The sequence below is a fragment of the Glycine soja genome, chromosome 7 (assembly GCF_004193775.1).
Source record: "Glycine soja cultivar W05 chromosome 7, ASM419377v2, whole genome shotgun sequence".
Classification (NCBI taxonomy): Eukaryota; Viridiplantae; Streptophyta; class Magnoliopsida; order Fabales; family Fabaceae; genus Glycine; species Glycine soja.
The window spans coordinates 19,029,133-19,101,221 of NC_041008.1; the positions used below are offsets into that span (position 1 = coordinate 19,029,133).

A 72,089-nucleotide genomic window follows, 5' to 3' on the forward strand; every position below is an offset into this window, starting at 1 on the left:
TATAGATTTTTTTTAAAATACACTGTATGACATTTATTCTTTATTTTTACGCCTAACAACTTATTTAAGTTAATATAACTAGTGCATGTTTTTTTTAATTTATTTTTAAAAAATCACATATTTTTTTAATTTCTCGATTTTTTTTTAAAAAAAATAAACAATACCCAAAACAATCATTTCTAGAGATTAGCTATTATATTATATACTAATGTTGTTATTGTTATGTATAAGATTAAGTTTTGTATGGTAAAATTACATGATTTATTAATACTTTGATTTAATCTTCATAAGAAAAAGTTATTGATATGATGAAATATCATTTTCTCCTTAAAATCAATTCGTTCTTAATGAGAATATCTTGTGTCGGACCTCACAGTAACTTTTTTTTAAGAGGTGTCAATATAACTAATAAATGCTTAAATGGGTTTCTCCATTTATAGCAATAATAGCATGGACCACCGAGAACATGCCTGTCATCAAAACATGAACCTAAATAATCTCCCATAATTTTTAAGTAAAAACTATTTTATTAATTTACTTGAATGTTAATGAACATATTAGCTGGGTTATTTCTCTGTAAAAAAATAACTGGGTTATTTTTTATTTTAATATACATACATATGAATATGGATTTTATGCAACTACATTAATTATTTTTATTACTTTTTGACCCTTTCACACCTTCAGTTTTAGATTTTCTCTAATGTAAGAACTACCAGACAAGATTAGTTAACAATTACTAACTATAACGTCTAAATGTCTTACACGTACGTGAATCATGGAAAGCTATGTTCTTGTACAAATTTCTATAGCGTCAAGTGTATATTCAACGGTTTTAAAAGCTATCAAATTACTTGCTATTTGTATCTCATCTTCAAAAAAAAGACAGTACGTCTTTATAGTATATGAACAGAACTTTTATGTGTGTATTTTTTTTTAATTTATGCATTTTTATGAGAGTATTTACATCTTTAGTAACTTGCTTTATATATTAGCATATTGCCAGCAAAATTGCAATAAGAAGATATTCTTTCCGCCGATGTACAATCACATTCAAATTATATATTTATATATATATTCAGCCTTATGTTTTTTATGTTTTGTTCGTTCTTCCTTAACTGTTAAGTTTATAAGTTTATGGCGCCTGAATAATTAAAGTGCAGTTTATATTTAATTTAATTTAAAATAAAGCTGAACCTACTTAAATCATATCCACCCCTAAATATAACGTGTTAATGGATTAATTAGGAAAGCATTGTTATTATTATCAAATAAAAGAATTACACTAGAACTATATATGTGGATATATTTAGAGAGAAATATACATTAAAGTGTAAAATGTTACTATATGATTATTTGCTGCCTACCAGCATCTATGGACTTAGTACTCATGCTAATGGATGACAAATACCCTAATGTTTCAACAGTTCCCATAGAATACGTAACTTCTAAGAAACCTGAACTCAATCTACTGCTCCCAGAAACACCATGTCCCCAATCAACAATATCAGGAAGAGGTTCATCAAAGTTCAAGTACCTTGTAACTTGTTTCATGGTAGGTCTATAATCTGCTCTATGCTGAGTGCAAAGTAAACCCAATTTCAGAACCAACTCAATTTCTTCCTCATCATAAAGTGAATCAAGCTTAGGATCAACCACCTCAAGAATTTGACCCAAGTGGTACTTCTCAATAACCCACTCCACCAAGAAAAACTGATCCGAATCAAGAGGCCTCTTACCTGTGGCAACTTCAAGGAGCACAACCCCAAATGCATACACATCTGTGCTTGTGGAAGCCTTTCCTGTGCGAGTTAACTCTGGTGCAATGTAACCAATAGTGCCAACCACACTTGTTGTGTGTGACAATTGACCATGGTTATAGAGCCTCGCCAGTCCAAAGTCACCTAAACGTGCATTCAAGTGTGCATCTATCAAAATGTTGCTAGTTTTCACATCTCTATGGATCACGACTTGCTCCCACTCTTCATGCAAATATAATAGTCCAGCACTAATGCCTTTGAGAATGTTGAATCTTTGCCCCCAATTCAAAACAAAGTTGTTGTTGTTGGGTTTATATAGGACATAATCAAGGCTACCATTCGGGATGAAATCATAGACCAAGAGTAGATCATTCTTTTTGTTGCACCAACCTTGAAGGTTCACCAAATTCTTGTGCCTCAACCTTCCCAAGCTTTCAATCTCAGCAGCAAATTCCCTCATTCCATGGAAAGGGCTTCTCACAATCCTCTTGACAGCAACCTCAGCTCCCGTGGAAGGCAACACACCTTTGTACACAGCACCAAAGCCTCCAACTCCAATGAGATGGCTCTCTATGAACCCCTTTGTGGCTAAGTGAAGATCTTTGTACCTAAACCTGTGAGGACAATCCATCTCCCAGTCCTCAAGAACCTCAAAGTCCATATAATATCTCCTATAACATGTTATACAAAACAGAATACACAAGAGGCAAAAAGTCGAAGCAGACAAGACGCCAATTGCAATATTGACCCAAGGAAATGATGTCGGTTCTTTCTCTTTTGGTGGTGGATTTGGAAGGTTGGAAATTTTCAGTTGAGGGGCAACACCATTCACTGCAAAACTCCACCCTAGAAGATAGTGAGAGCTTGTTTCCTGGCCTGTTGATGCTGAGAAACCAACATACATGCTTTCCTCCATAACATTGTAAAGATCAATGATATGATTCTTTATAATTGGTTTGCTTGGCTTTGGTTTTGACAAAGGAGCTATTGTTACATTCAGAGTTTTGTTTTCACCATCATATTCTATCCAAGCTTGGACAGCATCAACCTTGGCCATTCTAAAATCTTCCTTTACCTTATCAGTGCCCTCTTTAATGTATGCAGCTGGTTCAGTAATATTTGAGTCCATGCCATTGATGTTTACCCCAACATGGTTTCCTTCAGTGTCTGAGTCATCTTTGTAACCATTCATTGTGTCAAACTCAACTGCAAAGATGTGGTTTGACTCATTCCCATCATTGGTGGAGTTAACAAGGCCAAGATAATGGCCAGCCTCAGCCCCAGGAAACTGTGTTGAGGGTGCTATGGTGAAGGCAAGGCCAAAGCCACCAGAACCAGAACTTGGGGACACAATTGAGAAAACAAAATTGGTGCTGAAGGAATAAGCATAGGGTTAGTTTGTGTTGTTAAGCATTTGGAAGGGTGTGGCATAGAATGCATGGCCTACAATATTGGTTGATCTGTTGGTGAGTTTAAGTAAACGGCTGGTTTTGATGATGGAAGATCCTTCAAGATTGAGTTCACTGTTTTCATCATCGAATCCTTCAAAAATCACAGCCTTGGAGGCAATAACTTGGGGTAAGAGAGAGAGAAATAGGAGGAAGACAAATACAAGAGTTGGAGAAGCCATAATAAGAGGCTTAGAGAATAAAGATATGCTAAGAGGTATAGGCATTGGTTGATGATAGCAAGTGAATCAATTGTGGGGGCCTTTAACTACGGAACGGGTCAAAGCCAAAGAACATGCAAGGAAAGTCTTTTATACAAACATGTGAATGTGAGTCAGGCAAATTATCAAACAAGTGTAAACGGCAAAGAAATTATTTTCAGATTTTCTAGAAAAATATCTTCACATTTTTTTTTACAAAAGTTAGATAAAGTATTTTTAGTATTGCTTTTATAGTTAAAATTAGAGTTTTGATCACTTAGATAAAGTATTTTTTAATGCAAACTTTTATAACGCAAATTAGTGAAGTAAAACTCTAATTTTAATTTTAAAATGGTACTAAAAGCACTTTTTATTATATTTTTACACGGACCTTAGTCTTATGCCTCATTTTTATAATAAAAAGTAGGATAAACATCTAATTAAATTCTTATACATGTGACAGATTCTCAATTTGATTTCTATATGTAAAACTTATTAAATTGGTTCCTATTTGAGCAAATATTACCAGTTTAATCCCTATCATCTGGACGCTATCTCTAACGATTATGTATATGTTGATTGTTAGCCCCATTCAAACTCTTATTAATTTGATTCCCATATATGTAATGTCTTCTTAATTTGTTTTTATACTTAAAATTTTTTATGAATTTCAATTAAAAATAACTAATATGTCCTTTAAGAAAAAACTAATATGTTAAATGGGTAGTATATTTTTTTCCAGCATTTCTCGAATCTTGATAAGTATTCTATTTTCTCTAAGACTAGGAGCGCGCACACTTTTCAACACTGAATAATGGAATGGCTCATATTACTTTGAAGTTTGAATGCTGACATTCCAATGTCCTTGGACAGAAGTAAACTATCTTCCTTTGACCCAACTTTCGCGATAAAAAAAAAATGCAAGGGTTTGAATTTTCTCAGCTTCTAGGCTTAAATGTCCCACCATTAGAAAGTGATGAAGCTCATCACAAAAAAGAGATGACAGCACAAACGATTTGGTATAAAATCTTCGATCGGCAAGTTGATTTATTTTGCGTGATGGAATAAGACCGCAAGCTGTATGCTTCTTATTTCTTTGGCTTTTGATGTGATTTTGAAATAGCCAAGTGATGACACCATTCAATTATTAATTTGCAATTTCACATTAAGGGACCACATCCGAAAAAGATAAGAAGGACCCTAAGGAGTAATTAATTAAAGACAACCCCACAATCCCACACGCACCAATTTTTCATTTTGATGGGAATTTACACAAGCACATGAATTGACAAAACTGTTTTCTTAGAAAATGAAGAGAAGGTTACAAAATGAAAAGGACCCACGCGTGGGAAGACCGCCATATTGTTTGCCAGTTTGGGAAGCTTAATTAGTATGCTGCCATATATATCTACGGTGGAAGTTCTCACTATTAGAAAATACACTTTTAACATCGGTTATTTACGACATTTTACATTAATTTTAAAATCAATGTTAAAAATATTGATGTTGAATGTATTATTATTAAAATCGGTTTTGAAAAACCTATGTTAACATAAAAAAGCTAACATCAGTTTTCTCAATAATCGATGTTATATATAAAGAACTACAGTAAAATAAGTATATACATGATGAATGTAGACATCGATTTTCTAGAAAAACCGATGTTAACTAATAGATTAACATCGGTTTTTTTTATAGAAAACCAATGTCAACGGTCATCATGTATACACTTATTTTGTTGTAGTTAGTTATATATAACATCATTTATTTATAAATAACCAATGTTAGCTCTGAGCTCTAACTCAGAGATAATATTGTGCCCACTGGATCCGAAGCGCCTTTAATCTCTCTGGCTCCAATGGTCTAGGATTGTTAAAATATTGCATGATGAAATAAATGATAATAAATTAATAATGTAATACAAATTATAAAAAAATTGAATTTGTTTGAAATAAACGTACCGTTTCCCAATTATTCCTGAAACTTCCTAAAATGATGGTGGACATCCAGTGCATGACATAATAGTCACACTCAGTGCTTCCTTTTTGTCGATTACACTAAATATATAATGAAATTTGGGTATTAATTAAACAATTAGTGTACAGACACATAAGAAGTATATATAAGTGGAAGTTTTATGTAAATGACGTACCTTGATGACAATTCACCTAGCAGGAGTCTTTGATTTAGGTTATGGAGCATCATCAAGACCTTTTAAAGCACTGTTCCAGACGAGTAACAATTAAAAACTGGTGTTGTTGAGGTATTTGAATGCAAATGTATTGAAAAGAACACTGACCTGTTAATTATCCCTTTAAGTTAGTTGTCTAGCCTGTTATGCAATAAACAAAACCTGACAACTAGGTGTTCCTTGGGCACAATGACCACCATCTGCCAGTGTCCGCTGCGGTGGAGACGAATATGGGTTAGTATATTAGTAAACATTAATTAAATTCAGTTATTTTGTGTGACTTACTCATTCAGGTAGGCTCCAAGGTAGACATCGCGTTTTGAACTCTGCATTCAACTCTTATGTAACTCTGAATGGATTGTGGCTCGAGGAATCCATACAGATCAGAATTCCCCGCTCGCATACTTGTTTCAGTCAGATGCCTGTTTATGTTAAGTCAAAGTTAAATATTTATGAATTGAAAGCAATAACTTAGGTAATTAAAAGTAATCTAAAATGACTTACAGAATCCACAATTGTAACGCTGATATGCTGAGATATTGACCACCATATGCGATTTAGGAGAGGTCTTCGTGCTTTATGTAGAGCGGAAAGTCTGGATTAAAGACCCCGAACACGGTGGCATCCCATGTAACCTGGTAAGGCCTCAAGAAAAGCTCTGAGATAGTCAATGCCATCAGATAAAGCAGATCATCGATCTCCGGATTCGGCTTTTGAGGTGGTTTTGCCGGAGACACAGTTGTCTATTCATGAAACAAAGTTAAATGGCCTAATTTGAGGCACGCTAAATGAATTAATTCAAAAAGAAGAAATATATAGTAAGAGTAAAGTACCTGTTGTGATAAAGGCTTGACCAGATGTGTCGGCCAAGCAAGGAAGGTGTGAATTGACTGTCCCACTAAGGAAACCTCATCAGTGGGTACAGGAACGGGAGCATCTGGATCTTTAACCTCCTCCACACCCATTTTTACTTGGCCAGGCAACAAAGGAGTGTTATGAACAACAGTGGATCCCTCATAAAGCCTTCCCAGGGCAACCAGGTGGGCAGGATTTGCTTCGATGTACAAGCCGCACCTGTCTGAGCCACCCGTCTCATGATCGTTTATTGAGGAATCAACACAACTCTCCTTTGTGCTTACTCGAGGACCTGAGGGACCAACCAGAGGCTTCAGAGGCAGTGCAAGTTCCTGAGATTGCATCTGGGACTGAAACTGGGACTACATCTAACTGAACAATGCCATGAGCTGCCGAGTCACTTTCTTTGTGATCGACTCCTCTAATTGGTCCCTGATTTGTTGGGTCAGCTGTTGCAATTCTTCAGGAGGCAGCAAGGAAGAGCTGCGAGACGTCCATGGAGCTGATCTGAAGTATTGCCTGATGGTGACACCGGCTCCAGCAGCACAGACACGTCCAGGGTGTTCTGGACATCCAATAGCAGCGGTGAGAACATCTTGACGTCCATGGGGGACGAAGGATCCATGTGACGCCTGCTCCTCAAAGGAATCCTGCATAGAAAAGACACATTTGTACATGGCATTCACAAAATCAAGAAATATAATTCTAATCGTTAGTTGAAAATGACTTACGATCTTATCAGCGATTTCCTTTGCGGCCTCAATCGTCATCTCCCCTGTTTTCTTGGTGCGGACCATCTTCCACTTCACGTGGCGTCTGACGGGGGATGGAGGGTCGATGATGTCATCAACACTTCCTGACTGTGCAGCTTCCTCCAGCTTCTTCTTGGTCTTTTCAGCCAAGAGCTTCTGCTCTAAATATTCATAACCCCCACGAGACAAAACGTGGGGGGCAGTGTTCTGTTTCTGGATGGCCTGCGCCTTTTTCCGCACATCCTACAAAAATAAAACAATAATCTTTCAAATTGCTAGAATGAATTATAACAAGTTAATGTTTTTTGAAAAACAACTTAAATGGAAAGGTACATACCTCCCAAGAAGGGTCTCTGAGTTTGGAAAAATTGGGTCCATTTTTCCTTGCTTATGTCGTATTTCTCACAGACAGTGTCGTCCACATCGTCCTGTTCGGCTGCAAGGGCTCATTTCCTTGTGAGGTCTGATTTAAACTGTCTCTATCTTTCATCGACAGTCTTAAGTAACTTCTTTTTTGTCATACTGTCAGAAGCCTCTGGGATTTCAAATTCTACCTGACAATAACAAATAAGGTTTATTTGTTACAATAATGTATTTTTTGGCTATTAATTAAAGTACATCAAATAAGAAAAGAAAAATACCTGAATATCCTCCCAAATCAAGTCCTTCAGAGCAGTAGGGACCTCCTTCTAGTTCCTGTACGTGACGTCCACCTTATCACACGCCACAACCCCCAAATATGCTCTTAATTTCTTCCTATGGGGACCGTCGGCCTTGCCGGTAGCAGGATCAACATGGACCACTGGTCTCTCAACACCAGGTGATCTAGTAGACAACTATCGTAGACGTGTGGCTTTGCGTGTCCACTTCATGGCAGACGGTGAAGCTGATTCGTCTGAAGAAGGAGAAGGAGGAGGCGAGCCAGGTGGAGAAGCCATGATCCTTTATACAAAAAAAAAAAACCAAGGTTAATAAACATTACAAAAAATAACTATATGAATTATGTAGATCAATCTAGCAAAAATCAAATATATAAATAGAAAATTACATTAGACGATGTTAATTAATTCTCCTTCATCATGATCATTACAATTAGCATGAACGTCGTTAGCTTCTTCTTCTTCGACAACATTAGGAGTGATTTGTGTGGACAAAAAACAAACATAGGTGTCCATGTATGAATCATCATCTTCTACATTAACACCAATTGTTTTGCCCTGTAGAACCACGCACCACCTTTCATCACAAGGGTCTTGCACATAAAATACTTGTCTAGCTTGTTTTGCCATGATGAAATGGTCATTGTGGTAACCAAGTTTCTTTAGTTCTACCAACGTAAATCCTATATCATCGGTGCGCACACCGATGTTGCTGTCAACCCATTTACAATTGAAAACACAAACAGTAAATTTCACATAGTTAAGCTCCCAAATTTCATTAATGAACCCACCAAAGTAAGGGATGGAAGCTACATAGGGATTGGCATCATGCACACTTGTGAAGTATTGAGATTCAGCCCTTGGGGTGACCCCGCTGTTCTGCATTGTACTTTTGTTGTCTTGTGCTTTTGTGTAAAATGAATACTCGTTTATGTCGTATCCTTGCCAAGTTATAACATTTCTTTTAGGCCCATCTGCTAGCTTTCTTAATGTTTCTGAAGCATTTTCATCTGCAAAGATTGTATCTTTAAACAATCACAGAAAGTCTTGTTATGCTTTTTCAACACCCAATTCTTTGACATTTTTGGATTATTCTGTTTGACTAAAGCTTCATGCTTAAGTATGTAAGGCAAAACTTCATTATTGTTGTTCAATACATACAAGTGAGCTTGTAACAAATCTTCTAGACTTAGAGTGATCACGTGTAGTCCTCTTGAACCCTTACCGCCCATTATGTCATTATGTTGAGACTCAGGAAGGCCAACAGGTATAGCCTTCTCAATGTATTCTGAACAAAATTCAATGGCTTCTTCTGCAATGTACCTCTTAATAATAGATGCTTCTGGACGATATAGATTCTTTGTATACCCTTTTAAGATCTTCATGTATCGCTCAACTGGGTACATCCACCGCAAATAAACAGGACCACAACATTCGATTTCTCTGACCAGATGCATAATCAAGTGAATCATGATGTCAAAGAAAGCAGGGGGGAAATACATCTCCAACTGGCACAGTATAATTGCGGCCTCAATTTCCAGTTCATCAAACTTGACAGGATCAACGACTTTGCTACATATGGCATGGAAGAAAAAGCACAGGCGAGTTATGGCTAACCTGACTTTGTTTGGCAAGATGTCTCGTATAGCCACGGCTAAAAATTGTTGCATCAACACGTGACAATCATGAGACTTTAACCCTACAAGCTTAAGCTCCTTCAACTGCACAAGGCTCTTAATATCTGAAGAGTATCCTTGTAGAACCTTCACCCGACGAAGACACTGACAAAAACTTATCTTTTCCTTTTTGGACAAAGTATGACAAGCTGGGGGCAAGTAAATTTTCTTCCCATCAGACCTTGGTTGCAACTGTGATCGTATCCCCATCTCAGCTAGATCTTGACGGGTATTCAAGCCATCCTTTGTCTTGCCTTAAATGTTAAGGAGCGTCCCAATCACACTATCACATACATTTTTCTCCACATGCATAACATCAATACAATGTCTAACGTCTAGATCAAACCAATAGGGAAGATCAAAGAAAATGGACCTCTTCTTCCATATGCAAGTCTTACTTTTATCCTTCTTTTAGGTCTTTCCAAATACAGTATTCAGGTGTTGAACCCGTTGGTATACATGCTCACCAGTCAACGATATCAGTGCAATATCGTGCTTTTGACTTCCATTAAAAGCTTTTTTTAGTCGTTTGTAAGGATGATCAGGTGTTAGAAAACGGCGATGCCTATTGTAGATTGTTTTTCTTTCATGTTTTAGTTGTATGTAGCTTATGTTTTCTTCACAGATGGGGCATACATGATGACCCTTAACACTATAATCGCTGAGATTCCCATATGCTGGAAAGTCATTAATGGTACAAAAAAGCGTCACACGCATTTCAAATATCTCCTTGTGAAACGCATCAAACACTAAAACCCCCTCGTCCCGTAACTTTCCAGGTCTTAAATCAACGGACTTAGATAAACATCAATGTCATTTCCTGAATGTCTTAGGCCTGATATCATCATACACAACATCATGTATTTTCGCTTCATGCACAACCAAGGAGGCAAGTTGTAAATTACTAGAAAAACTGACCATGAACTGTGTTGAGTGCTTAAGGTGCCATATGGATTCATTCCATCACTGGCTAGTCCAAGTCTAAGATTTCTTGGCTCTTTCCTGAAATCCGGATACAAACCATCAATCTTCTTCCACTGTGAGCAATCAGTTGGATGATGGACCATTCCATCAGAAATCCTTCCATTTTCATGCCATGTAAGGTCTTTTGCATCGTCCTCGTTAGCAAAAAGACGCTTAAACCTTGGAATGATTGGAAGATACCACAAAACCTTCGCTGGAGGGCCCTTCTTTGAGTTTTCATCAGAACTGCTTTCCTCTTCATCCTTCACTTTGTACCGTGAAGTCCCACAGATAGGGCATTTGGACATTTCTTGGAATTCATGCCTGTATAGTATACAATCATTGGGGCAAGCATGAATCTTCTGATACTTCATACCCATCGGATACAATATCTTTTTCGCCTTATAGTAATTTTTAGGCAGTGTGTTGTCCTCTGGAAGCAGATTGTGCACTACCTCAAGCAATGAGGTAAAACTTTTGTCACTCCCCCCACACCTGGCCTTCACATTAACTAGACTTAACACCACAGACAACAGGGTTAAGGAATTCTTACACCACGTATATAAAGGCTTCTTTGAATCATTCTACAATCCTTCATACACAGGGGTGTATGCTTGCTGAAAAGACTATTGTCCAAGGTCACGAATCATGTCCTCCAAGCGATCTCCCATTTCTACATCAAACAGTTCAGATTGGGACCCACTCTGCATGTCTATCACTTCACCATGCCATATCCACGTCGTGTAATTCTTCTTAATTCCATCACACAATAAATGCTCCCATATGTCGTCCAGTAGTTGTCGTCTTCCGTTCAAACAGTTGATGCAAGAACAATAATATTTTCCTTTTTCATTCGGTCAACCTCTTTTTGAAGAAAATTGCAAGAACTGCTCGATGCCATCCTCATATTCTTGGCTCATGCGACTTTGATTCATCCAACTTCGATCCATCTAAGCAATTCCATGCATGAAAATCTCACTTTTTTATTTATAGGTGTGGCCCTATCCCATTTAGGAAGATTGTCTTTTATGTTAGCTTCATACGTCAGGTTTAGCATTATTTTGAATAATTTGACTAAATTTCGGCAGCATTTCGCATTGGTCTCCAAGTACATGACATGACATCGGTGAAATTAATTTCCCGATTATCAAGTATGCACTTAGAGAACAACTTGAAATGCATTGTACCAAAATTTCATCAAATTAATCAAAATAATAATAACCTTAACGAATGAATCTAACATAAAAATACCAATCTCCCCAAACTGTCCAAACAGACAATTCAAGACTAAATACAATGACTAATGCAAACTGTCCACAAGAATCATTGCATTCAGCCTCAAACGGGAATCTAAGGTTCACTCAACATGAACAAAAGTTGTTTATATAGCAAATTACATTGATGACGTACAAGAACATACAAAATCTAAATGTCGATTACAGACAAATATCGACATCAACAGTTGTTTGTATAGTATATTACATTCATGACATACAAGAACATACAAAATGTAAATTTTGATTACAGACAAATATCGACATCAACAGTTGTTTATGTAACTAATTTGGAATTCTGGGTTTCGGGGGTGCTTATGCTTTATTATTGTAGTTGGGTATGTGTCTTCTTTTGTGAATATGTTAGAGGTATGACAGATTCATTTTATCTGTGATTCATTGTTATCTGAGGCTTTTGGATTGGAGAGGGATGGTCTTCAACCAACAGTCTTGTTTGGCCATTGTTGATTCCATGGAGTTTGTTGAGTCAAACCCTCTCTTCCAAAACCCCAAATCCATGTCTTATTTTATGCTTCTCCTCCAACTTGGTGTGGGATTGGCGTTTGGAGGGCTGATTTGTAAGGACAAGTCTGGTTGTGCTTGGAATAGCTCCTAACAGACATGCTTTATCCTTATAAAGTTATAATAATACAAGCAAAAGCAAGATGCTAACCAAGATCGGATGTTAGGATCCAACAAGGTATGAGACTAGTCCCACATTAGAAGTATGGGATTCTAGTGTGGGTAGTAAAAGAGAAATCTCTCCCACTGGTAGTGAGAAGGTGGTCTCCAAAGACTCTTTTGGCAACTAATAGGTTCATTTGTGAGATTTGCAACAAGGGATTTCAAAGATACGAGCTGCAGGCTTAATAGTAGAACTAAATCAATCATTCGGTCTCTACTGTTGGCATATCAAAGGACAAACTAAATCTTGGTTACGATTCCACCATATCTTCACCTTAACTATTTATTGTCCATAATGGCAGAAGCATAAGCAAATATACAATAACAAGCCACAATCGAATGTTCTCAACAAATCAATTCAGTTTAACATTTATGCACATTCAAGACAACAAAACTACCATAAACAAAACCTATAAAAACATACAGTGACAATTGGGATTTGTTGGCTTACCTGTATCTGTTCTTTATTTCCAGCAGTAATGTTTGATATAGTCCAACAAGCGTCTTTCTTAATGCTTTTTTTATGATTATTTGTCAACAGGTTCAAAAGGCAGGGGAGTACACCATGATTGATAATACACTAATGGAACAAAAAAAAAGTTCACCAGAATTAGGAGATTCTTAGGATAATGATGCATATGCACAGAACAGAAGGATAGAGGAAAAGAAAACACAATGAAGCAGACAATATGAATTCCTATTGTAGAGGCAAGGACTATTATACTAACAAGGTTCATGAATTTGAGGTGAGAAAAAGGCCACTTGAGGCATTAGCAGATACGGGACTAAATGGAGAGTACAATTTGAAGGAGTTAATGAGATTGGTAAGCTTAGGAGCTGCATGCACCCATTCTGACCCAAAATTAAGACCAAGCACTACATAGATAGTAAGCATTATTGATGGCAATGACAAATTAATCATGGGAGAGAACATGGACAGCAACCAAAATTGGAGAGAAAGAAATGCTTGCTTTAGTTATTGACATGTAATGAAGCTGAAAAAGGTGCCAGGTCAGAGTCTAAATGAGATAAATTAGTTGCAGCATGTGAAGGAAGCCAATTTCGTTATGTGTCACCTGATGCTATCACAATTCTTAGCTTCCACCATTGGTAACATTGTGGATTCTGAGTCCCTATGTCAATATCTACTGCAGCTGGGCCAGGTATATGCATGAAATGCCTTTGCCACGAGAAGAGAATGTGGAGCCAAAGACTAGGACATACTGAAGGCAGTGGAGCCAATTTCTATAGGTGTAGGTGTTTTGCCTAACAGTGATGGAGATAATGGTGAAGTCATGTGCATAAGGGCTAGGTTTCAGAGAATTGTTAGGTCCAGAGACTCTGAAGCTTTCTACATGATGAATCTTGATAGCAATGGAGCACCTGAGCTCAATATTTACTTGCTTAGAGTCTAGTACTGTTGCTGCCACTACCAGCCCCCTACAGTCATCTGTTTAGTCATCCTATACTACTTGTTTAGCTCCTTAATCATGAACAATGGTGACCTAGTTCTCTTAAGTTTTTTTCTTTTTTTCCCCCTCTTCTTTCAGGAGGAAGGAGAAGTGGGGTTTTTGTTATTTATTTATTTACTTATTTATTGGGTTTAGGATAGGTGGGTAGGGTAAAGGCAGAGGGCGAGAAATTTAATTGTGGGTAACCTATACTTTATAGGGTGATGGTGATGATGGTGTGGGTGGGTTATGAAAGGTGTATGTGTATAGTTTCCTTTTCTAAAACCTATAATCAGTGGATGAGATGGAGGTTAAGTAAAAAACATCATTGTCTTCCCATTCTTCTTTATTTGGATTTATTAGCTTTTGCAACTTCCTTGCACCATGTTGTTTTATTTGATTCCACTGGATGGGTTGCCTTTTTTGTACTATTCTCCCTCACGCTCTCTTTTTTCTCATTTATTTTTCTTATTTGCTTGATGATTATTAATTCAGTCCCCCATATTTAAGTGTTGCTTGAACTTTTAATGTCTAAATTTTCAGCTACACTAGTCGATCTAAACATGTTCATATATCTAGGTTGGGTTGCAACAAACCAAAGTAGTAATAGATTCATAGAAAATGTTTCCTAACTAAAATAGAAATGAAAAAGAGACCAAGCTTACCTCAAATCCAAACAGTGACAATGGCACTGAGATCTAAAACAATGGTGCAGAGACTTGAAGCTCTCCTCGTACCTCGATCAGGTCACCACCAAATGTACCTAGGGTTAACCGAAACAACATAGACCTAGATTGTCTAAGCTATTTTATAATGGGCAGCTATAGTTACAATGATGATGAAATGAACTATAGAAAAAAAAGTATAAAATACAGAAGAATAAAAAAAGAATTAAGGGCAGAACTCAAAAGCTTTTAGCCATGCTGGTTCGAATTTAATCAATGAATCAATCATGTCACTGAAATTTGGAACATAAATGAACTTCTCCCTTACTATCATTCTCTTTCTCTATTTTTTCTCTCTCTCTAGCTGCCTTGTTATGTTCTATATCTATCTGCATATACAAATGATACTCTATTTTTACTTCATGGTGAATAATTAACCTACCTAGGTCTAGAATGAGGGACTGAAAGTTCCAAGAGAAGAGTTTGAATCCAGAGAATATCAGTTGTGGCAGCAACTAAACTTCTATATTTTGCTGCAGGGGCCACTTCTATATCAGTTGTGGCTTTGTATCTATTGATATTGCCATCAGAATTAATAATGATCAAGCAAAAAAGAGAAAAGATGTTATTTCATATACATTGACCTAAAGATTGATCTACTAACCCGTGTGCTTAAGGACCATATACACTACATTGGTTAAAAGCAAATGTTGCATAGTGGTTAAAACTTGCTTCTTGTAGCCTAAACCAGTTTAGCATCTTGTTCTCAAATTACTGGTTTCATAACTATGCTACTGACTTGTGTAGCATAATGGTTAAAACTTGCTTTTTATAGCCTAAACCAGTTTAAGCATCCTATTTTCAAATTACTGGTTTCAATTTTCTACACAAGCTACATACAAAAATTCTTAGGATCACTTCACAAACAAAAATATGCATAAAAAGCAATCATTGGAACTATCTTAACTTTTAGACCAAAATACTGACATTGTGTTGGATTAAAAGAACGGGCTGATAAAAGAATCCTAACTAAACTGGGAAAGAAGAGCATAAGAAAACAAATGAAACTGCACTCAAACCAAATAATGATAAAGTTATCATTCAAAAATGCGCACAAAGGGAGAGAGGGGTAAGGAAGTGAGATTCTGGTAAGACAATCTGCCTCTACACCAAAGCAAACCAAGTAGGCAAGTATCATAATTTACATATCAATAGCATAGAACTAACATAATAGTCTCCAGTAAAAATGTTTAACCATTTAGGGTAACAATGGTCTGTGAAAGAGATAGAACGACCAATATTAATATAAACTCCAATAATAGGCGTGAACTCTTAAATTTTATAAGTCCATGCAGCACTTAAATATGAGGGACTGAATTAATAATCATCAAGCAAAAAAGAAAAAAGAGAGCGTGAGGGAGAACAATACAAAAAAGGCAACTAAGTCATCAAGTGGAATCAAATAAAACAACATGGCGCAAGGAAGTTGCCCTGAAGCACAAGCATAATGCATGTGCTGCCCTGCTAGATCCTTTGTCTGCAGCACCACATATGGATTCATTTTTTCGTGGATCCATTCTTCAATTACTGGTTGCTAAGATTAACAAAGTAAGTGATACAGAAGTGGAATCTAGCCCTATGAAGCCAGAAAGATCACGGAAATCAATTTTCAGTGGAGGAAGCAGTAGCTTCAAGAGCTTGTCAGCCATGGGCTCATTTTGAAGGATTGTCGGCCGCAATTCAGGGAAAATTACAAATGAAAAGCAATGATAACAAGAAGCATGACATGAGGACATTTAGTCAATGACTTTGCAATTTCTTTAGGATGTTTTATCAAGGAATCTATGGAAACAGAAGATTTTCTCATTGGTGTCAAAGTAGTAAGACAATGTATGTTCAAGTTTGTTTTCAATCATGTGATCCATACCCAAAATATGAAACACTAAGTTGGATCATCATTTGTGAGAAAGTGTGGAATGCAAATATGAAACACAATAGCAAGTACAAACAAAACACTAAGAGACATGGGAAGATTTCATGAGTTTCCAATGCCGAGCTAAGTTACCAAAATTTTCAACAAATGATAATTTTGATGTCTCCATTCAGCAGAAGGGTACTGGCATAATATAAGAGGCATGGGAAGTTCTGGCAACAGCTTCCCTTCACATTCCAAAAGTCTACGAGCCTTACATCACTAAACAAAGAGTTGTACAACAATTGAAAGCTAGGAACAAAGATAACTATTATGACTATGCTTTGATGGGGGGTGTACTAATTTTGTTCATAGTTTTACTTACACTCACAGATCTACGAACAGTAGCTAATGAACTAGCTAGACTAGATTTGTTGTCAAGGAATACAAGTCCCGTCCTTGGTTTTGGATGATGTTTTTGCCTTTACAAAAGAAATCATTTATTCATTATGATCCAAATATACTTTTTTCAAGTGAACCAATTATGGATTTTACACAGATTATGAACAGAAAAGGAATAAGATAATATTCTCTAATATGGACTTGGCTGAGAAATTTGGAGAAGAATTTCTCTACTAATTTTTATCAATGGTCGACCAATCTTAGGGAGGGGTTTTTGTATCAATAAGGGACCAAAATAGGGTAAGAATGAGCTTTTAAAATCATGATAGAGCCCAGCAGTGGTTCCTATCTAGACTAAATGTAGTTTGATTTGGAACCAATTGCATGGGTAACCAAACATTTGTAATTAAGTACCCCTGATACTATTTCTTTATATATATATTTATATATATATATATATATATATATATATATATATATATATATATATATATATATATATATATATATATTATCTTTGCTGATAAAAAAATGAACAGATAAATTTGAACTTAGACTAGATGAATGCAGATTGTAACAAACTTATTTTTAGAAACTCGACAACTAAGATTGCATTAAGAACATAACCATAGGCTCTATTTCAATCCCATTTAACATCAAAACAAAATATAAATCATACTATCCACGGCTTGATACTTCATACGACATCTCTCTATGACTTAACATTTTATCTTGAAAAGAAACGATGATCGAAAGTTTCGCTCATCTGAATTTATTTATATTGAACTCAAATGCTAGGAACAATGTTCTCACGTTAACCAGTATCTTCAATAACAGTGTTAATTCATATATCAACAATACTAAAATAGTTAGCACCGGAAAGAAAACCAATACATGATTCAACCTTAAGAAAGGCCATAGGACAATTTATGCACTTTTTTCAAATGAAGGATCCACACAATAAGAAAGCTCAGACTGCAATGATTGGATTACCAAGTAAGCAGAAAGCTATCAATTGAAATAAAATTCACAAAAGAGAGCAATTTTGCATAAATCCCTAATTCATACTCGAAAGCACACATTTTAATTCAACCAAAGAAGCATCCCTTAATTTAAAACCATCCAACCATGGTGCATAAAAACACCCAAGTTGTACTTAACATGGATTTTAAGAGTGTGTCAGATTACAAGTTTTCAACACCTACTACATCAACCAGGGATAACTGTAAAATTGTTGATCTCATCCAAAACACTCCTAACACAATCTCTCTTTTTCTTTTTTTTTTTCTCTCTCTCTCTCTTTCTCTCTATTTCTTCCCTCCATTTCCCTTTCCTCATTCGAAAAAACATATATTTATATAACAAAGAGACAAAGCTTACCTTGAACCAAAATAGTCACAATGGCAGTGAGATCTAAAACAATGGCGCGGAGACTTGAAGCTTTCCTCATACCTTAATCAGGTCACCACTAAAAGAAGCTTAATTGAGTCACAAGCAAATGTATCTTGTACCTATAGAGAATTAAGAAGTGAACTAAAACAGAAGATAACTCTTTAAATCTTACAATTAAAAAAGAAAATAACCAACAAAACTAATTTACTTAAACTTCAAATAAAAGGACTCTATTTATCTCTCGATAAAATTTGAACTAATTTACTTAAGCTGTGAATTTACTTAAACTAATAAAGATCTCCTTACTCTTATAAACTAAAATGCTAAAGGCAAAAAAAAATTCACAAACTGCACTATACTAGATCCACGGCTTAATGCTTGTGAGACATCACATAAGTATAATGACAAGGGTCAAATCGGGTGAAGTAAGAACCGAGAGAAAGCCACCAACAAATAAGAAAAGAGGCCTACATGAGCAGTACTATATTTATTGCATTAATAATAACTTCACTCAAGTAACTTGCAAGCAGCCAAGCACAATATGGTGAAGAGGGATGCACTATCAATTACGACCGTATTACTAACTGGCATATATGTATCTTTCAGCAGCTTCTTCCCTTAATATATGTGTGTACAACATTGAAAATGCTATTTTGGGTGTCTGAAAAAGTCATAAACAGATTGCATTTTATCTAAGGTCTCAAAGGGTTTGTAATACATACTAAATACAATTCAGGTCATAAATATTATTTGCACAACAACCAAAATCCAGAAGATAAAAAATTAAAGTTGGTTCTACACCAATTGCTGTTTGTGGGTCCCATACATGTCCAAAAAGCACCATTCCATTTAGTACTCTAAGTGTCACATATTAAAATATTCCAGAATCAATGCATTATCAATATAATAATCTTTAAATAACCATACTCATGATGAACTACTCATGAGTGAGCACCCCGAGCAATGATTAAGGATACATCTCATAACCTCATTATAATAAAGTATCTTAAAATATCTAAGATGATCTCTTAGGAGTGGTTTTCATATTTGTTTCCTATTTGATATGGATTATGGGACATCCTCTACATATTTTGACAACATAGGAATAGGATGTCTTTAGTATGTGTTAATATGGCATACAGGGAAAGGTTTGTTTAGTCAATTCTATAGACCATGTTTGTTCTTTTGCTTCAGTGTTGTATATTCATCACAAAAGTAATTGTAGAAAGAGACACTCTAAAGGGTATAACATGGAAACAATAATTGTAGAAAGAGACATACCCAGATCTAGATTTTGATGTAGAAGCCACAAAACCGGCTCCCTTTGTCTATAAATAAATAGCCAAAAAGCACAATTTACAAACTTGATGACAACATTGATCACAAACCAAACAACAAAAAGGGAATGGAATGAGATAACTCACTTCAACTGCATTAGTAACCAACAACTCATGCTTACATGTTACTTGTATCCTTCATATTGTAACATGTTAGATGCAAAACTCATGATGAACTACTCATGATGAAGATATCACAATGATTAGAAGAAATAGTTTACCTCACTCAAAATGACACCTTGCGAGCAAAAACCTAATCCTTGAAGCGAACGACTTCCACAAACTAACTCCTTGCAACACACATAAACAAACATCCTTGCAGTGAGCACAAGTTCCCCAAACAAAAAAGAAGAAGAAGAAGAAGAAGAAGAAGAAGACGACAACAAAGACTAAGGTCCTTGCGGTTACAAAGAAGAAGAAGAAGAAGTTGTACCTAGGTAATGTGGCTACATGTCATGGTCGTGAACAAGTTGTACAAAGAAGCTGAAGAAGTTGTTCTCACGGTCGCGAAGAAGAAGAAGCGAAGAAGAAGAACAACAAGCAAAGAACATAGCGCGGGGAAAGTAGTAGGGCTCGAGTTCTGATATTTTAAAATATAAGTCCAAAATCGATTTTAAATCAAAAAAATGATGTTAATCCAATGATGTTAACATTAACATCGGTTTTCTAAGAAAAACCGATGTTAACAAATCATACCTTAACATCAGTTTTTAAAAAACCGATGTTAATTAAAAGACGTTAACATCAGTTTTCCAAAAAACCGATGTTATCGTATGATATGTTAACATCGGTTTTTCAAAAACCGATGTTAACTAATGGTGTTAACATTGGTTTTTTAAAAACCGATGTTAACGTCTTTTAATTAACATCGATTTTTCAAAAAATCGATGTTAAGGAATATACATTATTTACAAATATGTCATCGGGTTTAGCTTAACATCGGTTTTCTACAAAACCAATGTTAATTTGTCGATGTTAAATGTGCTTTTTGTAGTAGTGTCTTGAGAAGAAAGTTGTGTGTAATCAATGGGAGAGATATCATAAACCTTGTGTCTTTCATTATTGAATGCAACGCTAACCAAGAAAGCTTGCAAGAAAAGCTAGAGAGAAAAGAAAATAGAAAACAATGAATGGAATTCTATGTATTGAATCAATGCTAAAAGTTGTACAGATGGTTATATATAATCAATTACAACAACAATTAACTTCCAACTAACTACCACTAGTTTCAACCAACTAAACTAACTTCTAACTAACTAGCTAACTAACACTAAGAGCCTCTTTCAAACTAGAAATGGATATCAGACATTCCTAGTTTGGAATGCAGAAATTTAAAAGCACCAGGCATTAGGGCTTTAGTGTAAACATCAACTAATTGATTTGCAGAAGGAATAGGAAGTAACTTCACAAGACCACTTAACACCTTCTATCAAACTATGTGGCAGTCAATCTCAATATGCTTTGTTCTTTCATGAAACATTGGATTTGCATCTATGTGAAGGGCAAATTTGTTGTCACAATACAAAGTAGTAGGTTTCTTAAAGTCTACTTTGAATTCTTCCAGCAGATAGGTAAGCTATTGTAGCTCACAAATGGCACTGGCTAGTGCTCTGTATTCAGCTTCTGATGAGCTTTTGGATACAGTGGCTTGCTTCTTGGATCTCCATGAAATCAATGAGTCACCAATGTACATAGCATAACTAGTGATAGACCTTCTGGTGTCAATGCAACCAACCCAGTCACAATCACTAATTCCCTTTAACTGAATTTTACTTGTAGCAAAAAGGAAAATCCCTACTATTGGGGATCTCTTAATATATCTGAGAATTCGAACAGCAGGCTGTTGATGAACTGAGGTGGGAGCAGCAACAAATTGGCTTAGATGTTGCACAACATAAGTGATATCTGGCCTTATATTAGTCAAGTAGATCAGCCTACCAATTAACCTTCTAAAAGAGAAATCATCTTCCATTGAAAGAGGAGTTCTTGATTGTTGATGCAACTTAGTAGCATAATTTGATATAGAGTAGATATTAGCTTAGATCCAAGCATATCAGCATCACTGAGAATGTCTAAGGCATACTTCCTTTGACATAGATTGATACCAGTAGGTTTTTTGGCTACTTCAAAACCTAAGAAGTATCTCAAGTCACCTAAATCCTTTATCTTAAAAGCATTGTCCGGTAGTTGTGTAACACCTTGTATTTCAATCAAATCATTGCCTGACAAAAAAATATCATCCACATAATCTAATAGAGTAGTGATAGTGTTGAATCTATGTTTGAGAAACAAAGAATGATCTGAAGCCCACTGCTTGTATGATAACTGCTAATTATGAGTATATTTTGGGGTTAAATTATATAAGAATTTATAATTTTTCTCTCCTTATTCTTCTTTTTTGAGAAAATAATTGTTAAATTAACATCATTTAAGTTTTTGTGTAGAGAATATTAAAAGTGATGAATTTATGATGCTTAGTGAGTAAAATAAAGCCCAAGAAAATAGGGATAATTAAGGAAAGTAAGACTAATTAAGGAAATAAGACTAATTAAGAAAAACAATCTAATTAAGGAAATCATGTTAATTAAGGAAAACAAATTAATTAAGGAAAGAAAACTAATTCAGAAGTTCGCGTAGCTAAGCTAATCTGTACCTATAAAAGAAGAAGAGAAAAGAAAGAAAAGACACATAGAAATTCCAAGAGAATACAATTCCTTATAAAATGCAAAGGCTAGAAAAAAGAGAATTAATCATTAGGAGTCATTCCTTCCTTCCATCCCCTTTTCTTATCTTATTCCCCTTTATTAAATATTCTCCTCTTGCAATTGTAAAGTCTCCTATGACTATGAGAGGCTAAACCCCCTTTGTTGGAAACTTGACAGTCAACTACTTTTGATGTAATTTCTCTTCCTATTTATTTATGAATATTACATTTGCATTATCTTTTCTTGTGCTTAATATTATTGTTTGTGGTTTGATCACCCATTTGCATGGTAAGTTTTAAGGGTAGCATTGGGAGATGTTATTTTCAAATAGAACTAGGAAATGATATCTAAATAAAGTCATCACTAGGAATAGGTTGATATTTTTTTAGCCTGTTATACATCTCTATTCTTAATATAATTTACTATTTTAGCTCTGGAAAGGGATTTATGAGAAAAAATAGATAAATTAGGCTCTTTCATGCAGAGGACCAAAGTTAGAGTATCCTAGTAGATGCAGGTGTAAATTGGAATAATTATAAATAGAGAAAAATCATTAACATTACATCAAATAGTAGCTCTGGTAGGCTAAGTTCCCAGTATTCTCATCTTTTGAATTTACTTCTACAATATTATTAGGTTCTCTAATTTTTCTGTCTTTAATTAATCAATTTAAATTCTTGTTTACTTTCTTCTCTTATTTGAATTAATTTTCTACCAATTTAAATTACTATTTTTCTCATAACTTTTTCTAGTCAATTTTATTTAACTTCTTTTATTAATAAAATATTCATCTACCTAAGTACAAACAGTGTTCCCATGGATTCAACACTCGAACTTTCATTTTAATTTTACTACTTAGGACGAATTGGAGCACTTTCCAATCCATCAACACTTGTACCCATGTGAAATCAGAAAGGAAGACAGTCTGGCATACCACTGTATGTTGGCTTGTTTCAGTCCATATAGGGACCTTTGCAACTTACTAACTTGCCCAGACTTGGCTACCTGCATACCTTGAGGAAGTATCATGTACACCTCTTCATTCAAATCACCATGTAAGAAAGCATTATTCACATCTAATTGCTTAAGATACCATTTATTGATAGTAGTTAAGGCCAATAGAAGTTTCATTGTGGTTAGCTTGGCCATTGGAGAAAAGGTGTCTCGGTAATCTTGCCTTTCCACTTAAGGGTAGCCCTTGGCCACTAACCTGACTTTATGTCTTTCCACTAACCCATTAGATCTGTGCTTGATCTTATACACCTACTTACAGCCAATAACATTCTTATGTGAGGCAAATCAGTCAAAACCAAAGTATCATTAAGTTCTAAAGCCATAATTCTTGCATTCATTGCCTCTATCTAGACAGGATCCTTAGAAGCTTCATTATAGGACTGAGGTTCAAAATTTAGTGTAATAGATAAAATGATATTGTCATAAGAAGGAGACAATCTGCTATTGGAAAGAACGGAAGTAAGAGGATAGAGCCAAGTACTTGCAAAATAACTAGCTACAATTGAAGATGGGTATGAAACATGGAAGTCCTTATACTTGCTTGATTTGTGTGTCTGTCTCAGAGATCTTCTAGTTATATTAGAGGATTGCTCTAAAGTCAAGAGATCAGAATTAGTATTATTCGGCACAAGCATGATATGATCAGTTGGTAATTTTGATGAGACACCATAAGATTGATCAATGGAATAAGAAGAAGGAATAGAAAAGACAGTGACATGATCAAGTTTGTCTTGGCCAATGAATGGAAAACAATCCTCATAGAAGATCATACTCCTAAAGACAAATATGGCCTTGGTTTTAAGATTAAAAAAATAATGAATAATTTGGTGTTTGGCTTAAAACCTAAAAATACAGAAGTGACAGCCCTAGGATCTAGTTTCTTTCTGTTAACTACTAGAGTACTAGAAAAACATAAACACTCAAACACTCTTAATGACTCAATATCATAGATGCTTCCATGTAATTTTTCATAGGGAGTATGATTATTAAGAAAGGGAGAGGACATGCAATTGATAAGAACAACAAAGTGAACCAATGCATAGGACCAGAAGACAGTTGGAAGATTTGATTGAAATAACAAAGATCGAGTCACATTGAGCAAATGTTGATGCTTTCTTTCAACAATGCCATTCTGTTGGGGTGTTTCAATACAAGTAGTTTGATGCACAATATCAGTATCATCATAAAATTGTCTCATGATAAACTTTGATCCATTATCTAACCTAATCACTTTCACGTTTAACTTAAACTGCCTTTCAACATTGGCAACAAAATTCTTTAAATGAGATTGTGTCTTAGCCTTTGAATGCATGAGAAAAACCCAAACAAACCTTGAGTAATCATATATTATAGTAAGGAAATACTTGTAACCATTTAATGAAGTTACATTGCAAGGACCCAGATATCAACATGTATAAGAGCAAAAGCACAAGAAGAATGTGATTCACTACTAGGAAATGATAATCATTTCTGTTTTGAATGATGACAAGTTTCACACACAAATTGCTTATCTGATGTAAGTATAGGATAAAATTATTTTAATAACAACAATCTTTCTAAAGATGGATGACCAAGTCTATAGTGCCATAGATCTATAGGTATTTTATTACATGAAAAGGCAGAAACATTGAAAATGCTAGAATTAACAAAATCAGACTTGTACTTAGACTTGAATGAAATCATCTTGAGTCTATAAAGTCCTTCCACCATCTCAATTGTACCAATCTTTTGTTGGTTCATATCCTGGATAAAAAATTTATCATTCATAAATGTTAGTTTGCAAGGCAAGGAGGAAACCAATTTAGATACTGAAATCAAGTTATATTGAAAGCTAGGAATGTATAAAACTTCTTCCAAGTACAAAAAATGAGTAATTTGGATTATGCTTGCAAGGGTTGTAGTAACCGTATGGCCATTAGGAAGCTTAACTATTATAGGTTTTATTTTCTTACATAAATAAAATAAATGTGGGAAGGTTGTGACATGATTTGTGGCTCCAGAATCAAGAATTCACTCATCTTGGCTAGTCTTGCTAACACTACAAGTAATAGATAGTATACTACCTTTGTTAGTAGTTGTACCAATCTAATTTATTTGTGATTTGTTCTAGACTGGAGCTTGTTGTTGCAATAATAACATCAAGGCTTTATATTGATGAGTAGTTAATCTCACATCTTCATTTTGTGTCTCTTGATTTCGATCTAAGGGTGAACCATCACCTTCTTCTCTTACAACACTGACATTATTGATGTGTGGATTTTAAACCTTGTAAAGTTTGTGTCCAAGTGGGTATCCATGCTTCTTGTAACAATCGTCAACAATATGGTTAGAAAAACCACAATATGTGTATACCTTGTTTCCTTTTACTCCTAAATTTCCTCTACTAGGATTGCTTTGACTTCTTTTTCCTCCTCTGGAAGCATAATTCTGAGGAAAACCATTCTTCCTATAGCATCTATATATAGTGTGATTATCTTTCCAATAATAGGTACATGAATGTTCATAATTCGATGAATTGTTGCCTGCTGCATTGATCAAACTCATGTTTCCTGTTAATTCATTGATATTGATTTGTCTTTCCTACTGAACAACGTATGAGAAAACCTTGGCTATGTTTGGCAATGGGTCCATCATCAATACATTGGATCTCATAGTACTAAATTGATCATTTAAACCTCTATGGAACTACATTATATGATGTTGGATCAGGCCTACAACTTTTCAATTCATCCCAAATAACTCTCAATTTTGTGAAGTAAACGATGATGATTTGATCACCTTGTCTGATAAAAGCCATTTCTTATTGCAACTCTAAAATTCTCAGCAGATCTCCTTGTGAGCATCTTGACTTTAAGTCCTTCCAAATGTCTCTAGCATATCTATCCATAAGATACTTTGCCTTATCGAGGGTCAAACCGAGTGGACAAGCCAAGAAACCACCATATTGTTGCATTTCCTCCAAACTGCATGGAGAGGATGATTTGATGCACATTTCTGGATTGATCCATCCATGAATTCGACTTTATTTTTCGTGCTCAATGTAGTAAGCATCGAATGACTCCATGAGTTGTAGTTTATCGGATCAAGAACTGGAGAAACGAGTGTAATTGCAAGATTTTCTCCTGAATGAAGGTAGTATGGGCTATGAACATTCAAGGATTGGTCTTGTGAAGAAATCTCATTGGTCATGATGAAGGAATCGAAAGAAAAAGATGCAGGTTCAAGATCAGGGAGTTGCACAACAGAGCACCTCCAAATACCATCATAAATCTCATGCCTGTCATTGTTGAATGCAACACTAACCAAGAAAGCTTGCAAGAAAAGCTAAAGAGAAAAGAAAATAGGAAGCAATGAATGGAATTCTCTGTATTGAATCAATGATGAAAGTTGTATAGATGGTTATATATAATACAACAACAACTAACTTCCAACCAATTAAACTAACTTCCAACTAACAAACTAACTACCAGTAGTTCCAACCAACTAAACTAACTTCTGACTAACTAGCTAACTAACACTTAGAAGAGATGCATGCATGATTAGAATTTATAATTAGACTAAATAAAAAATAACAATGTCCCACACAATATTGGAGTTTCTTCATTAATTTTTGGCATGATCCTCAATCTTGGAGGATACTGATACTTCATTGACGTCCTAGTTTTCTATGTTACTTAACATGAAATGGGGAATGCTACAATGACAGGAGTAATATCCATACTTGAATGTATGCATTTCATGTGATTTTTTTTTTTTACTGAATGAACAAAAAGTATTTTATGGTTATTTAACGGATTCAAATAAAATATACTAGTATTTAATAAATGATAACTTTAAATACTTAGAGGATAAATTTGATTGCCCATAATTTAACCTTTAAATATACATTTTTATTAAATACTTAAATGGAGAATTTTGTCACTTATAATGATCTTATTTATTTAGAATAAGATTGTCTTAATGAAAAATACTTATAATTTAAAAAAATGATAAATTTAAATAACTTGATAAAATAATATATTGTTCATGTTTTTATTTATTTGAAACAATGAGATGAGGTATATTTATATAGATACTTCACTCCGTTGTAGGTTAGATATGGAGTTTTTTGTGAGGAAGCAAATGCAAGGAAAGAAGGGGAGAAAGTGCAATTACACAAGTTTTGTTTGGAATTTTTTTAATAAATATTTATAAAAAAGAAAAGAAATTAAATTAAATTCCTTTCCAAAGTTAAAATTAATTTATAAAAGTTCTTTTGCTTAACTTTTGTAAAAGTTAATTTCAATTTATGTTTGAATATGATTCATCAGATTGCAAAGTTCGCTCCCTCAACCTCACCAAATAATCACTCACAACACCATCGCTCCCTTAACCTCACCACATTTTCGCCCATTCTGAGATAGCAAAGAACACTCTCACGAGCATGTTTAGCAAAACCAATGCAGACAAACACTTTAGTACAGACAATGATTGGGATGAGCTTGTTGATGGTGTGGACAGTGATGATACAGGAGATTGGGTGAGAAGTGGTGACCGTGGGTTTCTATTAAAGAGGCTTGATAATATTTCAAATAGGATTACACTTCCATCTATATTTGTGAAAAAAAAATGAATAGTTGAAAAGTCATTACTGCAAAAAAAGACATTTAACGACGGTTAAAGAACGCATTTAACAACGATTACAAGCCATATTTATAGCCAGCGTTATAGAAAAATCTAACTTTCTACGATGATTATAAGACAATCGTCATAGAAAAATCTATCTTTCTATGACGGTTGTTAGCTAACGACCGTTTTAGAAAGTGGACTTTCTAAGACAGGTCTTAGCTCACAATTGTCTTAGAAAGTGTATTTTCTAAGATGATCACAGCTTACAACCGTCTTAGAAAGTGTATTTTTTAAGACGGTCGTTAGCTAATAACCGTCTTAGAATGTCCAATTTCTAAGACGGTCCCAAATAAGAACCGTCTTAAAAAAGTATTAAAACCTTTGTATTTTACACTGTAGTGTAGAATAAACACCATAACTAACCCATTAAGATGGTCACGAATACTATATTTTTAAGAGAATCTAATAATGCTACTTTTTTTTTTCATTTTCTAGCATTACCCTGCACCCAATCCTAGTGGCAAGGATATGTAGAAGCATATACCAAATGATGTTAGAGTGCATGACTAAAATAATGCTTGTTAATCTAAAATAGAATATTTCTCATCAACTTCATGATATTTATAAAAGCATGAGCATCTCAATTCAAATAATGGTTACATATATGTTCCATTCCTATAGGAGATAAGAAACATATAGCAAAATTATAGCAAAATTTGCAGTACTTTTCAGAATTATTTTATATTTGGTACAAAAAACAAAACAAAAAAAGAGCACAAATCAAGGGCAATTTGATAAAAAAAAAAAAATATGGTTATTTGATAGAAAATGTGTTCATCCACCATGCATGCAAAATGAATTTTCCAGATGTGTGTATTTTAATCTGTACATAAGTCAATATTTAGAAGTAGGGAAACAAAAAATATAGATCTACTAGGACCATGCCATATGAATGAAAAGAATAAAAATTAGAATAATAGTCAGAACTAGAGGTTCTAAAATTGTTTGTCAGATTATAATTTATACCAAAAGCATTGCTCATCAAAACTCTTTAATTCTAAAATCAATGTCATGCCCATATTAGCACCAAACTATAAACCCATATACGAGAACCTTTATCAATCAAATATGTCACCCATGCATGTTATTTAGCAATAGAATGTTAGGAAAAGAAAAAGGCGGTATACAAGTGTATAAATTAAAATTAAAATGCTACTTTAAACTGAGGTTGAAAGGGAACCTACCCATTCATAATTCTTGGAAAGGAATTCAGCTACAATAGATTTATGTCTTGTCAAGAGCTCCTGAAACAACACAACACCATATACCATTGACTCTGCTGCAAAAAAGTGCATGGCACAAAATAAGGAAACTGTGATCACGACTTCTTTCATAGAATATATTCTCAATGATATAAAATATTTTATATGAAAAAATAATTGTTATTAAATTAAGGAACTAAAAGATGTATCGTGTGCTTTTAGCTCAAATTTCTGAGGAAGTATAGAATATAGATTATTCCCTCCAATGAACTTTTCTATTTTACTTGGATTCTCACTGGTTCTAATTGGATTATCATTAGTAGTGACATCCAAATAACTATATTGCATCTAATTACAATCTAGAACCTAATTGGAGGGGATTTAAGATTATTATTATAAAGTACTAAAAAAAATCAAAACCTACAACAGTTATATATTAAAAAGCTCTAGAATCATTTAGAAATTAGAAGCATGGGTATATATCTATCATATAGGCATTAAAGAAAACTACAGCAAAAGGCTGCATCATAGTCAGGAAAGGATGTAATTAAACTTACAGGGACAATAATGCAACTATTTAACAATAATATACAATATTCAATTGAGTTCACTTGCGAAACAATGCAGTTATATATTAAAAAAACTTCTTATGAACTAACCACGCCGCCCGAAAGAAAAAGCAATGGCGCATAGTTTGCCACGTGCCACACATCCCAATTGGTCAAATAAATATGGTAGTCTAAGTCTTATCTTTTTATGGTTAGGCATAATGGCCAATCATTCCCTTTACATAAGTAGTAATGTATGGTTTATATATCCTGATATTTTGTTCTCACAAACCTTTGGGAAATTAAACAACTTTGTCAAACATTAATTGATTACATATAGTTACAATTACTTAATTTATTAATATATAAGAAGTTTTCTTAATTTAATAATATATAAGAGCAGTCTTTGTTAACTAATATCTCAATTTCTTAATTTATTAATGTATAAGAAGTTTTCTACAGATTTATTCTTAGACTCTTCAACATGAAAAGCTTTCAAAGGACATGAGAGCATCAACTCATTGATCAATCAAATTTTGGACAAAAAATTGCATAACGACCAAGCTTTATTTTACTAAGAGTAGTAAGTTATACATGAATGAATAAGGTTAGGTTAACCTCTTAAAATGAATTTTAATATTCAAAAGAATCACTGTGTTTTTGGTTTTTAGTCAAATAATTCAATAAAAAAAAGATATAATTTATTGCTTCCTATTTTTATGCTTTGAAAAGTAGGAACTTTTGTAGTGATGCGAATGAATTTCCAAACATTAGTCACTGGCTTCTTCTAACCAAAACTCCTTGAAAAGAAATAGCATCATAACGATTTAGTATAAAACTAATCATTGTTGACATGTAATCCTTAATTAATGATTTCACTTGATCAATCAGTTTTCTTGGGCTTATAAATTGACTGGTTTCTTTTATCAGTTATTAACTTATTATATTTTGGAGTTTGGGCTTTTAATTCTTCCTGGCACAAGAATAAAAAGGTTAAAAAAAATGAGACAAAATAGAAACAATAAAGCATCATATGAAGAGGATTTAGAAGCCAAATAGAGAAATCCAGTTTGGATAACTAATTTGATTGATCAATGGGTAAAGTCAAGAAACTAACATACAAATAAGCCTATGCTACAATTCATGGTTTAATGTCTACAAAAAGGTCTATCTGGATACTGAAACATAGCTTCCTTAAAAAAAAGTCTACAAAAATCTAGAAGATGGTTTCTCCTTGCTCAGTGATGATTCCAACACTTCTTTCTTAGCCTTCAAGACTGATACAAGATCACCTTTGGATTTCTGTATGACAGCCAAAATATGAAAGCAATGACCGACAGGGAAAAGAAAGAGAAATTGCACAAGTGCAGAATATGATCTGTTCTTTTGGGGTTACAAAATGAAGGCCATAGGCATGAACTACACAGGAATAACATGCTGGAGGCCTGGAGGCTAACAACATTTAATCAAGAAGGGTACCACAACCACAGATTGGAGGAGAACAGTCTAAAAAATGTTGACTTATAATATGAGGATGAGCATAATTTTCAATTCAATCAGCTACTTGAGGAGGGAAATAAAATATTTATAATTGCACATATTAATGTAGTTGTGGTTTGAACTTCAGAGTTATTTATGTACTCCGAACTGATTTTTCATTATTATTTTTCCTTGTTCATTATGTTGGCAATAAGAGAAAAATCACTCACTGACACAATGACATGAGCATAATGTGTTGTTACTCTATGATACTTAAAGTGACAGAAACTAAGGATTAATAATTTAGCAGGCTAGGGTCAGGGTTTTATGACAAATTCAAGGCTTAAAACTACATGAGTTGAGTTGAGTTGAAGGCTAATTTGAGGGGTATGTAAGGGAATTGATTCATTGCAAGTTCTAGGATGATGATAAAAATCTTTAATATAGTCTAGATTCTGTGCAAGGTTATAAATACAAGAGAACAAAAACTGAAACAGAAGAATATACCCAGTTTTTAGATCTTGGACTATGAGACAAAGGCATGCAGCCAGGAAAGTAGATATCTTGTTAAATCTGATTTACGAGCTAATTTTTTTATAAAATAAAGCACCACAGTAAAAAAATTAACAAAATTAAATACAGAAACAAGAGGATTCTTAAAACCAGAAAGAAATAATGTAAATCCTTTGTAATAATACATATTGGTGGATCAGCATCATGGCCTACTTCAAATTCAGATTCCACATTTTTTACATTTGGGATAGTCTAAACACTGTCTGGTATGGAATTTTCAATTATTTTGGATTGCAAGGTTGATTTGTGGCTTGGTTTAAGAACATAGACCTAAAGGCAGCAAACCAAATCAAACGAAGGCGAAAGATAAAACAAAAGCAAAAGAAAGCAGAAGCAAGGCAAAATTTTGAAATAATATTTTCATTGTTGTAACGTCCATTGTACCCTCCAAAAGATACAAGTATATCTTCACCATCATAAGAGCTTACAACCAAACTCAATCCCTGTAAAGGGGAACATTTTAATTATCTTAATCAGATGGCACTAGAAACATAGCCTTATTACACCATAGCATGCAGTTAACAAGAATCAGTAATATAGCTAGATTTCTTATCAAATGCAACCTTGTTAAAATACATAAATAATGTACCTCACTGGCAACAGGAACTCGTCCTTGAACAGAAGTTACCACTGACCAAGTCAGTGTAGACATATTCAGTACAATCGTTTCAGAGACCCCTGCAGAATAACATGGAATATATAAATAGTAAAAGAGATATATAGTTAAAACAAAACAGAGCACCAGAAATGTAATGGAATCCAAAATAATCAGTAAATTTACAACCTAGGAAACCAACCAAGTCATATAGATATATAATAACCACCCCAGAAGTTATTAATCTTCACAGTGATCCCAATAAAATGGCAATGGTTCCTATATAACTTTCTTTCACAACAAAATAATATGCATAAAAATTTCACATAATTAAGCACTAATATCATTGCACCAATGCATGATTATCAAAGCTTTTACACCCCTTACTGTCCTTTCAGTGCCATAAATTTATCTATTACCCTATCTTCAAAATATGTTATAAGGATTGAGGAGCAAAAAAAATGTCTATTAACATCCATCTATGCCTTTAATGTTATTAGTGGGTACGCACCTCAGGTTGGGTTAGCATAACACTTTAAGGTAAAATTTTGGGAGGATTTAGAAGGGGTACTTCAGGATATACCCCAAGGAGAGAAAGTTTTCCTAGGAGGGGATCTCAATGGACATGTAGGTAGCGTGGCTAGAGGTTTTGAGGGGGTGCATGGGGGTTTTGGCCTAGGGGAGATGAATGGGGAGGGTAAATCCATCTTGGAGTTTTCGGAGGCTTTGGATCTTTCTATAGCCAATACATGGTTTAAGAAAAGAGAGGAACATCTTATCACTTACAAAAGTGGAGGGACATGTTCTCAGATAGATTTCTTCCTTATCAGGAAGTCTGATAGGAAGTATTGCTTGAACTGTAAAGTTATCCCGGGAGAGAGCTTGACTACCCAACATAGAGTTCTGGTTATGGATGTAAGAATTAGAGATAGGGCAAAGAGAAGAAGTCCCCTGTTGGCACCAAGGATCAAATGGTGGCACCTGAAGGGTGAGAAACAAGGAATCTTCCAACAAAAGATATGGGAGGGTTGGTGTGGACAATCACAAGGAAGTGCAAATGATATGTGGAACAAGATGTCCCAAGAGATTATTAAAGTGGCTAAAGAGACGTTGGGTGAATCTAGAGGTTTTGGACCTAGGGGTAAAGAATCGTGGTGGTGGAATGAAAATGTTCAGAGCAAAGTTAGAGTAAAAAAGGAGTGTTTCAAGGAATGGTCTAGGTGTAGAAATTCTGAAACTTGGGATAAGTATAAGATAGCTAGAAATGAAACCAAAAAGGCGGTGAGTGAGGCAAGAGCCCAAGCTTTTGACGGACTATACCAAGCTCTAGGAACCAGGGACGGAGAAAGATCTATATATAGGCTTGCTAAGGGTAGAGAGAGGAAGACTAGAGATTTGGATCAAGTAAAGTGTGTTAAGGATGAAGAAGGCAAAGTCTTAGTGCATGAAAAAGATATCAAGGAAAGGTGGAAGGCGTATTTCCACAACTTATTTAATGATGGATATGGATATGACTCTAGCAGTCTAGACACAAGAGAAGAGGACCGGAACTATAAGTACTATCGTCGGATTCAGAAACAGGAAGTAAAGGAAGCGTTGAAAAGAATGAGTAATGGTAAGGCGGTGGGGCCAGACAACATACCTATTGAAGTGTGGAAAACTCTTGGAGATAGAGGTCTTGAGTGGCTCACCGAACTCTTTAACGAAATTATGAGGTCAAAACGCATGCCGGAGGAATGGAGGAGAAGCACGTTAGTGCCAATCTATAAGAACAAGGGGGATATACAAAATTGTGCAAATTATAGGGGAATCAAGCTCATGAGTCATACCATGAAATTATGGGAAAGAGTGATCGAACGGAGATTAAGAAAGGAGACTCAAGTTACTGAGAATCAATTTGGTTTCATGCCGGGAAGGTCGACCATGGAAGCGATTTATTTATTACGGCGGGTGATGGAGCAATATCGCATGGCCCAACAAGACTTGCACTTGATTTTTATTGACTTGGAGAAAGCGTATGATAGAGTGCCTAGAGAGATTTTGTGGAAAGCTCTAGAGAAGAAAGGGGTTAGGGTTGCATATATTCGAGTTATCCAAGATATGTATGATAGGGTATCGACTAGTGTTAGGACACAGGGTGGAGAGTCAGACGATTTTCCCATCACAATTGGTTTACATCAAGGGTCAACCCTTAGCCCCTACCTTTTTACCTTAATTCTGGATGTCCTCACGGAACAAATCCAAGAGATAGCGCCGAGATGCATGCTTTTTGCAGATGACATAGTCCTCCTTGGAGAGTCGAGGGAGGAGTTGAATGAGAGGTTGGAAACTTGGAGACGAGCTCTAGAAACACATGGCTTTCGCCTAAGCAGAAGCAAATCGGAGTATATGGAATGTAAGTTCAACAAAAGAAGGAGGGTTTCTAACTCAGAGGTGAAAATAGGAGACCATATTATCCCTCAAGTCACACGGTTTAAATATCTTGGGTCTGTAATATAGGATGATGGGGAAATTGAAGGGGATGTGAATCATCGCATTCAAGCAGGATGGATGAAATGGAGAAAAGCATCGGGGGTGTTATGTGATGCAAAGGTACCGATCAAGCTAAAGGGAAAGTTTTATCGGACTGCGGTAAGACCGGCGATTTTGTACGGAACAGAATGTTGGGCGGTCAAGAGCCAACATGAGAATAAAGTAGGTGTAGCGGAGATGAGGATGTTGCGGTGGATGTGTGGTAAGACTCGACAGGATAAAATTAGAAACGAAGCTATTAGAGAGAGGGTTGGAGTAGCGCCTATTGTAGAGAAGATGGTGGAAAATAGACTTAGGTGGTTTGGGCATGTAGAGAGAAGACCGGTAGACTCTGTAGTGAGGAGAGTAGACCAAATGGAGAGAAGACAAACAATTCGAGGCAGAGGAAGACCCAAAAAGACTATAAGAGAGGTTATCAAAAAGGATCTCGAAATTAATGGTTTGGATAGAAGTATGGTACTTGATAGAACATTATGGCGGAAGTTGATCCATGTAGCCGACCCCACCTAGTGGGATAAGGCGTTGTTGTTGTTGTTGTAACATCCATCTATGCAGGAAATATCCAAAACCAGAGGGAAAACAAAGAATTGGGGGAATGGAGCTATAAGCAAATGATCTCATAGAGTAATTGTTTGCTTGATTTAGTTTACTTTAACCCACAACATACACTTGTACACTCGAAAAGTTCAAATAATATTTGTTAAATATATCAAGCAATATTTTTTACAATGAAAAATCATTCCTCAATGCAAAAAGTATGACTTTAAGTGGCAAAAAGGCATACCACTCTTATTGTCACCACCACTAACAATGAACCAGTTTTCCCCTACTGTCACACCAGCATGTCCAGCACGTGGAGATGGTATTTCTCCTAGCTGCGTGGGGCGAGACCATTCCATCTGTAGAGTTCGCACAAATGATTAGATGGAGATGATTTTCATGTACAACAGCAATATGATCGGACCTTGGAGAAGGTGGCACCCCACTGCCAGTTAAGACTTAGTTAACACCAAACCTAGGCGGCACCCCATTACCGTGGGAGTCCTTGACGAAAATGACAGTGTCGCCGGCGACGAGCTTCTTATGATTGACAAACTTGCTCCAGCCGATGGTGAAGAAGTGGTGGCGTGGCGTGCCATGGTAGATGTGGCGGAAGCGCCACTCGACACCGTGGATGTCAGCGACAGAGAGGAGCTAGACAGGCAGATCGGTGCGAAAGTCGAGTGGAGGGAAGCACGAGTCGGCGCAGAAGCGTGGCACAAAGAAGTCGTCGCCATTGTTGGCGTCGGAGGGAGTGAGGATCTTCACGAATGAAATGACGTTGTTGTTCTCGCGGTCCTTATCGTCATCGTCATTTCAAACCTCCTTGGTGTCATTTTGGAAAGGTTGTTGTTGTGATTGTGAGAGGAGAGTGAGGAGGAACTTGGCAGGGGACGAAGGGGAGAGAGCGGATGAGAGGGCTGAGGTAATGCGAGGGAGAGGCATGCTCCATGTGACCCTAAGGAACTAGTAAACCTTAGAATGTAGCTTGGGGATTTGCACTTCAATTTTGGGAATGGAATGAGAACGAAGACGATTTTAAAGTAAAATCCATCCTAGTTTTTAGGGTAAAAAGCTTTTTTCATTTCATTAATTACAAAATTGTTACCAGGATACTTTCTAAGATGACTCCACAGAAAATTGCCTTAGAAGCAGACAAAAATATCAAATGGGGTTTTTTTTACAAATTATTTATCTAAATGGGTCTGTTTTGAAATTATTTATTCCATGGGCTTATTTTTTTTAGTACAAAGCATCTCCCCGAATGACGCGTTCTCCGTGAAGGTGACACGTGACATGACTTGGGACGCGTCGGGTCGTGTTGGGGACCCAGGCACAACCGGTCGCGCTAGGACCTAGGTACGACCCAGTTGAGTCGCACTTTATTTAATATTTTTTTATATTTTGTATATTGTTTTTATTTAATATATTTTTATATTATTTTATTTAATTTTTTTATATTTTATTTAATAGTCTCTATATTAAATAAATACTTAACATTATGTATGATTTTAAAGTCATAAATAATTTTTTATATTGTTTTTATTTACTATATTTTTTATATTATATTAAATAAATCCTTAATATTAGAAAAAAAATAAAGAAAATATTAAATAAAATATAAAATATAAAAAAAGTAAAAAATGTTAAATAAAATAATATAAAAAATATTATAAAAACAATATACAAAAATATAAAAATATTTAATAAAATAATAAAAATATATTATTTTAAATAAAATTATTTATGAGTTTAAACTCTAAAGTTGAATTTTAAAAAAATATAGTTTTTCTACGATTTTAGTAAAAAAAAATATAAAAAAAATAATAATTTTTCATAATAAGATATTTAAAATAATTTTATGAAAATATCTTATTACTTTAAATGCAGATGAAAATATCTTATTACTTTAAATGCATATGAAAATATCTTACACATATTCTTTCTGTATGGTCTTTAAAAGGAGTTAATATTTTTTTTATGTAGATGAAAATATCTTACACAAAGTGAAAATATCTTATTATGAAAAATTATTTTTTATTTTTTTTACTAAAATTGTAAAAAAAATATTTTTTTAAAATTCAACTTTAGAGTTTAAAGTCATAAATAATTTTATTTAAAATAATATTTTTTTATTATTTTATTAAATATTTTTATATTTTTGTATATTGTTTTTATAATATTTTTTATATTATTTTATTTAACATTTTTTACTTTTTTATATTTTATATTTTATTTAATATTTTCTTTATTTTTTTCTAATATTAAGGATTTATTTAATATATAAATATTAAATAAAATATAAAAAATATTGTAAATAAAAATAATATAAAAAATTATTTATGACTTTAAAATCATACATAATGCTAAGAATTTATTTAATATAGAAACTATTAAATAAAATATTAAAAAAATTAAATAAAATAATATAAAAATATATTAAATAAAAACAATATACAAAATATAAAAAATATTAAATAAAGTACGACCCAGCTGGATCGTGCTTGGGTCCCTAACACAACCCGACGCGCCGGCAGCTGCACTACCTGTCACGCCTGTGCGCAGGGCGTGTCCCAAGTCCTGTCGCGTGTCACCTTCACAGAAAACGCGCCCTTCGAAAAGACGCTTTGTAATAAAAAAAACAGACTCATGGGGTAAATAATTTCAAAACAGACCCATTTAGGTAAATAATTTGTAAAAATAACCTTTTTACCTTAAAAACAATGTCGTAAAAAATAACATTTGTAGTAGTTATTGAATCTTTGCGTTGCACTGGTCAAAATTTCTCAACCACCTATTTATTATGAAGTAGGGTTGGGTCTTTGTATTTGTCATTTCTCTTTCAAATGGAAATTGTTAGATTTGTTGAGAAATCAACTTCACCACAATCAACAATCAAATTGATGTTTTTCAATCAACATGAGCATAGGACTTTGAATTGGAACTAATTTTATTTGAATTTGTTGTTATTGTCCGGGTGTTTTCCTCATTTTTGAGGTAGGATGACTAGGATTTCTATGTATTTAATTTTACCTATGTTTTGACAAGTCTCTCTCACGCGCAGAGTTGTTAATAAATTAAGATTTAAATACGTTTTTAATTTTTTTTAATGTGAGTTATCTTTTTTAATCTTTTAAATTTAAAATTATTTTTTGAATTCTTGAAATTTGTAAAATATTTTTTTAGTTCTCTTATGAATTATGAGCCAAATAAAAAATAAGATATTAATTTTTTTTGAAAATTTTACTTTTATTGTGATTTTATATTTTATATTTTAAAGTATGATTTTTTGACAATTTAAAACAGTCAAAAACAAGTAAAAAATAAATAAAAATAATTTTAAAGCAATTAATGATTTTTTAATTTTTTTTCAGATTTTATGCTATTAGTTTTTAACCACTAAAAGCATATTTTAAAATATAAAATAATATACAAATTTTGACAATGGAAATTGTCATAAATTATAAATCACTTTTCATATTTGGCTTGTACGGTACAAAAAGACTGAAAAATGTATTTTGTTAATTTGAAAGATTAGAAAAAAAAAATTTAAAGGACTAAAAAAATGACTCAATTTTAAAAGAGTAAAAACACATTTAAGTGATAAATCAAATTTATTTTCTTTCGGTCAAAAAGTTATATAATAAGGCCTTTTTACGGTATTTAATTAATTAATTAATTTTTTTTAAAGAAACAACTAAATTCAATAGCTAGAGTCCTATTCCCTTTATCATGCAAATATCTTAAGAGTTGACATTAACCCTACGTAAACACATTGATTCATATTTTGGCTGTTTGCATCTCGTATGTGTGTTTATCTTTTAGATAGGAATCTGCAATAAACTTCATGTTACACTAATTTGCAAAGATCGTGATTAATTATCTTTTAGATAAGAAGCCGTATACATTCCAACTTTAAAAATACGCATATAATTAGAGATGAGAGATGCTGCTTTAAAACTTCTTCATTCCAAACTTCCAAAGTCAATATAATGTAATCAATATAGTTCGCTGAACAAAAGGAATTAATTAAGAAATGCACCAAAACAGTGGCTTAGAGCAACATTATTATACTGAAACGAAACTGCTTAATTAATTAAGGCAAAAATATTCAACTATGCATGGCACGGGGCGGGTCGAATTTTCCGGTCCCCGACATGATTATAAAATTCTATATAACCGACATGATTATAAAATTCTATATAAAAAAATTAACTTTTTCATAGAGTGAAAAATATAATTTTAAATAACAATTATAATATATATTTAGATTGAACATGATGATATAAAATCCAATTCAACATTAATATAAAATTTAATTCAAAAATTTCATGTTTTAGTGTGTTATATATATGCAATGATATTTTTGTAAATTAATTATTAGCGAGACGAATTTGGGGACGAGTTCGAGTCGGGTATTAATCATCCCATCTCCAATCCCAAACGTCTGGACGGGTCTGGAACAGGCCCGCAGATTCGAATCCTATTGTCATATCTATATTCAACTATGCTTTTAACTTTCCTATTGAATGGTAGTTGTGACTCTTTGTAGACAAATGTATGAACATATCTAATAGAAAAAATGTATGAACGTATAAAATTAAACTTAAAGATATGTTTTTTTAGTGAAAATTAATTTCAAAAGTCCCCTAAAAAAATTAATTTCAAAAGAGGTAAATTTTAGAGAGATTTACATTGTATGACAATTAATTTCTAAGAATTTATCATTTTGTTATTTAAATATAAAAAAATTGATATCGCATGTGACATGAAATTTGTTGTTTTTTTATTATATTTTTTTATAGGTACATCGAAACAAGATGTATATTTATGCATTGACAGCTTAAGAAAATTTTAAATTATCATTTAATTATAAATTATCATGTATAATAAGTTTATAAATTTTTATTATGATTATTTTAAAAGTCATATTTATCATAATTTTTTATTATTAACAATGTAAATTTTTTTACATTCACATTGTATAAAAATTAAACTCTTTAAAATATATCATAAAATTTAAAGAGATAACTTTTTACTATCTCTTTGGATCGATATTCAAATAACATTTTCCTTTACATTTTTTGAGAAATTAACTTAGCCATACATGATAAAACTTGGTCAAAAGAAGATATATACAATTCTTAATTATTCAAAGCAATACACGAGGAGTATTATTTTTAATACATGAGGAGTATGAAATTTCTCAATATATTACAGACAAAATCCATGATATTTAAACAAAATTTTGCCAATACTCAATATTTAAAACTTAAATTTAGAAATGAAGATGAAATAATTCCACACTAGTTTATTCACGTAAAAGTAGTATAAATTGTATTTTGTTGTTTTACATTAGATAGAGTTTGAGATAAGGGGAAAAAAACATCATTAAGGAAAGCGAAAGGAAACAAATTTAAGGACATTATGTCTTCTTTAACTTAAGTTAACGCAAAATTTTCAGGCAAGTTATTGATTCTTCGTCACTTGATTAAAATACGTGTTAACCTTATCTTTTATTAACCTTTCCCATGTTTTTTCTATGAATCCACCCTTTCCATCATGTTGGATCCAAAGAGTTGTAAGCATATTAACCCTATATATTTTAAAGTTTAAATACGCACAAGTCTTCTTCAATTCATGCAAATATCTTGAAGTGGCATATATTCTTCATGTGTTTTGTCGCATTGACGCTTTGGCTATTAAAACTTATAATTATCTTCAAAGTTAAGAATCAATAAGAATTATTACATGACATCTTTATGTAACAATAATATAATGAAGAAAATACCAACAGAATTTAGTCTAACAAATAGGGATATTCCCTTACATCCGATGAATTAAGATTTAAAAATCTATTGAGAAACCATATTTAATGTCTCACCGTTTCTTGAGTGAAATTGTGTCCGAAAGAAAATATTACTCCTAAAAAATAAGATAATATATAAGCTCTTAGGTAATTAGGCTTGTCAAAATGGATTAGCCTAATTCTCATATATAAGTTGACTCACCCCAGCCAACCCGACTCATTTTCTAGAGTTTAAGAATAATAGTTGTAGAACTTATAAAAGTTAACAATAATGAGTTTAAAACCTATAAATGTGAGGTTCTTAAACTTATATTTTTTTAATTAGATCTCTATTATTATTTCCAATAAAGAAAATTAACGAAGAGACCTACCTTAAAAATAAATTAAAGTCCAATAATCCAGTTGAGAAAAAAATTCAGGAACATCATTAAAAATGATCAAATAAGTCCAAAAAATGCCAGTTAACGCAACTTTTATTATAATCGTGAATTGAAGAGCTTCTGGGCAGGACGTTGGTATTGGCTTTGGCTGTTAGAAATTAGAAAATGACAATAGTGTTATGATTCTGAGGTATGCATGCCAGATCAGAGTTCTATAAAAGGATAATTTGGAAATAAAATTGTTTTAAATTTATTTGTTGACCCCTTCTACTTTAACTTACATCATTGGGGAATGTTGAGTTTCTAATTACTTTCAAAGGGTTAAATTTATTCACTACACTTTCAAAAGGTTAACTATAGCATATTATTAGATCCCATTTAGTGGAGACTACCACAGGAAAATCCACAATGAGTGATCTCATGATGAATAAACAACTTACTTCCGATAGATCAAGCCAATGAAGGATCAGTTGTTGACGTTAAAAACCTATCCTAAATTTCAAAATCCAGTTACTGATGATCATTTTAGAGATGTCTGACCATATTGGATTATTAGGATCCTTGAATTATGACCTAAGTGATGGTATAAGAAGACACCTTATACGAATAACAAAGGCTTAAATTAAATACATTTTTTATGGTTGTAATTTAGTGTTTTGTTTTTTTTTATTTTTGTTCATGTAATTTTTACTTTTCTTGTTTTAGTCTTTGATTAATTTGTTTGTTTTATTTATTTCTTAGAGTATTTTAGATTTTTTTTTTAAATTACTGTTCAAAGTATTTTTTTTATTATTTAAAGCATTATTTAAAGTACTCTAAGAAAGAAAAACAAAACAAACATATTTTCTAAGAATTAAAATAAGATTTATTTTTAAGAAAGAAAATGAAAAAAATACACAGAATTACAAGAATAAAAAATATATTTAAGTCAATAATAAAACTAGTAAAAAAAAAAAGAAACACAAACAAAATAATATGTTATATATTTTTTAAAATTTAAAATTATAAAGAGAATGATAATTAAATACAACATTTTATCCTCGACCAGCTTAAGTCATATGATTCGCCTTCCATGCCTAAATTAAATAGGTCAACCGAAGCTTCATCAAGCCATGATGGTTCTAATGGAAAACGCTTTGATTAAGGCATAAGAATGGAACTAATACCCAATATCGGGAATTCGGGATCATGACACAAACTCACCACTCCTTTTTATTTTTTAGGGAACTCACCACTCTTAATATTTCTTGATTGTAATATATATTTTTTTAATATTGACTAGTATTGAAAGATAAATTTCTCAAAAAATAATCAAAATTAAGATTGAGAAATTATTGGATTAAGAATACGTATTAGTTTAGTAGTACAACTGTACGATGAACTTAGTTGTTCACTCTATGTACTGTAATTCAGCTTTCATGCAATATTATATATTTTCTCTTCTGTTTGAAATATGTTTTAGATATATCTAGAAAGCCTAGAAAATTTATTCGATTTTAACAGTAAAACATTCTTTATTAGTATTATTCGATTTTAAGATAATATTTAGTATAGTTGCTAATTAAAATAAAACGGAATTAATAAATAAAATTTATTATTTTTTTTACTGAAAATAAAATTTATCATATAATGTGTTATAAAAATAAATAAATTTTATTTTAATTTAATAAAATAAAAAATACAATAAAAAATTATTTTTTATTGTGTTTCTTCCGTTGTATTTGCACGCTAAATTATGTATTTAAAATTAGTTTTAAATAATAAACTCCCACTATATCTTTAAGTAAAAGTTTGTTACTTTGGAGACAATATTTTAAGCGTAATGTTACTTTCATTTTAAAATCTTACAATTTTTTTTTAAAAAATTTGCTATCATATCTTTCATTTTATTTTACATCTCTTTTTTATTATAAAAATAATTGCAAGAAATTTGAATGGAAATAACATTACGGCATTACCCATATATCTATAATTACCAGCAGAGCTCTAATTTTGTCTTGTTTTCCATAGCACCTTTCTAATGATCACAATTAGGATAACACGTGTCACTCTAAGGAGCCTTCCCACGTGGACGCGTGTACATAATAATAATAATAATAATATTTCACCATATGTACACGGCTATGCAGAAGGCAGTGAAATTTCATTGTCATTGAAGTTCAATTTCTCATGAATATGATACGTAATTGTGTTGAAAGGACATGAACTATTAACTAATCAATTATTTTACTATAATATGGAATAGTGATATCACCTGTAACTTGGGTTGCCCATTTAGTTTCGCGTTCCATCGCAGCTGCCAAAAGAGGAGACAGACTTTGCATGCAACCTTGTTCCAATAAAACTCTGTAAAAACTGCGTGAAAGTGATTCGTGATTTTCTATTCCTATCATGTAAAGATAACGATTGGCCAATAATTTTGTTATTTTATTATTTTATATGATGTGATTTCAATATATATTACTAATATTATAGTAATCATTAAACCAGTGAATTAATTGATAATAAGCTAATTATGTAATTTTGTTAAATATGAAAAAAAAAAGTTTTAACCCTTATAATTATCTTATCTAATTCAAATAAAATTACTTCTGGAAAAAAATATATGTAATTTCTAAAAAAACATACATATTATTTTATTAATGTAACTTTGTATTAGTGTTTCTTTTAAAGGATATGCGGGGCTTGGTGTTCAAGTTTCACAGGTTAAAATATCAGCTAAAAAAAAAAAGAAACAGATGTGATATTAAAATATATGCTAAATGGTTTCACTATAAAACCATCTACTTATATATATAATATTTGTTTATTCAATCTATTGCGTGAGTTTTGCGGAATAAGATAATGCCTCATTAAAATATAATTCATGCTATTTTAATTAACATATGGATTTGGCTGAAAGTGAGGGGAAACAACCTTTCCCCTATTATAAATAAGCAAACATTATCACACATTAAAACTCCCCAAAACAAGAATCCCCTTCTTTGTAGTGTGGAAAAAAAAAACTAATAGTAAAGATGATGCAGTCAGAGGATCTGCAATTCCAATGGCCATTCTTTGAAGACATGAACTCAACTTTTGATCAAGGTGTTGAGTCCTATGGTTTCACCACCATGGATGACCATGTTGGTAATTGTGAACCTTATGGCTTCACTATGGATGACCATGTTGGTAATTGTGAACCTTATGGCTTCACTATGGATGACCATGTCGGTGATTGTGGCCTCAGTACTCTATTGAGCACTCCAGGGGATTCTACTTCTGAAATTTGTTCCATCCCCTTTCCTTCCTCCCCCATGTTCTCCAATGATCATATTCATATCCAATACCCAATCAATGAAGAAACCATGGACCTTCCATCACTGATGGAATTGGATGATTTTTATTCCATCTTGGATACTCAAATTATTAGTATTCAAGGTCATGGAGAAAGTGAAGGGAGCTTCTTCCCTTCACAGAATTTGTCAAGTGAGGTGGAAAATGCATGGAGTCCAACCCCATCTGTGATGTCAGAATTGTCCACAAATCAAACATCACCATTGACCTTACCACTAGAAAACATGGAAATTGAAAAACAAGTGAGCCTTCCACACTTGTTGAAGGCCTATGGAGAAGCCTTGGAGCAAGGACAAAAAGCACTGGAAGAAGTGACTTTGAGGCGCATAAGCCAGAAAGCTAGTCCACTTGGTGAGTCTTTAGAGCGCTTTGCATTCTACTTGTCCCAAGGCATGACAAATCATGGAGACTATCTCAAAGGGGAGGCCTTCAAGAACTTTGGGATTACTTTGAGGGCACTCTATCAAGGATTCCCAATTGGGAAAATTGCTCACTTTGCAGCTGTTTCAACAATTCTTGAAGCCATGCCACAAGATTATGATGTTGTGCACATAGTGGACTTTTGTATTGGACATGGTGTTCAATGGCCTCCAATGATTGAGGCTATTGCACACATGCACAAAACATTGAAATTGACAACAATCAAATGGGGTGGTGAGGGTTCTGAATGTGTCTCTAGTCCATGCAATTTTGATGAAACTAGAAGGCAGCTCTATGAGCATGCCAAATCCTGTGGTTTGAAGTTGAAGGTAGAGGAGAAAGGCGTGGAGGAATTGGTTACTGAGATTAAGAAAATGAACAAAAAAGGTGGGAGGAGAGAGTTTTTGGCCTTCAATTGCATGATTGATCTGCCACATATGGGAAAAGTAAGGAGCAGAAAAAATGCCTTGCAGTTTCTAAGGGTAGCTGAGGAATTGATCAACACCTCTGGCAACAGGGGAATTATCACTTTTGGGGATGGGGGTGCTTTTGAGAAAGTGAAAAATAACTTGAATTTCTGGTCATTTTTTTATGGACACTTGGTGCATTACCAAATCTTGTTAGAATCAATGGAATCACATTTTCCAACCCGTTTCTCAGAAGTGAGAATTGCCATGGAGCAATTATTTTTACAACCTTGCATCTCTTCTCTTGATTGGTTACAAACATGGGAGGAGATGAAAAGGGGTGACCATCTTGAGGCAGAGACTAGCTTAGAAGGTTGCCAATTAAGCAAAAATATCTTAATGGAAATCAGAGAAGTGTTGAGAGAAAGTGAAGGTTCCTATCAGGCCAAAATTGAAGGACAACATGACAATGAACTAGTTTTGGAGTACAAAGGAACTCAACTATTAAGATTTTCAACTTGGAAAAACTAAAGCTAAATGGTTAAGGACTAAGGAGTTGAAAATACTGAGTGTATACTAATCAAAATTATACAATTAAATGGTAGTAGTTATTGTAATTTGTACAGATTCATGCCACATCAGTCATATGTACCCCCAAAAATTATATATAGACGTATATTCTTTTTCCCCATAATATCATAGCTTGTTCGCAAATGCATTAGCTTTCTTTTTTTGTTTCTTGCACCTTAATTAAATAAAGTGAATGAGAATACAAATAAAAGAAAAGTTGTACTTCTGTATTGGATTTTTGTCAAGCAATAAAAACACATTCAACATAATCATATCGTCCTCCTCTATTTGTCAGATAAAACTAAAAATGAATTACAATTTGAATTGAAGGAGTAACTAAAAAAGTGAAGATAATCAATTCATTAAATTCAATCTAAAGTATTCATATCATTGCAGGTTGAATTTATCATTTTTTTAAAATCATTTACCTTTATAAAACTATTTTTAAATTAAGTAATTTCCAAAAAATTCAGTATTTCAAAGACCAAAATTGACTCTCTTTTTTTTCCTTTATAGAAGTGGATAGTTCATTTTGAACTGTAATATATTTTCAACTGCATGGATGTACTACTGAATTCAATGTTTTAAAAAGGTAAATGATTTTTTTTTTTCAAAATAAAAAGCATAGTTCATTTTACTTAAAATGTGATAATAATGGAGTATTTTAATAGGATAAAAATAAATAACCTTCGTACTATCTTTCTAATTTGTATAAAAATATTACTACAATTTTTTTTACCTCAAAGTAAAGATGTTGGTGACTCCATTTTTTTCAATTTTTTATCAAAAAATCACTAGAACTAAATCTAAAAAACATAAGCGGTTTGATTTTTATTTAAAATAAAATTTGAATCAAATTAAATCAATATTTTATAGTTTGGTTCAGTTTTATAATTTTTATCAAAATATTATTTCATTAAAATTTATATATTTCCTTTTCAAATTTTAAATTAAATTACTTTAAAAAAAATTGTTAATAACAATCTACGAAACTTATTAATATGTTAAATCTTCTACAATAAAAAATTATCAAATTTTTATCAATTTTAAATCAAACATATCTAAAAAAAAGTCGACTAAAAAAGAAAGTGATATACATTGTATACATTTATATTTATATATATATATATATATATATATATATATATATATATATATATATATATATATATATATATATATATATATATAACACTACAAACACTGTAAAAATCAAGTGGTATACAAATAAAATGCATAATATTAAAGTAATATAAATGTTAGTATAAGTATTATGATTTATTCGATTTCAAAAATACAAACAACAAATTGAACCAAATCAATTTTTTTGAGAAAAAAATCATCCAAAAAATCTAGAAAGAATCAATTTGGTTCAATTTTCAATTTTTTTGAGCAATTTTTGGTTTTATTTTGGATTGGTTTGGATTTGAACACCCTTTACCTCAATACAATTGTTAAGGGAATCTAATCAAGTGACTAGACACATGTGACTAATGTATTAAAGTTAAAGTTGAATTATTTGAATATTATTAAAGTTCAATACTTGAAAAAAATAATTATTGGTTAGACTTTATTTATTTTTTAATCAAATAAGAATAATCAGAGTTCCATTTCTCCCTATAAACCGGAGGATTAACCCCAATAAATATTATTAAAAGAATTTAATTTAATTGATTAAATATTTTTATAAATAAAAAATACAATATCATTACAGAAGATTGTGATGAATTTAATTTTGATCCACAAAAACTAGTATAAAATTCATATTCATATATTATTACAATCACCCACATCAAAAAAAATATATACTATCTACTATCCTTATACAAACAAGGTCCTGGATGGCCCGCTGTCGCAATGTGGTGCTCCCGTTTTTCGCCTAAAAATGTCAACATCAATCTTTAGTGACGTGTCGACCTAACAAATTTTAACATTCACACTTTTTTTAATAAAAAAAATTTAAATGAGTTACTCGATGCTTTACCCATTCCAAGACGTTTGCATTTTCAAAAACCATAATTAATGCGGTACCAAATATCTTCCTTCATAATTTGGGAACGCACAATTATCTAGTTGATAGAAAACGCACATTCTCTCTCCACGATTTCCTATTCTCATCCTCTCTCTCATTCTCTTTTTTTTTTCCTACCCGTTCTTCATTCTCTCTCATTCCACTACAATCGAAGACAATGCTTTGGTGCTGTTGTTCTCCAAATATTGGACGAGAATGAGGGAATCCATCACTCTCCTATTGTTTTGGCCGAAAAACCGAAAGGTTGTTGCTTGGTTTGCCTGTTGGTTTCTCTCGTGAGGAAAACCCAAAGGCTCAAGCTTTTTTCCTTGGTTTGATAGTTCTTTGGTTGGTTTGGCCGAAAAATGATTTCTGGGTTCTTTTGTCTCGTATCCTTCTAAGTTTTCTTTTTTCATTTGATTGTTTTGGCCGAAAAACCCAAAGGCTGATGCTTGGTTCTTTTCTCTCCCGTGAGGAAAACCCAAAGGCTGAAGCTTTTTTGCATGGTTTGGCAGTTGTTTGCTTGGGTTGGCCATAAAATGATTTTTTCTAGGTTCTTTTCAAAACTATTCTTTCTATGGTTTTGTTTTCCGTTTGCTTGGTTTGACCAGGAAATGATTTTTGGATTCTTTTTAAGACTATCCTTTTGCGTTTTGGCTTTTCATTTGCTTGGTTCTTTCTCCATTGATTTCTGGGTTCTTTTCCAACCTATTCTTCTGCGTTTTCGTTTTCTGTTTGCTTGATTTGACCGAAAAACTCAAAGGCTCTTGCTTGGTTGTTTTCTCTTCCGAGAGGAAAACCCAAAGGCCGAAGCTTTTTTGGCTTGGTTTGACAGTTCTTTGCTTGGATTGGTCGGAAAATGATTTTTGGGTTCTTTTCAAGACTATCCTTCTGCATTTTGGTTTTTCATTTGCTTGTTTCTTTCACCATTGATTTCTAGTTTCTGTCGGTACAAAAGCTTGGATTTTTTTGTGATCCTCGACATTATTTGACTGTGGTTGTGTATTGTTCTTCCTTTATACAAAAGTTTAAATTTTTTTCTTGGTTGTTTTCTCTTCCATGAGGAAAACCCAAAGGCTGAAGCTTTTTTGCTTGGTTTGGCAGTTCTTTGCTTCGGTTGGCTGGAAAATGGTTTCTGGGTTCCTTTCAAGACTATCCTTTTGTGTTTTCCTTTTTCGTTTGCATGGTTCCTTCTCCATTGATTTGTGAGTTCTGTCAGACAAAAACTTGGATTTTTTTGTGATCCTCGGCCTTATTTGACCGTGATTGTGTATTGTTCTTCCTTTATACAAAAGTTTAAATTTTTTGCTTGGTTGTTTTCTCTTCCGTGAGGAAAACCCAAAGGCCAAAGCTTTTTTACTTGGTTTGGTAGTTCTTTGCTTGGGTTGACTGAAAAATGGTTTTTGGGTTCTTTTCAAGACTATCCTTTTACGTTTTCCATTTTCCCATTCTCTCTACTCATTCTCCCTCAGTTCTCTCTTCTCCCTTAGTTCTATCTCCCCAATTGGTATCTTTCCATTCTCTCTTCTCTGTTCTCCTCTATTTTTTGTTTTTTTTAATTATCTTCTGCCAATTTTGCTACAAGAGTTGTTGCTGATTTTTTGCAACAATATGATTCACAGGGCTATCTGGAAGAATAAAGATGTCATTTTTATCTATTTTTTTTCCATTTTTTGTCTAATTTTTATCTATTATTTTGTTGTTGATTATTCTCCACTTTTTGTTTCTCCTCTATTCTTTTTCGTTTTTTTTAAATGATCCTTTGTCATTTTTGCTACTAGAGTTGTTGCTGATTTTTTGCAACAATATGATTCACAATTAAAGTCTTGAAGAATAAAGGTGACATTTTTATCTATTCCCCCCCCTCCCCCCCTTTTTGTCTAATTTTTTGTGGTATGATTTTTTGTGGTTTGATTTGTGGGACAGGCTAACGGCGGTGCTGAAGGTTTGATCTTCAAATGAACAAATAAAGAAACTGCCACCCAAAGCGTTATTTGGAATATATTAGTTGCAATTTTAAAGATTTTTCCTCCACATTTTATGTTTATTGTGTCTATAGAATTCAAACTCAGATCATGTAACATTTTAAAATTTCTAATTTGAATTTGGATTGTTATATCATTAAGGTTAATATAAAATACTTTAACTATTATTATTAATTTATTTATTCAATTATTAACATGTAATTTGAATTATTGTATGATTAAGGTTAATATATAATACTTAACTATTATTATTAATTTATTTATTCAATTAGTAACATGTAATCAATTAAAAATTTATTTAATTTATTCAATGTTGATGCTAATAGTAATAGTAAACATATTATTCATTTCTGAGTTCTAACACTCAACTGCAACATTTAATGTTGTACTCTACCAAAAAAATCATTTTTCAAATGGGATTGAAAATGTGGAAATAAGTACCATGTAGAGTTGAAATAATTATCGTGTAGAAAATTTAAGTATCGTATTCATTAATGTTAGATTACTGAGAGTTGAAATAAGTACCGTGTAGAAAATTTAAGATGTTACGCTAATGTTGATAATAATTCACCATTCTTATGACTCTACAAAGGGTTTTACAATAGAAAATTAACTTTTTTTTATCAGAAAAAAATAGCATTGTTTACCGTCCATCATAATAAAATAAATAATTAATAAATATAATTTAAAAATATCAAAGCTAAAAAATTAACTTTTAAAATTTAATCTATTCAAATAAAACACGGTAGATGTGAGGATTTATTATCAAATTCGTCATAAAAAATAATTCAAATTCGTCAATGTCAATCAACATTTATTAATTTTTGATCTTTTGCGTTTAACTTGCTTCAGTTTCCCTTGAATGAATGATTCTTGGGCTGTTTGAATTTTGTTGAGCTTTCACTTCAATTTCTGGAGTTCGAAAGATCATATTTTTAATTTATATTCATTTTCTATATTTGTTTCAATGATTATTGATGAATTTGCATTTTAAATCAAATGACCGAAATCAATTTGCATGGGAATAAATAATTATCAATACCAGTACATTTAGTCATCATTATAATAAATTAATTTTATTTTTAAATTTAAATGTTAACATAATATTAATGTTTCAAATGAAAAATAAATAAATAATTAATAAATATAGTTTAAAAATGTCAAATATAAAAATTAAACTATTACAATTTAATTTATTCAAATAAAACACGGGAGATGTTTGGATTTCTTACCAAATTCGTCATCAAAATAAATCAAATTCGTCAATGTCAACCAGCTTCAATTTTGTATTTGTTTTTTCCGTAATCATTGTCAATTTATTAATGTTTAATTAATAAGCATATTTTTTTTGTATTTTTTTCGTATTTTTGTTACTTTTCATTTCAAATGCATGAGTATAGTTGTAGTGTTAATATTGCTGCCATAGCTGTAGTGTTTTGAATTGGTTAGTTTTTGTGATTTGTGACCCTTTTTTTTTGTTTCTTGAGGTCGATACTGTTGGTTTTGAATTTAACAAGAATTTTTTGAAAAGGTTGGATTTTTGGTTCTGCTTTAGATTCCACGGTGTGATAGTTTGTGGTGGATTTACATTTTATAATTTGTGATTTTCTTTATTAAAGTTTTATTAGGAGATTGAAATGATGACAATTTAGACGTTGACTTATTCCTAATTAGTAGGTACTTAACAATCAATCTTAAATATTACACTATCAATCGATTTTCATTTCAAATTAATAGGTACTTAACAAAAAATAATCATAATTTTTGAATTAATAAGCATATTTTGTTAGGTTATCGAAATAATGATAATTTAGACGTTGACTTATTCCTAATTAGTAGGTACTTAGTAATCAATCTTAAATATTACACTATCAATTTTAACATATTGTTCAAACCAACTTCAATTTTGTATTTGTTTTTACCGTAATCATTGTCAATTTATTAACGTTTAATTAATAAGCACATTTTATTTGTATTTTTGTTAGTTTTCATTTTAAATTAATAGGTACTTAACAATGAATTTTAAATATTCTGTTAGGATATAAAAATTATCATAATTTTCGAATTAATAAGCATATTCTGTTAGGTTTATGCTCTGTAATTTTTGTGTGTATTGTTTTCTTTAATTTATGGTGGACGGGATTCAATCAAAAAGAAGAAAAAAACATGCAGTCAACAATTTGAAGGCACATACAGACACCACTGATATTTGATTGTAGCCATGTGCATCCTAAAAGTTCTTCTTATATTTTTATTAATGTTGTAAGATTTTGGTTACCATCTATAATGTTTTATGAATTTTAATTGTAGATTAAATGTGGAAGAAAAGTTTATGCTCAGTAATTTTTGTGTGTGTATTGTTTTCTTTAATTTATGGTGGAGGTGGAGGAGATTCAATCAAAAAGAAGAAAAAAAAATGCAATCAACAATTTGAAGGCATGAGTAGTCATGTGCATCCCAAAGGTTCTTTCATGTGTCTTCTTCTCATATTTTTATTAATGTTGTAAGATTTCGGTTACCACATGTAATGTTCAATTTTAATTGTAGGTTAAACGTGCACGGAAGATTTATGCTCTGTAATTTTTGTGTGTGTATTGCTTTCTATGATGAAGGGGATTCGATCAAAAAGAAGAGAAAAAAAAATGCAGTCAACAATTTGAAGGCACGGTCCGACACTACTAATATTTAGTCATGTGCATCTTAGAAGTTCTTTCATGTGTCTTCTTCTCATATTTTTATTAATGTTGTAAGTTCAATACCTTTGGATATCAAACAATTTTTCAATTTCTTTTTAATTTTGACTAAACAATTTATGATTTGCTTTGATTAATTATAAACTTATTTTGTTAATTTATATTTTTTTCTCAAATCTTTTTGGCTATCTCTTGATGTTTCATGACTAAGTGTTCTTAATCTTTCATGACTTAGTAAGATACATATTATTGTACATCCTTTCTTTTATTTTAAATAATATCAAACAATATATAATATTAACATATTGTCTTAAATAAGGGTATGAGCCCATCTATATGACCAAAGTCTAGTTACAATGAATAGTAGTTATCTTTACTATTGCGTTTAACTTTACCATCAATAGTATTGAATGAAATTAAAACATTTTTTTTTCTAGCTCTAAAAAGGAGATTACCCACCGCCACCCCATCAAACGAAGAGAGAGAAAGAGATTATAATCCAAGAACGCAAATTAAATGATGTTTCCCTCCTTGGAAAGGTAAAGAACAAAATTTCAAAGTCGAAACCCCAACGAACCAATTTTCAAATTTTCTCTCCGACCTCTGAAGAAGCGAATTCCAGAGTGATGGCAGAACCTTGGAGAAACATCGACGTGGAAAAGCTGATCTCGTACAGTGACGACCTCGTCAAGGTATTGTCGCAGGGTCCGCGCGACTTCAACAACCTCTCCCACTCTCTCCAACAAAAGCTCGCCCTTTCTTCCTCCTGCGACTCCGACCTCGACGATGTTCGCTCTTCTCTCCAAGGTTAACCAATTCTACACTTCTTTCTCCTTTTTCTTTTACTCGCTAGTATTTATTTCACTATAGTTCGTAGGTTTAGTTTTCCAATCTTGCAAACGGAAACACTAAAGTGAAATTAAAACGTGGGACTTCGACGCAATGATTCTGGTTCAGTTGGCAACAACACACGCTGAACTTGTGGGGAGGGACTTAAATTTGATTCCGCATAACTCATTCTTGGAGGGAGGTTTAGAGTTTTAAGTGCGACTAAATTCGAAATCGTGGATTAGTCTCATTGTTGATCCAAAGGACTAAAATTTGTGGGGGTGTCAGAAGCAGACACCCTAATTACGGTAGTTAAAAAAATGTGGGAGTATGAGGTTTTAGATTTGAGTTTTCCTTTTTGTGATAATGGATGTTGTACTAAGAAAGCCTTTTTGTTGATGAAAAGGAACGTGCATTTTTGCTGTAGTTGTTTGCCATGTGTCTTTGGCTGGTGAAGAGACGCGCATTTCTCATATTACTTTACCTTTACTCAGTTTAAAGGAGTCAGATTCAATTTTATGTACAATGCCAATGCGAATATTTCACTTGGGGTTTTAGTGCCAATGTTTGTAGCAATAGGGTTTGTTTCCATTAGGATTTTTTTCACCCTATTTATCATTTTTCTATTTGAGATGTTTTGGTGTGAAGGTTTTGATCCCCAAGTTTTGATTACAAACAAGTCTTGTTAACATTATGAAGACTTGAGTAATAATATGAATCACTATGAATGGAGTTGATGTATTTCGATGTTTTATTCCCCGTTTTGTTTGTGGTTTTAACTTTGAAATTATTTGATTTTATATTTTAATTTAAATAATGGTAATGGATACTAAAAAATTAAAAATGCTGGTGGATTTGATAGAAAGTTTCTAGTGATTCAATTGGAAGTGGATTTTGTGTATGCTAATTGCTACTGATTACAAAGGTTTTAAATTGCAGTGTGGTTGTGATTTCGTCACATTCCTTAACATTGCAGGAAATTGTGCACAAATGTGGCCACAATTGTGGTCGCAAACACCCCAAAACCCTTAATGTTAAAACCTAAATTTTGGCTGCAGACTTCTTTTTAAAACCTTGATTACAAATGCAGCTAGAAATTCTACTATTTCTTGAGTAGTTCATACTACTGTTGTCTGCTGTGAGAGGATCTTCTTTATTGTATTATGCTGCTGACTGTGCTTGTATGAATCAGACTATCAGAAAAAGGTAGATACATGCAAGCAGAAAATAGAGGAAGCTAGATCCGAGACTGCTGCTGATGCAGACCTGGATCTGCTACAGAGAGAACTGGAGGAAGAACTTGAGAAAGAACGCTTGTTGAAAGAGGAGTTTAGATAAGTCTCTAGTGGTTTTTGTCTTTTCAATTGTATGCTCATTTTGGATTATTAGCTTTCCAGCATGGTATATCTTACCATCTATCTCTTGTCAACACAGGCATCGGCAATGAATTTAATGATCTAGAACAACAATGGATTTCTGTTCAAGAGCAAAAGAAGACCTTACAGAAAATTGAGAAAAATAAGCAGAGGACACAGTAAGTAAATTACAGAACTTAAATCTAAGATAGTAAAGATGCCATGTACATTTGATTTTCTGGTTACTCATGTTTTCTTTCATGTTAGAATCTCTCAGTTACTTGTTCTAAACTTATGAGTGTTTGACTTTAACGTATTCTACATAAAGTGGAACATAAATGCACTCTTCTCTTCTGTTTCAGGATGGTACTTTCAATGTATGCTTCTGTCACAAATATTGTGCCTAACTTGGATGAACATTCCAAAATTTCAGGCTGTATCCTTTTGATGAATTTACTAATTCTGTCTCTTCATCTTTTTCTTCTGGTATTGTATATATGATATTATCTGTTGATCGATCCTCTTAAAAAAAAAAAAAATTGGTTGCTCCTTAACCCCCAATTGCAGATATTGTGGAAAAGGATAAAGATGCTGTTGAGAAGTTTGAATATGACACCTCAAAGATGACTGCCCTTGATATATGTAATGGTATTTGGAAAATAATAAGTGAATGATCCATGTCAACCAAATAAGTTGATACATGCAACAATGTATTATTTCTCAATTTTGAGTGGCATCTTAGTGATCTTGCAATTCACTTATTGGTGTAAGAATTCAATGTTTTAATTTATTATGAATGAAAATCTTGCAATGTTGATATTTTGACTACTGAGAGGGGGTAATATAGCTTGCAATACTCAGTTTCATCGAGTGGCTTTTCATCAATAATCAGATACTAGTTTGAATCTTTTCGTAGTTGGCCTATCAACTAGTGTGCAGTACACTTAAGCATATATTTAAAAAATCAGCAGTTTCAAGCTACCAGAGGTCTCTGTGTGAAGATTCTAGTGCTGGTGCGGTATTTTATCCTGCCATTGCAATGCAAAGGCTGTACTAATCCAAAATGATGATTATCTTTTTCCATTTGCTTCAGTTTTCACTTTTCAGTTAGCACATTTTGTGGGTTTGTTGAAACTTTATTATTCTACTTTTATCTGTTGGACTTCGTATATTACCTATAATTTCCAATAGCTGATTTGCTTCATATATTTCCTGTTGAAGTGAATATAGATATAAAATTTTAAGTTTTTTAAGGGACTAAAATTTCAAAAACATAGTAATAATAGTAACAAGGACTAATTTGTATTAATAAGGACAAATAATTAGGATTAAAACTTGGGGATTATTTTATAGAATCTGAAATGAGTATCATTTACAAGAATCAAATGATTATTATTTTGACCGCAACAAACTAGGTACTATTCCTTTGATAAAATCTTCAGTGCTACTAACGGCAACCCTTGACATTACCATACATTTGCAACTAACAAGATTGTCATCCAAGTTCATAAAGTTCATCCATTGATTAGTTTCACTACTCGTGTCCAACTTGATCATTTTAACTGGGGTAATCTGAGGTGGGTAGAAATATAGCGAAATATTCAATAAAACTTGTTCAAGTTCGTGAATTGAGTTGTAGAACATGCAAAAGAGGAATACCTCTCCTCTGCATCATCTTTGTCTAGACAGAAGATGACATTACTCTAGACAAGATGTTGGTTACCAATTATACTTGACACTGGTGGTTGCTTTATTTGTGGAAACAAGGCTAAAGCTGCTAGCCGGATTATTGCAGCCTACCCTGTATGTCTCCCTTTAATTGCAAGAAATCATTTCAGGTAACCGTATCATCTAGAACAGGCTTTTCTTTTAAGGTTAAAATTTATCATCTTTTATTGTTTATTGTTTTGAGTTTAATTTTTATGAGTGTGTTTGGATATGCGTTGTACTCATGTTGAACGTTAAAATTACATGTTCCAAAGCAAAAACGTCAAAGCAGCTAGGTTGTAGCTTTGGCCTAAACATTGATTTGTGTTGGATTCATTTGCTTTTCAAACACACTTTGTACGTTGTTAATATAAATAGTTTTATAGAGTTGATTAATTAGAAATTCTATGAGACTTTTAAAGTAATTATTAAAATGTTAATAAGTTTACAATGAACAAAAATTTATAATTGGATGAAAATGTAAATTATTTTTATACAAGAAATATATTTAATTAAATTTTTGTTTTACATTAACAAAATATTATTCACTTTTCCATCCCTTCGAAGGTATGATTTTAAAAAAAATTGGCATAGCGATGGAATTAATCCTATAATTTATAATTTGCATCATCTTTCCAAGGAGAAGGGGGAAATGGTCATTTTTCAAATGAATACAATAATGAAAAATCAATGTTTTCTGTATTATGGTTATCATTGTTGATTAGTATTTAGCATATGCAGCTTTCATTATGTAGCAGGCATGGGGTATGAAATAATTAACTACCTGCCATGTATTCTGATGTTCTAAAAGTTGTGTAGAGAGCGAGGGTCGCTATAGAGGACAATGTCATTAGGCATGAGCATAACATAAAACGTGCATATAGCAACATATGTATTAAAATTATTTGGGTATTTGCTTTAATTTTTTTTCCCTTTTGTGAATCATGTACATATAAGGTGACTTCATCACTGCCTTGATGACTAGTGTAAATATAAGTTGTTCTACCAGGTTGTGTTTTTCCTGAAGAGCTTTCACCAAAATATTCTTCTCATGTTTATAAAGCCATGCATATACACACTTTATAGTTTATTTGGACTTCATCAATTCCTAGCGACGGTTGCATGCTGCTGGAGCCGGAATGCCTTTATAAGCCTCACAAACATAGCGTGTAAAATTTTCATATTCCTGAAATAACACAAATGACATTAATCTTTAACTCTTCGTTGATGAGTATCATGGCAAGAATATGGAAAATGTACTAGTGATATGTGTATTTGTATGTGTAAAAGAGAAGAAAATATTGTATGGTGGGAGATCATTGTGTCTATGGTTCTAATTAATCTTTCTGACATGGAGTCAAATTTTATTAACTCTTTTTTATAATTAAAAAAATTCAATTATGTCACGCGAAGATTAATCAGGATCAAATGTGATAATCTCAAACCATACAATAATTTCTTTTAAATGAGAGAAAAATAAGAGAATGAACAAACCTTTCCAATAGATTGATTGTTAACTACCACCCAAGGCAGAAATTCGTGGGGTGTGTAAAAGAGAGTTGTTTCGTTGATATATTTTTGTCCAAGCTGCAAAGAGATTAAAGCTCTATGTTAAAGACCATAAAGCACAGTTCATAAAGTAGAAAATCAATTAAATACAAGGTTGTATTTATAAGTTTTTTTTTGGTAGTTATTGTATTTATGAAGTTAATAATACATCATCTATAATTTTGCATAGCACTATAGTTATTATTAGGTTCAACTATGATTAACCATGAATTTGTGGCACATTGACTTCACTACAGTAAAAAAAAAAAAAAGCATTTCCTTGCTATTAGGTGTGGTTAATTATTGTATAGAAATGTACAGTAACCTCTGTTCCATTTCCTCTGTTATAGCAGCTCAGAATAGGTTCCAAAGGCAAGTCCAATTGGCTGAAACAGTCCTGCCAATTCTTGTGCCTTCCCTCAATTGCCAGAAACTCAAAGCAGTAAATCAAAGCATAATGTTTGTTCTGCGTCATAAATTGATTGCAGATATCAGAGAATCCAGCAGAAAGAATCCTTTGTGTGAAATTTTAAGTTTACCCCCCATCTGATGTGAGGTTGACTAAAGAACTGAGGAAGGAACATCACACTTACCACATCATCCAAAACGTTGAGAGCACATGCTTCCAACGAATTTAGCTCGCATTCATCAGGGCCATTCTGCAAATTTATATTGAAATACAACTTTCATTTCGAAGATAATCATCAAATATTCGTATTTCTTTCAAGGAATTTTATTATTCAGACATTTTTTACAACATTATGCCAGTCTTCTTTTTTTTTTTTTCTCTTTTTATCTCTCATTGTTGTAAAAAAATTATAGACCCTTTAGAAATGTGATTTCTCTTTTTCAAATATTCTCTACTGTCATGTTTTGCATGTATAACATAACTCATCAGGTGGGGAAATTATAGTTGAAAAATTGTTAGAAATTAGTATGGGTTTTGACTATATTAGTAATGGTCATTGACCAAAACATGTACCTAATAAAAATTGAAAGCCATGGTTAATGTTACACATCTTTTCCTCCATTGAACTATTAAGGTGACCAGAAAATCATAGGAAAAAGGCACATATAAAAAGCATATTAATAGATCCCATAAATAGAATAATTTAGAGCAAATGAACAGTATGTACTATGTACAACTAAGCCAAAGTTCTAGCGGCTAGGAGGATACTATACTATTTAAATGTTTGATTATTGTTTATTTCTCAAAAAAGCATAACTCATTTTTTTTATCACCAGAGCTCATAATCAACAAGCTTGTCTACCCTCAATTTTCTCTAAGGCCCTTGAACCGAATTCATATCAGAACAAGTTTTGTCAGTGACAGAACATTCAATGATGTTAATTGATGAAACATGTAATGCTTTGCATGGCATCAATTCAATAAACTTTTATCTAAATCTTATTTTAGCACAACCATACATAATCAAACTTCTAATTCTTTCAAGCATAGGAAAGATAATAGGGATAGAATAAAACCTGGCATATTATAGAATGATTAGTCTTATCGACATAAGCATTGGCCCAAGGAACTAGCTGAAGGTTGAGAATGTTGATGAGATCCCTGTGGAAAATTTCCTCCAGATTCTTAACAATGAAAGTTGCACAAGGTTGGCTTAGGCTTGCATAGTACACTGAAAGGTTAACTTTCTGAGAAGCAAAGGGTGTAACCTCAGCACTATCAGATTCATTGATGAAAATCAAAGGGACTAATGCAAGTGCAGTGATGATGATAGCTAGTTTTGGAAAAAACATTTTTCTTTTCCAGAACCTGAAAAACTAGAAGAACTTTCCCTGTTGTGTTTCTGGTTCTGGGTGTAATGAATATTGCACTGGCTCTAATAAATAAGTCATTCATGTATCATAAAAGCACAAACAAAAAAGAGTAATAATTATACTTTCTTTTTTGTCTTTAGAATATCTCAAAATTTGATTTTATTCTTTATAAAAAATTAATATGTTTGAGTTTCTATATTCATTAAAAGTTATATAGTTTTAATTTTTCATTAAATTATAAATATATATATATATCTTTCTGTTAAAGAGGGTGAGCCTTGGTGCAGCGGTAAAGTTGTGCCTTGGTGACTTGTTGGTCATGGGTTCGAATCCGGAAATAGTCTCTTTGCATATGCAAGGGTAAGGCTGCGTTCAATATCCCTCTCCCATACCTTCGCATGGCGAAGAGCCTCTGGGCAATGGGGTACGAAGTTTTATATATTTCTCTTAAAACATATTAAACTTTTTTAGACTAAAAATATTAATTTCTGTTACCTGAGCCTATGTGTACGTGGACTTATAGTTTTTTTTCAACTTTGCTACATCGGCTATTATAACCGATGTAAAAAAACTTCTCAATTCTCATGCCGCTGCGGGAGACATTGACAGCCACCAACAATAGTCATTCCTCAAACATTGAATTCAAAGACCCATCAACACCAACCCAACCCCAAATTCACTCTCTCTCGCTCAGATCCGCTCTGTCTCTCTTTGAGACACACAGTGAATCTTTGATTATTTTTTTAATTATTCATTTTAGTTTTTATAATTTCATTATTGATACATTTTAATTTATATAGTTTTAAAGTAATTTTTTAGTTCCTATAATTTATATTTAATTGTCTTTTAGTTTCTATGGGTTGAAAATAATTTTTTTAGTCTTTATAATTTATATTTTAATTTTCTTTTAGTCTTTATAATTTGAAAATGATTTTTTTAGTCTCTATACTTTATATTTTAATTTTCTTTTAGTCCTCACCATCAAAATATGTGTAATATTATCAATTATAATTAACTACAAAAATATTAACAAATAATTCGTAACTAACTTATCGCAAGATAATTTGTAATAAAAAATAGTTGGTAATTTATAATTAATTTGTAGCTAATTATTTATATTTTTCGTAGTAAGGACTAAAAGGTAATTAAAATATAAATTATAAGGGTTAAAAATATCACTTTTAAATTATAAGGACTAAAAGAGAATTAAAATACAAATTATAAGGAGAGACTAAAAGAGAATTAAAATATAAACTATAAGGACTAAAAAAATGACTTTCAAACTATAGGGACTAAAAGGTACGAATCGTGAAACTACAGGAATCAACTAAATAATTTAACCATTATTTTTTATTTAGATTTGAGTTTTGTGGTCAGATCTAACCATGGGTTTTCCACCAGAGAGGCAACAACTTCTGGTGACTTTTCTTCTTTTCGACTTCAGCCATATGGAAACGTTGGTGGTTTGTGTCAATGGTTCTTCTTGTGTCGTTATGATCTTGAATTCTCTCTTTTGCCAGCATTAAACAACATTTGTGCTGCACTTCGCCACCTACCTCCTCCCTCTCCGTCGCGTGTGTCACTGATCCTGGGGACTCAGGTCCTCTTACCGGCGCAACCTTTCCCACACCAAATCTGCCATGCCTTCCCACCATCAACATCAGATTATCAAAACACCCCCATCTCCTTGACCACAACCATTATTGTGTCGCCACCCCATGACCCAGAATCGTGCGCAACCAGCCTTTAAAGCATCTCCAACCGGAGGTGCTTCTGTGGTTTCTTAGGCTAAGGAACAGTCTCTTGTGAGTTTCTTTGGCGTTGGAGCATAGTGACGTGGCAGATTCGGTTTCTTCAACGGATTGTGGATTCCTTATATAAGGAACTATTTCTTACGAATAAAAAACTATTATTTTCATAGAATATGTAAAGAAGCCGAAACAAAAAGGAAGAAGATGAACAATTCCAAGCGCAAAACTACCTAGACAATGAGAAGCCCAAGTGCGAAAGCATTCCCTTGTTTTGGGCAGAGTCAAAGGAGGCACTTGAAGTTGCTTAACCAACGCTAAAATGACACCTCCTTCAACAATCACGCTCACGAATTCCTTTGCAAAGAAACACAAGCAGTGAATGAAACACACACGAAGCAAAGGAGGGAAACAACAAAGAAAGAAGGAGGGGAAGAGATTTATTATTACCGTTTTTGGCGAGATCGGCGGGGGTGTGCGTGACGCGCTTGGCGACGACATGATCGAGTTCGTTCCAAGAGAAAGTGGAATTAAGGATGGAAACTAGAAGAGGAAAAAGTGGTGGCATGATCGGAGAGGGCATTCATGGCGTGCTTGGTGGCGACACGTTGGGCATGATCTGTGGGTCATCATCGAATTCCTCTTCTGCCCTTTCCTCTCCGGGAGGCACTGATCTGGAGGGTTGAGAGGAGGAAATGGTTATTGTTGTTGCTGTGATATGTTGTTGTTGGGGAAGCTTATGGAGAAAAGAGGCACTGATTTGAAAGAAGAAAACAACAGTGGGAAAGGAAGAAAAGAGAGACTAGACTATTGAAAGCTTTTATCACAATTCATTTGTACCATTGAATGTGCAAATGACCGTTATGTAGTTTTTTTTTTCCCACTGTGTGTTGCACTTTTCATTATAAATTATGCATTGTTGAACATGTTTTGCACAATTCATTTGTACTGCGTATTTTTTTTTGTTGCTATCAAGTGTCATTTTTTTTATTCTCCTTGAAATGGATCCCAATCAGTATAATTATCAATCTCACTATGGTTATTTGCAAAACCAATCACTCCCTACTAGTGAAAATTCTCAAAATCCACCGCATTATGTTATGTATCGACCATTCCATACCAATGAAAATTCTCAAAATCCACTGCAATATGTTATGTGTCCACCACCACCCCTTATTAGTGAAAATTCTCAAAATCCACTCCAGTATATTATGTATCCACCACCCCTACACATGTGGTATATGCATCCTTCATCCAATGTAGAGCCACCTACCAGTGGTAGTTCTCAAAATCTACAAATTTATAATCAACCATCAACTCCCACCAACTCAAACACATGTTATAGGCCTTTTTTATCTAATAGTGTGCCCCCTAGAAATGAAATTGAATCACTCATCAGTGTAGACAGTATTCAACTAGACGAAGGAGATCAAAATTCAAGTGGAAAAAAAGTCGTACCGCATTCTCAGTGACAGAAGATATGATTCTTGTCCGATCGTGACTCAATGTGTCAAAGGATTCAATTATAGGAGTTGACCAAACATCAAAGCAATATTGGACAAGGATAAAAAATGCGTACAACAATGACGATATGTGTCAAAGCGGACAATTTTGTGAAAGAAGCTAGACTTAATTAAAATCTCGGTGGAGCAGGATCCATCCTCCAGTTCAAAATTTTAACGAGTGCTACAAACAAGTAGATAAACATAGGAGAAGTGGAAGTTTAGAGAAGGATGTTTTGGCTAATGCCCATATGATTTACTCACATGACACAACTAAAAAAATTGAAGTTGAGCATGCTTGGTTGTTGTTTAAAGATCAACCAAAATTTGATGCAGAATTTATGTCAAAGTGTTCAAAAAGAACAAAGGTTTCTACTTTTGAAAATTACTAGTCGTCTTCTAACCCAGAGACATTCGTTGAAGTTGAATAATATGATACGCCTTTGCTAATGTCTCGCCCAATTGGAAAAAAGCAGTAAAAAGGAATAGAAAAGGAAAAGAATCTTCTAACACTGGATTTATCTGGCATAGAAAGTGTAATAAAGGACAAAAATATGAACACCTCAAAACTTATTCAATTAAAGGAGGCACAGGAAAGGCGTCTGCAAGAATAGGAACGACGTTTGGAGTATGAAATCCTCATGAAAGATACATCCAACATGTCCAAACAACAACGCAAAGACCACGAAAATTATTGTGACCATATTAGGAAAAAACTAGGATATTACATTTTTAGTTCTTATGCTAATGTTGTGTTTGATATTTGTTGTGTGCTAAATTTAGAATTTTATGTTGTAAAACTAGCTGTTATGAAAGTAGTCGTTATAAAATTGGTCGTTGCAAAACTAGCCGTTATGAAAGTAGTCATTGAAAACTAGTCGTTATGAAAGTAGCTGTTGAAAAACTAGTTGTTATACAAGAAACTATATAAATGTCCAATGTTTCATCATTATATGGTAACCGAAGTGTTTGAAATAAGAGAGAAATAGTGTATGTTGTATGAGAATATATCAAAAAGTAGCCATTGAAAACTAGTCGTTATGAAAGTAGTCGTTGAAAAACTAGTTGTTATAAAAGAAGCTATATAAATGTCCAATGTTTCATCATTTGATATATTCTTATACAACATACACTATTTCTCTCTTATTTCAAAACACTTCGGTTACCATATAATGGATCCAAATATCGATTTAGATGAAGTTTTAGATGAAATCATAGATGAGGAATTGGAAGACAACATCGATGAAGAAATCATTAGGTTGATACTTGAGAGCCAACAATAATTACATGGCAACACCACCGGGCATAGCCAAAGAAGAAGAATGGTACATCGTAATCCTGAAGAAGGTCATGATCGATTGTTCAATGTCTATTTTTCAGAAAATCATGTGTACACAGACATTCAGTTCCGAAGAAGGTTTCGTATGCAAAGGCATTTGTTTCTCCGAATTGTAGACGCGCTTAAAAACCATGATGAATACTTTCAAATGAGGGTCGATGCACTACGTCGAAAAGGCTTATCTCCATTGCAAAAGTGCACAACTGCTAGTATATTGACTTATGGATCACCTGAATTGGTGAAACAACTGCAATGGAATGCTTGGAGCGATTTGTATCAGGCATCTGCACCATATTTGGGAATGAATACTTGAGGAGACCAAATAACAAAGACACCAAACGACTACTACAAATGGGAGCGGCACACGAATTTCTAAGTATGTTAAGTTCCATTGATTGTATGCACTGGGAATGGAAAAATTGTCTAGTTGCTTGGAAAGGTCAATTTTTTTGAGGTGATCATCGTAACCCAACAATCATTATTGAAGTCGTGGCCTCACAAGACTTATGGATTTGGCATGCATTTTTTGGAACCGCCGGTTCAAATAATGACATTATTGTGTTAAATGGATCTAATGTGTTTTATGAAGTTTTGTCATGACCTGCGCCCGCAATGCAATTCACAGTGAATAGAACCCAATATAATATGAGATACTATTTAGCGGATGACATTTATCTAGATTTTGCCATATGAAGACCATCTCAATGCCACAAGGAGAAAAGCAAAAATTATTTTCACAACGACAAGAATCAGCAAGAAAGGATGTAGAATGGGCGTTTGGAGTGCTCCAATTTCAATTCGCAATTATACGTGGTCCGACACGTTTTTGGGATGTTGGTAAAATGAAAAATCATCTATACATGTATCATATTGCATAACATGATTGTTGAGGATGAACGTGACATATATCAAAATAATATTGATTACGATAGTGTAGGTAATAGTACTTCAATATTCAAAATATCTTTAGGTGCTCACCCTAGTATCAGATTAACATACCTCTAAAGGAGAGCACAACTTCATGACAAACAACAACACCGTCAACTTCAAACAAATTTAGTTGAGCATATTTGGGAACGTTTTGAAAAAGAAAATAACAATTAATTTTATGTAATATTTTTTATTTTTCATCATTATGTTTTTATTTCAATGTCATTGTATTTATTTATCTATTATTATGTAAAAATATATTTTTTATTGTTACACATTTCCTTTTAATGTTATGTAATTTTTAATTTATGTTTAATATTTTCTTCATTTATTCATATTTATTATTTGTATACATAAAAACTGAAAAAATAAATTATTTATTCTTATAATAAAATAATTTAAATGTTTGGATTTCTTGTGATTTCTTACATTGGAGTAAAATTTTGTATGAATTTCTTATGAGTGATATGACATTGTGGGGACCACAAAAAATATTACGGGGATCACAAAAAGATGATTAAAAAACACATATAAAAAACTTGCTAGAGATGCTCTTAGGGCTTCTATACATCTAAGATTTAACAAAACTTATTTCTTATTTGAGAATTTATGTTTGTTTTGCCTCTTAAGTCTTAATTTTTTTTAATAAATTAACATTATAAAATATTTACTGTAATAAAATCAGAGAAACATTAAGTATAATGAATTCTTGGTACATATATTTTGTCATGATGTCAACTAGTAACAAATAAATATTAACGATATGATAAATTTATCTTATTTTTATTCTTTTAAGAAATAAACTTTATTTTATTTTTTATATTTTTTAAGAACAGATTTGTTAGGATTATATTTTTTCACATGCAAAATAACTATTTATTATATTTGTAACGGTTAAAAATTAAAAAATGGTTAATTATTACTCCTTTTTATTTCCAAAATATAACAATCAATAATTAAAAATTGTCAATTGTAAACCGTCAATTTTTTTTTATTTCCAAGATTTAACGATGAAGAGGACAAATGGAGACAAATGAAAGATTTCACGTAATAACTCAAAAATATATAATATATTGATATTGATTCTATTAATTTAGTTACATTGATTAATCTGAATAACCCAAAAATAGAATAAATATATTAATTTATACTTGTATGTTTCATAATAGAACAATATGTATTATAATTGTATTATAATTGATTTAAGATTTTATTGAAAATCAAATAATATAGAATAAATATAATTTTTGTATTAATTAATTAAATTATTTGAAAAAAATAAATATAAAATTGTCATCTAACATCGTCTCATAAAATTAAATTTTCTTTTATGTAGATAAATAGATAATAAATATAATAGATAGTAGAATAGTAGATAATTTTGTAAATTTTTAATAAGATAATATTTTGCTTGATAATTTATCATTAAATAATATTATGCTTTATTCAAAATATACGTAGTTTATGATTATGCCATCAATCATTTTAACGAACTGTACATAAATAGAGCATTATATTATTTTTTATGCGATTATATATATTATCTACTGTTAATAAAAAGAAATAGTGTTTTGGTGTATATATTTCTTTTCCCATTTCGTCCTTAAAATCACTTTTTCAATTTTTTTTTATTTCTATAACTACTCTGTTCAACCAATTTACACCTTACTCACATCCTAAAAATTACCCAATAACATTTCACGGATTTTTTTTTTATTATTTTTATTTCTCAAAAACTTTAGAAAGCCTTTCCTCCCCTAATTGACACTATACTAACCGTTGTGTAGTGTCAGATTTTTTTTCTTATTTTACTACCCATTGTATAGTGTCAGATTTTTTTTTTTTCTTATTTTACTAACCATTGTATAGTGTCAGATTTTTTTTTTTAAAAGAAAAATAGTTTCAGCGTATTTTTAATGTCCACACGTATCTAATTCCTATATATGGTCCATTGTGAGATTCAAAATTTTGCCATCTCACTGGTTTATTCATGCCCGTCCCTTGTATTGTTCGCTTTCTCTCTACGCGAAGCCGCACTCTCACTCAAACTCTCGCAATCACTAACTCTCTTTGTCTCTGAACCCTACAATCATCGTTCGTCAAACCGTATAAGGCCTTTGGTTTCTAAAAAGTTACATACCAAAGTTTATTTTCTTAGAATACTGGCCCAAATTGGTAGTCTTTCATGGTTAAGTCTGTTCAAAATTGCCACTTGCTTTTTATTGATGTAAAAGAATCTCGTGTTCTAAACTTCTAACATTACCTTGGTTCTTTTTCTCCCAATAACTTTGGTATAATTGTTTTGGCTTTTGCTTCCAGGTTTCCATTTTGGCTAGTACTCTTTCTCGTTTGGATGGGGATGCTCCTCATTATAAGAAGTATGTTGTAGAATGTCTGCCACTTTTTTGTGCTCTTTTTGTGAACGGTTTGAATTTAGATAGTTAAGCTATTATTTGATGCAGGGATGGGTATAACGATTTTAATATATTCTATATGCAAGTGAGAACAAATATTATTTACATTAAAATTTCAAACTATGAGTTTGTTCATGTTATTTTCTTTTTTCTTCAAATTTTAACATCCTTTAATTTCCTTGCTAGATCGTATTTTAATTGTTTAGGTGTCTTGAAATTTATCCAATGCCATACTAAATTTTTTCTTCAATTGCTTTTATTACTTTATCTGGAAATATGCTACAATTGAAAGCAAGATTAATTGCTAAAAATGGTAGGGAAAGAAAATCAACTTCAAGGGGTTAAAAATAAATTTGTACCAGCGTTGGGCAACATAATTCGTAGACTAAGTGATTTGTCTGATGTGGTTTTCAAGTCTTTTTTAGAAGTGATTTACAATTACTGAATATGATATGCATGTCTAGCCTATGCCCATTCCTTTATTGCAACCATATATCTCCTAAGGATTAATGATCCCAAATCAAATTGTATGCTTAAGTTGTTTCTTAATGTGACAGTAAGATGAATTTTATATTCATTATCGAGATGGTTTTTTTAAGTCTTAATGATCTTACATTGAATGATATGCTTTAATTGTTCCTAAATGTGGTTGAAAGATGGATTTTATATTCATTATGGAGATGGTTTTTTGAAGTCTTAATGACCCTACATTGAATGATATGCTTTACTTGTTCCTAAATGTGGCTGAAAGATGAGTTTTGTATTCATTATAGGAAAAATAAACAATATTTTTGTGTCTTAATGACCCTAAATTGAATGGTATGTTTTAGTTGTCCCTAAATGTGGCTAAAAGATGAACTCTATTCATCGTTAGAAAAAGAGACAGTTATTTGAAGTCCAATGACCCTAAATCGATTTGTATGCTTCAGTTGTTCCTTAATGTGATTGTAAGATGAATTTTATATTCATCATCGGAAAAAGAGACGGTTTTTTTTTTTTTTAGATTTAATGATCCTACATTGAATGATATGTTTTAGTTGTCCCTAAATGTGGTTGAAAGATGAATTTTATTCATCATCGAAAAAAGAGATGGTTTTTTGTGGTCCAATGACCTTAAATTGAATGGTATGCTTCATTTTTCCCTTAATGTGATTATAAGATGAATTTTATATTCATAATCAGAAAAAATAATGGATTTTTAAAGCTTAATTGCCCTAAGTAAAATTATATGCTTAAGTGGTTCCTTAATGTGATTGTAAGATGAAAATTTTATACTCTTCAACGAAAAAAGATACGGTTTCTTTGAGCCTTAATGATTCTAAATCGAGCTTTATACTTAAGTTGTCTCTTAATGTGACTGAAAGATGAATTTTATTCATAATAAAAAAAAGATTATTTTTTGAGTTCCAATGACCCTAAATTGAATGGAATGTTTCAGTTTTCCCTTAATGTGGCTATAAGATAAATTTTATATTCATCATTAGAAAAAAATAATGGGTTTTTTTTAAGCTTAATGACCCTAAATAAAATTGTATGCTTAAGTGGTCCCTTAATGTGGTTGTAAGATGAAAATTTTATATTTTTCATCGAAAAAAGATACAATTTCTTTGAGGCTTAATGACTCTAAATCGTACTCTAAACTTGAGTTATTTCTTAATGTGGATATAAGATGAATTATTTATTCATTATCAGAGAAAGTAACAATAATTTTTAGGCTTAATGACTCTAAATTGAATGACATGCTTCAGTTGTCCATTAATGTGGTTGTGAGAAGAATTTTATACTCACCATTGAAAAAAGAGATGGTTTTTTCCGACTTAATAATCCTAAATCAAATTATATACTTAAGTTATTCCTTAATGTAGTTCTAAGATGAATTTTATATTCATCATCAGAAAAAGAGACAGTTTTTTTAGACTTAATGACCCTAAATTGAATTGTATGCTTCAATTGTCCCTAAAAGTGACTGTAAGATTAATTCTATATTCATCATAAAAAACATGTATTTTATTTTTTGCTTTAATGATCCTAAATCGAATTGTATGCTTAAGTTTTCTCTTAATGTGCTTGTAAGATGAATTCTATATTCATTATCCGAAAAAGAAAATTTGTTTTTAAGCTTAATGACCTTAAACCAAATTTTATGCTTAAGTTATTTCTTGATGTGTCTGTAAGATGAAAATTTTATATTCATCATCAGAAAAAAAAAATGATTTCTTTGAGGCTTAATGACCCTAAATCAAACGGTATGTTTGAGTTGTCTCTTAATGTAGCTACAAGGTGAATTTTGTATTCATCATCAGAAATAGAGATGATATTTTTAAGCTTTATAACCCTAAATCGAATAATATGCTTGATTTGTTTCTTAATGTAGTTATAAGATGAATTCGGTATTCATCATTGGAGAAAAAGACAACATTTTTTAGGCTTAATGATCCTAAATCGAATGGTATGCTTCAATTGTCCCTTAATATGACGGTAAGATGAATTTTATATTCATCACCAAGATGATGTTTTTAGGCTTAATGATCCTAAATCGAATGATATGCTTAAATTATTTCTTAATGTGATTGTAAGATGAGTTTTGTATTCATAATTGGAAAATAAAACAATATTTTTTTTTGGCTTAATGATCCTAAATTGATTGGTATACTTTAATTGTTCCTAATTGTTGCTGAAACATGAATTTTGTATTCATCATCAAAAAAATAGATGATTTTTTAAGGCCTAATGATCTTAATTTGAATGGTATGTTTCAATTTTTCCTTAATGTGACTATAAGATGAATTTTATATTCATCATAAAAAAAGAGACATTTTTTGTAGACTTAATAACCATAAATTGAATGGTTTGCTTCAGTTGTCCCTAATAGTGACTGTAAGATTAATTCTATATTTATCATAAAGAAACATTTTTTCCTAGTTTAATGACCTTAAATCGAATTGTATGGTTAAGTTGTTCCTTATTATGGTTGTAAGATGAGTTCTATATTCATCTTCAAAAAAATAGATGAATTTTTTTAGCCTTAATGACCCTTAATCAAAGTGTATGATTTAGTTATCTCTTAATGTGGTTGTGATGTGAAATTTTATGTTCATCATCGGAAAAAGATATGGTTTCTTTGAGGCTTAATGACCCTAAATCAAATGGTATGTTTGAGTTGTCTCTTAATGTGGTTATAGGATGAATTTTGTATTCATCATCGAAAATAGAGATGACATTTTTTAGGCTTTATGACCCTAAATCGAATGGTATGCTTAATTTGTTTTTAATGTAGTTACAAGATGAATTCGTTATTCATCATTGGAGAAAAAGACAATATTTTTTAGGCTTAATGATCCTAAATCGAATGGTATGCTTCAATTGTCCCTTAGTATGACGGTAAAATGAATTTTATATTCATCATCGAGATGGTTTTTTTAGGCTTAATGATCCTAAATAGAATGATATACTTAAATTGTTCCTTAATGTGACAATAAGATGAGTTTTGTATTCATCATCAGAAAATGAAACAATATTTTTTCCTTAATGATCCTAAATTGATTGATATGCTTTAGTTGTCCCCAATTGTTGCTTAAAGATGAATTTTGTATTTATCATTGGAAAAATAGATGATTTTTTTAGGCCTAATAATGATCCTAATTTGAATGGTATGTTTCAATTTTTTCTTAATATGGCTATAAGATGAATTTTATATTCATCATCGAAAAAAGAGACAATTTTTTATAGACTCAATGACCATAAATTGAATGGTTTTCTTCAGTTGTCTCTAAAAGTGGCTCTAAGATTAATTCTATATTTATCATAAAAAATATTTTTTTCCTGATTTAATGACCTTAAATCGAATT

At 32.5% G+C, this 72,089-nt stretch overlaps 5 protein-coding genes, 1 long non-coding RNA gene, 1 other non-coding gene and 1 pseudogene across 12 annotated transcripts; 2 read left to right on the forward strand and 6 right to left on the reverse strand.

The window, feature by feature from the left end:
• Window positions 1-1,244: 1,244 nt before the first annotated feature.
• Window positions 1,245-3,461, reverse strand: LOC114419109 (annotated as a pseudogene). The gene has a single exon (XR_003668167.1). The product of XR_003668167.1 is annotated as a lectin-domain containing receptor kinase VI.3-like (transcript).
• Window positions 3,462-5,560: 2,099 nt separating this feature from the next.
• LOC114419452 lies at window positions 5,561-6,015 on the reverse strand. Its single transcript, XR_003668259.1, has 3 exons — window positions 5,885-6,015; window positions 5,708-5,812; window positions 5,561-5,630 (listed from the first exon to the last, which is right to left on the reverse strand). It is a non-coding gene; the product is annotated as an uncharacterized LOC114419452 (long non-coding RNA).
• Window positions 6,016-18,064: 12,049 nt separating this feature from the next.
• LOC114420823 lies at window positions 18,065-18,147 on the reverse strand. The gene has a single exon (XR_003668454.1). It is a non-coding gene; the product is annotated as a small nucleolar RNA R38 (small nucleolar RNA).
• Window positions 18,148-21,197: 3,050 nt separating this feature from the next.
• Window positions 21,198-21,593, reverse strand: LOC114420479 (uncharacterized mitochondrial protein AtMg00810-like). The gene has a single exon (XM_028386365.1). It carries the CDS (start codon window positions 21,591-21,593, stop codon window positions 21,198-21,200), a length of 396 nt encoding a protein of 131 aa, XP_028242166.1.
• A 1,481-nt stretch (window positions 21,594-23,074) lies between these two features.
• On the reverse strand, window positions 23,075-36,473 carry LOC114419110 (A-agglutinin anchorage subunit-like). 4 transcript variants are annotated; one of them, XR_003668169.1, is made up of 5 exons: window positions 35,972-36,473; window positions 35,722-35,836; window positions 32,400-32,488; window positions 29,193-29,284; window positions 23,075-25,083 (listed from the first exon to the last, which is right to left on the reverse strand). XR_003668169.1 is itself a non-coding variant. In XM_028384709.1 (4 exons), exons 1-4 carry the CDS (start codon window positions 36,212-36,214, stop codon window positions 30,965-30,967), a joined length of 543 nt encoding a protein of 180 aa, XP_028240510.1. In that variant the 5' UTR covers window positions 36,215-36,473; the 3' UTR covers window positions 30,815-30,964. The 4 variants fall into 4 exon arrangements, 2 of the variants coding, with proteins under 2 accessions (XP_028240510.1, XP_028240509.1); XR_003668168.1 differs by having other exon boundaries at window positions 29,193-29,287; XM_028384709.1 differs by lacking the exons at window positions 23,075-25,083; window positions 29,193-29,284 and adding an exon at window positions 30,815-31,060.
• Window positions 36,474-44,609: 8,136 nt separating this feature from the next.
• Window positions 44,610-46,523, forward strand: LOC114419111 (nodulation-signaling pathway 2 protein-like). 2 transcript variants are annotated; one of them, XM_028384712.1, is made up of 2 exons: window positions 44,610-44,795; window positions 44,838-46,523. In XM_028384712.1, exons 1-2 carry the CDS (start codon window positions 44,684-44,686, stop codon window positions 46,358-46,360), a joined length of 1,635 nt encoding a protein of 544 aa, XP_028240513.1. In that variant the 5' UTR covers window positions 44,610-44,683; the 3' UTR covers window positions 46,361-46,523. The 2 variants fall into 2 exon arrangements, with proteins under 2 accessions (XP_028240513.1, XP_028240511.1); XM_028384710.1 differs by having other exon boundaries at window positions 44,610-46,523.
• A 7,031-nt stretch (window positions 46,524-53,554) lies between these two features.
• Window positions 53,555-56,099, forward strand: LOC114419112 (kinetochore protein SPC24 homolog). Its single transcript, XM_028384713.1, has 5 exons — window positions 53,555-53,895; window positions 55,109-55,250; window positions 55,349-55,450; window positions 55,634-55,707; window positions 55,839-56,099. Exons 1-5 carry the CDS (start codon window positions 53,715-53,717, stop codon window positions 55,943-55,945), a joined length of 606 nt encoding a protein of 201 aa, XP_028240514.1. The 5' UTR covers window positions 53,555-53,714; the 3' UTR covers window positions 55,946-56,099.
• Window positions 56,100-57,841: 1,742 nt separating this feature from the next.
• LOC114417673 (gamma-interferon-responsive lysosomal thiol protein-like) lies at window positions 57,842-60,352 on the reverse strand. Its single transcript, XM_028382773.1, has 5 exons — window positions 60,012-60,352; window positions 59,120-59,185; window positions 58,852-58,992; window positions 58,473-58,565; window positions 57,842-58,164 (listed from the first exon to the last, which is right to left on the reverse strand). Exons 1-5 carry the CDS (start codon window positions 60,285-60,287, stop codon window positions 58,087-58,089), a joined length of 654 nt encoding a protein of 217 aa, XP_028238574.1. The 5' UTR covers window positions 60,288-60,352; the 3' UTR covers window positions 57,842-58,086.
• Between the last annotated feature and the right edge of the window lie 11,737 nt (window positions 60,353-72,089).

Excerpts from the sequence above, each read along its gene's own strand:
- LOC114420479 (XM_028386365.1), bottom strand. The coding sequence starts at position 21,593 with ATGGAAGATGATTTCTCTTTTAGAAGGTTAATTGGTAGGCTGATCTAC.
- LOC114419110 (XM_028384708.1), bottom strand. The coding sequence starts at position 36,214 with ATGGCGACGACTTCTTTGTGCCACGCTTCTGCGCCGACTCGTGCTTCC. Across the intron at positions 35,837-35,971 it reads TTTCGTCAAGGACTCCCACG|ATGGAATGGTCTCGCCCCAC; the intron begins GTAATGGGGTGC and ends CGAACTCTACAG. Across the intron at positions 32,254-32,399 it reads GAGTTCCTGTTGCCAGTGAG|GGATTGAGTTTGGTTGTAAG; the intron begins GTACATTATTTA and ends TCCCCTTTACAG.
- LOC114419111 (XM_028384710.1), top strand. The coding sequence starts at position 44,684 with ATGATGCAGTCAGAGGATCTGCAATTCCAATGGCCATTCTTTGAAGAC.
- LOC114419112 (XM_028384713.1), top strand. The coding sequence starts at position 53,715 with ATGGCAGAACCTTGGAGAAACATCGACGTGGAAAAGCTGATCTCGTAC. Across the intron at positions 55,251-55,348 it reads TTGTTGAAAGAGGAGTTTAG|AGGCATCGGCAATGAATTTA; the intron begins ATAAGTCTCTAG and ends TCTTGTCAACAC. Across the intron at positions 55,708-55,838 it reads ACATTCCAAAATTTCAGGCT|ATATTGTGGAAAAGGATAAA; the intron begins GTATCCTTTTGA and ends CCCCAATTGCAG.
- LOC114417673 (XM_028382773.1), bottom strand. The coding sequence starts at position 60,287 with ATGTTTTTTCCAAAACTAGCTATCATCATCACTGCACTTGCATTAGTC. Across the intron at positions 59,186-60,011 it reads ATCATTCTATAATATGCCAG|AATGGCCCTGATGAATGCGA; the intron begins GTTTTATTCTAT and ends ATAAATTTGCAG. Across the intron at positions 58,566-58,851 it reads ACAGAGGAAATGGAACAGAG|CTTGGACAAAAATATATCAA; the intron begins GTTACTGTACAT and ends ATCTCTTTGCAG.